Raw genomic sequence first — 72,089 nt, forward strand, 5'->3', positions numbered from 1 at the left:
GTGAAGCAGCTATGGAACAAATAGATACCGTTAGTGAAAGTGTTGTGGAACCATCATTCAGGCCAAGAGGCTACTTGAGAACAAGAGGAGGACATGAGGAGACAGCATCCACAGCTGTTCAGAGGTTGATACCAAGTAAAATTTTGAGACGAAATTTATTTTAAGGGGGGGAGAATTGTAACACCCCTATTTGCATGGCATGGTATATTTCACTATTCCGGTGACCGGTGTCGGTTCGGATAATTTAGGGAATTAGAACCACACTTAAGACAACTAGATAAGCCATAAACACAAATAATTAGTAATTGCCAATTAATTAACTATAAATAAGAAAAACAGAACATAAGAAGTTAAATGAGCCGAGAGTCACAGTGATGGGTGACCTTCTCGAGAAGGATTGCAAAGTCGATTTAAACTCAAATTTCGAACCGTAAAATGTGACACTGCGGTCCTTAGAACTATTGCGAACACAGTGGAAAAGAGAAAATCACGAAAAAGAATTGTTAAGCCAGTCAAATAATTAGGTCAGAGAGCCGGAAGAAATATTGAATTATTTGTAAACCGGGTTGAACCGGCGAGGGGCAATTTGGTCAATTGACCCTGAGAGCTGACTCCTGACCTAACTGTCAAATAAATCAGAGAAAATAAAATTTCGAAATCGAAAATTAAATTAAAGAACTAATGAAAAAATAAATATAAAAAAATAGAAAATGAAAAAGGTGAAAAGAGATGACATCATGCATGACATCATGCATGATGCCATAAATATTATAATTAAAAATTTATTTAATTTAATTTCTGATCTTCCTAATACACATAAAAGAAAAGAAAAAAAAAATAAAATTCATTTATCTTCATCTTGTTGCCGTCCCTGTCCCTTAGCTTTCTCTCTGTCATTTTTCTTTCTTGAAACCACCATGGGAGCTCACCTCAAGCTCTCACAAACCCTAAATTCAGCCACAAATTCCCTAATCCCCTTAAGCAAACCTTGCAAGTGGACCTTGATATGGAGCTTGGATGCCATTAAAACCAAGAAAGTGAGGAGAATTGAAGATTAAAATTCTGCACTAAAGTTAGTGATCCAACTTGAATTTTTTTTGTTTGATTCTAGAGTTTATGATTGAATGAACTTGAAAATAAACTTAAAATGAAATGAAAATAAGTGTTGGGGGACAAAGTTAAATTTTGGCAAGCTAGGGTTTGATAGGTGTATACATGTAACAACCCTATGTTCGACAGTGCGTTCTACTGTTCCGATGACCAGTGTCTGTCCGCACAGCTAGAATGCCTAGAACTATATTTAAGTGTTAGTGAGGAGACATAAAGTAATGAAATACAAGAAAGAAAAATACAAGAAAAACAAAGAAAAAATAATAGCAATGAAATGTAACCAAGTTAAACGAGCCGAAAACCATAGCGACGGGTGACCACACCGTGAAGTTGTGGCGTAGACCGTTAACTACCCTTGGACAGCGGGGAATCCTGGAAAATATTTTTAAGACTAAAATAGACATATATTGAAGTATAAATGTCATTAGAAATATCAAAGAAAAATTAAATAATTAGTACAAGAGAAATCGAGAAAACGACAAAACTCGGTATTACCGAAAAATCGGGAATGCAACCCGAATAGGGGCATTGTGGTCAATTGACATCCTGAGTTGACTTTTGACCTAAATGTCCATTAAAAATAAATGATATTACACTTGAAAAATATCATAAAAAATTAAAATGGTGGTATATAATATAAATAGCAAAAGATAGGAGGAAAATGTGGGAAATTGGAAACTCTGGAATAAACAAACCTTATAATTGATTTTAGTGTTCCACTAACATCTTCAAAGTGGACCTTTAATCAGCATATGGGCAGAAGATTCTATCATCTTCAACCTTGGGACATCCAGCCGAAACACCTTGGGAGAAAACTCCATGGACAATTGAGTGAGAGCTCCATGCAACCTTGGTTAAGTCACTTTTTCCATTAGGTCCCTTCATTAAACTTGACCACCATACCTTGGGCAGCATACTTGGAGCAAGAAAGTTAAGTTTTGGTGAGGTTTTGAAGAAGTTCAAAAGTGATAAGTGAGTATTTTCCATTCTTGTTTCCTTAAACTTTGAGTGGATGTTATAGGGAGTTGATTTATGAAAGAATTTTTGATATTTGATAGATTAATGGTGAAACACCATTTCGGCAACCATGGGAACTCAACATATTTAGTTTGTTTTTACTTTTTAATGGTAGTTTAAGATATTGGTATAAGTGTTTATGTATATAGAAATAATTTGGATAATGTATACTAAGTGTATGTGTGATAGTGCACTTGGTTTTGGAAGCCTGGAAGCTATTTGAAGGAGAGGTGCAAATCAGCAACTTTAAAGTGTATTTTAAAATGTGTTGTTTCATGGTTTGGTTTATTGAATTATGTTGTTATTGATGGCAGCATGTATATGTGTATAATGGTTTGGAATTGAGTATGTAAATGGGGTATGTTCATGTGATTAAATGGTGTAAATGGACTTTAGAAAATTCTATGTTATAGTGTGCATATTGAGAATGGTTACAAGCTGTCCAAAATGACCAAAATGTGTTGTTAAATGCGTTAATGGTAAGGTACAAACCAGAATTGGCATGAAGGAAGTAATTTGGTAAGTGTTGAATATGTAATTGGTAAGTGATGAGGAGTGTGCAATAGGGCAGTGTATGTTTTGGCTTAGAACCTTAAGTGTGTGACTCCAATTGGTATGAGACCAATTGCAGGTGAAACTAGGCACAAAATATGCCAACTTTCATGAAGGAAGCTTACTTAAATTCTGCCTAGAAGGTAACTTGAAAAATGACCAAATTCAAATTAGTGACTTGAAAGCCTGAAATTTGACCATTTGGGCAGTAGTTAGTGTTTTGATCATAACTTACTCAAAACAGGTCCAAATGACCTGAAATTTTTACCATGAATAGTTTAGACATAGATCTACAACTTTTATGAAAACACCAAAGCCCAAAAATGGCCAGAACCAAGCCAAATAGCTTTCACAAATTTAGGTCCAAAAACTGGCCGAACTAAAAGTGACCTAAAAATGACCTAAAGTTACTATTTTGGTGCATTATGTCCAGCATTGGTAAATTGACCATAACTTGGTCTACACAACTCAGAATGACCTAAAATTTTGCCCCGCATGCAATAAGACATAGACCTATAAGTTTGTAGTTTGGACTGGAACCTAAAAACCGAGAGAACTAGGTCATCCAGCTAGGTCAAATTAGTATACCGAAATCCGGCAAATTGCAATAAAATGCAATATACTTGAAAGTGAATTTGGTAACATATACCAACACTAAAATTCTATAAAATATGACATATTAGTAACATTAAACCTAATTCACCTAGAGTGCATCGAGGGTGAACATTTTAGATTGACTAAGGAAAATAATGGAATTCAATAAATTAATTATTAAGTCTTATTATTAGAGACAGTTTAAATGAGTACTGAAACACTTCAAATTATGTGTTTCAGTTAGCAAAGACTCAGGGAAGGGGAAAGAAACACTAAGTCAGGGCCAAGAGACATTTGTCAAAGGTTTGTGCATAACAGTTATTTCTTTTGACTTTTCAATTGAAATAAATTATGAGAATTTTGTATGTTATTGCTTTGAATTGTGAAAAATTGTTTGAATGGAAATTTGATGGATACTTATTGTTTGAAAATATTGCAATTGGTTTAAAACCGCAGCTATCATGTATGTTTGATTGAATTCCTCGCTAGCTTGTCTAGTGGGACGAATTGACTTTGAATTCCCTCTCTGGCTGAAGTGTTGAGGTGTGTGCCTGTTGAGGACGAATAGAATGAGTACTCATATTATTGCTAGCTAGCTATGTTATTCCTCACTAGCCATCGGCTTTTGGGACGAATTGAACTTTGGAACATGATTAAGCTGTTTGTGTGGTTTATTGATATTTATTGTGATATTGTGAAATGAAGTTTAAATTCTTTATGACTTCACTGTCTTTGAATTTAACTATGGTTTTAAGTATCCACTATTTATACGACTTATGATTTATGATTTAAAGTTGCATTTTGTTAATGTTATGCACCACTGAAACATTGGCTCAGCGATAGCTTTTCATTGCTGTCGCAGGTAGACAGACTAACAGGGTAGCAGACTAGGCTGCTAGTGCTACATTGAGAGTTCATCGAGTATATTGAGTATACCATACTTTGCATTTTGTATTGTAATATATGTTCACTGTATGCGTATATTATTCTTGGTTTTGAGCAGTTGTAAATTAAAATTATACATTGAAGTTGTAAACTAAATTTGTAAATTATTTTGGCTTATAAATATTGTAATATATTTCTTTTATCTCAGCTTTTGAAAACACTAGAAAAATTATTGTGGATTTGAGTTGACAAATGTTGAGAAACTTATTGTGTTGATTAGATATTGGAGTTTGGGGATTGAACAAAATATTGAAAGTGCTTTTTATAGGTTTTTGAAGAACTATTTTATTCAAAATACAGATGGCACTCTGCTAAAATTTTTACAAAAATTATTAATATTTTAAATGTGTTATCTGGTTTTACTTCAGTAAAAGAAAATTTTTAACATCTGTAAATAGTGCTCACCACTTCCAAAATATAAGAAAATGGTTTTAAAATCCCTTATAGTGTACTTAATGAATTATCGGTAGGTGAAGTTTGGTAGTTTATTAGGTATTCTACGGGATCATGTTATGCCTTACAGAGGGGTAAGGTGTGACATGGTTTAGTGGTATCAGAGCTAGTTTTTAAATTCTATTTTGACCTGTAATTTGAATATTCTTTCTTCATGGTAAAACTGCTCAATGTCATTGTTTGATACATACAGTACATTACATTATAAATATGCACTAACGGGAGGAAATCTCCTTGTGTTATTGTTTAGGAGATCTAAGATCCTCAAATCGACTATGGAAGAAGGGGATCATTCAGTCGATCAATCTATAGAGGCTGAGGTATAAGGGGATGCCCCAGCCCTACACAATGTTAGTGGATCAGCCGCACCAGCCCCCTCAGTACCACAGTTTCCTGCTGACTTCACTCAGCAGATGGCTGCAATGTTCCAACAAATGGCTGATAATATGCCTACTCAAGTCCCACTACAGACACTAGTGGCACAACCACAGTCTTTAGCTAGGCAATATGACAAGCTGATTAAATATGGGGCTACTGAGTTCAAGGGGACAGTAGATCCTCTAGAGGCAAACAGTAGTTAGAGAGAATGGATAGGGTGTTCAAGAAGCTACATTATACAGAGGAGCTCAGATTTGAATATTCAGTGTCTCTGGTACAGGGAGATGCATATGACTGGTGGAAAACCATTCCCCATAGTCTGGTAGAACCTTTAGTGCTAACATGGAATGATTTTTTATGGGAGTTCAGACAAAAATATGTCCCTAATGCTTATGTGGACTAGAAGCTACAAGAGTTCCTAAGTCTGAAATAGGGGAGTAGATCGGTGGCTGAATATGAAAGGGAATTTTCCTGCCTGAGCCACTATGCAGGGAGTCTCCTTGCTACCAGCAGGGAAAGGTGTGAAAGGTTTGAAACCGGCTTGAAGCCTAGTATCAGATTACAAGTGGTCGGATTCAAACATAACAACTTCTCTGAGCTTATTTCTCAAGCACTGGAATTAGAAAGAATTGAGTCAGAAGTGGCCCCAGAGAAAAAGAAATCAGAGAAGACAGAGAAAGAGAAAGAGGGGAAGTTAATAGATCAGAGTTTCAGTGGTCCTACTGGGAAGAGGAAGAACTTTGGGAGACACAACAAAGGTGGTAAAAAATCCGGTAGGGGAAGATATTCGAGACAGAAACCTCCTCCATCTGGTCAGCAAACTACCAGAAGTTCCTACCCTCCCTGCCAATGTGAAACTTGTGGTAGAAGCCATGGGGTATGCTACAAGGCCAGAAGAGCCTGTTATAACTATGGAGGCACATGACACTTTGCCAAGGACTGCACCAGTGCCCGTAGAGTTGGGCCACCTCCTACTACTACTGAAGGGTCAGTTCATAATCCTATCACCAGGGGTTCACAACCACCTAGCAGAGGTAGAGGCAGGGGTAAAGGTAGTCCAGCAGGCAGCCAAGGCACAGTGAATCAATCAGAGCAAGGCAGTGCTCTAGTCAGAGTCTACGCAATGAGACAGAAAGAAGAGGTTGAGACATCTGATGTTGTGGCTTATACCTTTTCAACTTTTAATCAAGATGTATTTGTGTTATTTGATCCGGGTTCTACCCATTCTTATGTGAGTGCTAGCATTATTGATTGCATTGCTGTTCCATGTACAAAAATGGACTTTGAGGTGCTAGTAACAAGTCTGCTAGGACAAGAGGTCAGGGTTAATAGAATGTATAGGGATTGTCCTTTGGTGATCCAAGGACATACTTTTCTGTCTGATTTCATTGAAATGCCCTTCAGAGATTATGATATCATCTTGGGCATGGATTGGTTAGCCAGGCATCACGCCATGATTGGATCAGAGATCAAGATCACTTTTGGTCTCCCTTAGTACAGTGAAGTGGTAATACATGGGGAGAGGCAGCTATTGCCATCAAACATCATTTCGGCTGCACTAGCCAGAAAAATGATCAGAAAGGGGTGTGAAGCATACTTAGCACATGTGGTAGACATCCAAGTGGGGAGCCCAACATTGAGGGACATCCCTACAGTATATGACTCTCCAGATATATTTCTTGATGAATTGCCAGGATTACCTCCAGAAAGAGAGGTGCAGTTTGAAATTAATGTTATGCCTGGTGTGGATCCAATCTCCATAACACCATACAGAATGGCACCAGCAGAGTTCAAGGAGTTGAAGGTACAGTTGCAAGAACTACTTGAAAAGGGTTTCATCTACCCTAGTGTGTCACCTTAGGAAGCGCCAGTATTGTTTGTTAAGAAGAAAGATGACACTCTCCACTTATGTATTGACTACTGACAATTGAATAAGGTGACAATAAAGAACAGATATCCATTGCCTCGCATTGATGATCTGTTTGATCAGTTGAAGGGTGCAGCTGTATTCTCCAAAATTGATTTGCGGTCTGGTTATTATCAGTTGAAAGTGCAAGCGCAGAGTATTCCAAAAACTGCTTTCAGAACTAGATATGGCCACTATGAGTTTCTAGTAATGCCATTCGGGTTAACTAATGCTCCAGCTGCTTTTATGGATCTGATGAACACTATCTTCATACCATATCTTGACCAATTTGTGGTGGTGTTTATTGATGATATTTTGATATATTCAAGGAATGCAGAGGAGTATGACAAACATCTGCGAATTGTACTGTAGACCTTAAGGGAGAAACAGCTATACACCAAATTGTCAAAATGTGAATTTTGGCTGAAAGAAATCTCTTTTTTGGGACATGTTGTGTCAGCTGAAGGGATCAAGGTAGATTCCAGCAAGGTAGAAGCTATCCTGATTGGAAGCCACCCAGGAATATCACAGAAATTCACAGTTTTCTGGGTTTAGCTGGATATTACCGCCAGTTTGTGAAAGGGTTTTCTATGTTAGCCTCTCCACTGATCAAGCTGCTTCGAAAAGATGTAAATGTCAGCAGAGTTTTGATGAGTTGAAGAGGTATTTAACTGAAGCTCCAGTCCTTACTTTACCTACCCCAGGTAAAGAATACACAGTTTATAGTGATGCTTCTCACAATGGGTTAGGCTATGTACTAATGCAAGATCGAAATGTCATTGCCTATGCATCACGCCAGCTGAAACCGCATGAGAGGAACTACCCAATACGTGATTTGGAGCTTGCAACTATTTTTTTTACTCTGAAGATTTGGAGACATTATTTGTATGGGGAGAAATGCTACATTTACACATATCACAAGAGCTTGAAGTACTTAGGCACCTAGAAGGAATTGAATTTGAGGCAGAGGAGATGGTTAGAACTGATTAGGGACTATGATTGCTTAATAGACTATCAGCCAGGGAAAGCAAATGTGGTGGCTAACGCCTTAAGTCACAAGACTATGGCAAGTCTCAGAGTTTCTCCTTTATCCATGGTACATGAATTGAAAGCACAGCATGCCAGTTTGGAGATTGATGATGAGGGACAGACAGTAGTTGTATGGCATGTACAGCCAGTGTTGATTGATCATATCAGAATGGCTGCTCAGAGCGATGAAAAATATCAGAAGCTACTGAAAGAAGTCCAGTAGGGTAAGAAACCTAAATTTTCTGTGAGAGATGATGGTTTATTGCTACATCAGGGCAGAATGTGCGTTCCTAATGATGTTGAATTGAGACAGATCATTATAAAGGAAGCACACTAGTCTCCTTTTACTATGCACGCTGGTGGAACTAAAATGTACAAAGGGCTGAAAGAGCATTACTGGTGGATGGGTATGAAAAGGGGTGTAGCTGATTTTGTTTCCAAATGCCTAACTTGTCAGCAAGTGAAGGCAGAACATCAAGTACCAGCAGGTTTGTTACATCCATTGCCAGTACCAGAGTGGAAATGGAAACGGATAACTATGGATTTTGTGATGGGACTTCTAAGGACACAGAATAGTCATGATGCAGTATGGGTTATAGTTGATAGACTAACCAAGTCCGCTCACTTTTTGCCAGTCCAGATAGACTATAGTTTGGAGAGACTGGCCAGATTGTACATAAATGAGATTGTAAAGCTGCATGGAGTGCCAGTATCAATTGTATCTGACAGAGATCCTAGGTTCACTTCTAGATTCTGGGGTAGTATTCAGAGAGCCCCAGGAACTATATTGAACTTCAGCACTGCATTCCACCCACAGATAGATGGCCAGTCTGAAAGGGTAATTCAGATATTGGAGGATATGCTAAGGGCTTGTGTGATTGAGTTTGAAAGTAGTTGGGATATATACTTGCCTTTGATTGAGTTTGCTTATAACAACAGCTACCAGTCAAGCATTGGGATGCCTCCATATGAGGCTTTATATGGCAAAAAGTGCAGAAATCCCCTATGTTGGGATGAAGTAGGTGAAAAGAAGATGATTGGGCCAGAAATTGTTCAGCAGACAGAGGAAAAGATCAGATTGATCAGAGATCGACTCAAGGCTGCATCAGACCGTCAGAAGCCCTATGTTGATCTGAAGAGAAGAGAAGAGATATTGAATATGTAGTGGGTGATAAGGTATTCCTCAAAGTTTCTCCTTGGAAGAGGATTATGAGATTTGGCAGAAAAGGGAAACTGAGTCCTCGTTTCATCAGACTATATGAGGTTCTAGAGAGAGTAGGTCCTTTGGCATATCGGTTAGCATTACCTCCAGAGCTAGAAAGGATACACAGTGTCTTCCATGTGTCCAAGTTAAGGAGGTACAGATCTGACCCATCTCATGTACTATCAATTGAAGAGATTGAAGCAAATCCAAACCTCTCATATGAGGAAGAACCCATAGAAATTCTGGCATATGAGATGAAGCAGCTAAGGAACAAACAGATACACCTGGTTAAAGTGTTGTGGAACCATCATTCAGGCCAGGAAGCTACTTGGGAACGTGAAGAGGACATGAGGAGACAGCATCCATAGCTGTTCAGAGACTGATGCCAGGTAAAATTTCAAGACAAAATTTATTTTAAGGAGGGGAGAATTGCAACACCCCTATGTTCGGTAGTGCATTCTACTGTTCCGATGACCAGTGTCTATCCGGACAGCTAGAATGCCTAGAACTACATTTAAATGTTAGTGAGGAGACATAAAATGATGAAATACAATAAAGGAAAATACAATAAAAATAAAGGAAAAATAATAGCAATGAAATGTAACCAAGTTAAACGAGCCGAAAACTATAGCGATGGGTGACCGCACCAGGAAGTTGTAGCGTGGACCATTAACTAGCTTTGGACCGCGGAGAACCCTAAAAAATATTTTTAAGACTTAAATAAACATTTATTGAAGTATAAATTTCATTAGAAATATCAAAGAAAAATTAATTAATTAGTACAAAGAAAAACAAGAAATCGAGAAAACGACAAAACTCGGTATTACCGAAAAATCAGGAATGCAATCCGAATAGGGGCATTGTGGTTAATTGACATCCTGAGTTGACTTTTGACCTAAATGTCCATTAAAAATAAATGATATTACACTTGGAAAATGTCAAGAAAAATTAAAATAGTGGTACATAATCTAAATAGCAAAAGATAGGAGGAAAATGTGGGAAATTGGAAACTTTAGAATAAACAAACCTTATAATTGATTTTAGTGCTCCACTAACATCTTCAAAGTGGACCTTTAATCAGCATATGGGCAGAAGATTCTATCATCTTCAACCTTGGGACATCCAGCCGAAACACCTTGGGAGAAAACTCCATGGCCGATTGAGTGAGAGCTCCATGCAACCTTGGTTAAGTCACTTTTTCCATTAGGTCCCTTCATTAAACTTGACCACCTTACCTTGGGCAGCATACTTGGAGCAAGAAAGTTAAGTTTTGGTAAGGTTTTGAAGAAGTTCAAAAGTTGTAAGTGAGTATTTTCCATTCTTGTTTCCTTAAACTTTGAGTGGATGTTGTAGGGAGTTGATTTATGGATGAATTTTTTATGTTTGATGGATTAATGGTGAAACACCATTTCGGTAGCCATGGGAACTCAACATATTTAGTTTTTTTTTTACTTGTTAATGGTAGTTTAAGATATTGGTATAAGTATTTATGTATATAAAAATAATTTGAATAATGTATACTAAGTGTATGTGTGATAGTGCACTTGGTTTTGGAAGCCTGGAAGCTATTTGAAGGAGAGGTGCAAATTGGCAACTTTGAAGTGTAGTTTAAAATGTGTTGTTTCATGGTTTGGTTTATTGAATTATGTTGTTATTGATGGCAGCATGTATATGTGTATAATGGTTTGGAATTGAGTATGTAAATGGAGTATGTTCATGTGATTAAATGGTGTAAATGGACTTTGAAAAATTCTGTGTTATAGTGTGCATATTGAGAATAGTTACAAGCTGTCCAAAATGATCATAATGTGTTGTTAAATGTGTTAATGGTAAGGTACAAACCAGAATTGGCATGAAGGAAGTAATTTGATAAGTGTTGAATATGTAATTGGTAAGTGATGAGGAGTGTGTAGTAGGGCAGTGTATGTTTTGGCTTGGAACCTTAAGTGTGTGACTCTAATTGGTATGAGACCAATTGCAGGTGAAACTAGGCACAAAATGTGCCAACTTTCATGAAGGAAGCTTACCTAAATTCTACCTAGAAGGTAACTTGACAAATGACCAAATCCGGATTAGTGACTTGAAAGCCTGAAAATTGACCATTTGGGCAGTAGTTAGTGTTTTGACCACAACTTACTCAAAACAGGTCCAAATGACCTGAAATTTTTACCATGAATAGTTTAGACATAGATCTACAATTCTTATGAGACCCCAAGGCCCAAAAATGGCCAGAACCAAGCCAAATAGCTTGCACAAATTCAGGTCCAAAAACTGGCCGAACTAAAAGTGATCTAAAAATGACCTAAAATTACCATTTTGGTGCATTCTGTCTAACATTGGTAAATTGACCATAACTTGGTCTACACAACTCAGAATGACCTGAAATTTTACCCCGCGTGCAATAAGACATAGACCTACAAGTTTGTAGTTTGGACCGAAACCCGAAAACCGAGGAAACTATGTCATCCGGCTAGGTCAAATTAGTATACCGAAATCCGGCAAATTGCTATAAAATGTAATATACTTGAAAGTGAATTTGGTAACATGTACCAATACTAAAATGCTATAAAATGTGACATATTGGTAACATTAAACCTAATTCACCTAGAGTGCATCTAGGGTCAATATTTTAGGTTGACTAAGGAAAATAATAGAATTCAATAAATTAATTATTAAGCTTTATTGTTAGAGACAGTTTAAATAAGTACTGAAACACTTCAAATTGTGTGTTTCAGTTAGCAAAGACTCAGGGAAGGGGAAGGAAATACTGAGTCAGGGCCAAGAGACATTTATCAGAGGTTTGTGCACAACAGTTATTTCTTTTGATTTTTCAATTGAAATAAATTATGAGAATTTTGTATGTTATTGCTTTGAATTGTGAAAAATTATTTGAATGGAAATTTGATGGATACTTATTGTTTGAAAATATTGCAATTGGTTTGAAACCACAGCTATCATGTATGTTTGATTGAATTCCTCGCTAGCTTGTCTAGTGGGACGAATTGACTTTGAATTCCCTCTCTAGCTGAAGTGTTGAGGTGTGTGCCTGTTGAGGACGAATAGAATGAGTACTCATATTATTGCTAGCTAGCTATGTTATTCCTCACTAGCCATCGACTTTTGGGGCGAATTGAACTTTGGAACATGATTAAGCTGTGTGTGTGATTTATTGATATTTATTGTGATATTGTGAAATGGAGTTTAAATTCTTTATGACATTCACTGTCTTTGAATTTAACTATGGTTTTAAGTATCCACTATTTGTACGACTTATGTTTTATGATTTAAAGTTGCCTTTTGTTAATGTTGTGCACCACTGAGACATTGGCTCAGCGATCACTTTTCATTGCTGTCGCAGGTAGACAGACTGATAGAGCAGCAGACTAGGCTACTAGTGCTACATTGAGAGTTCATCGGGTCTATTGAGTATACCATACTTTGCATTTTGTATTGTAATGTATGTTCACTATATGTATATATTGTTCTTGATTTTGAGCAGTTGTGAATTAAAATTATACATTGAAGTTGTAAACTAAATTTATAAATTATTTTGGCTCGTAAATATTGTGACATATTTTTTTTATCTCAGCTTTTGAAAACATTGAAAAAATTATTATGGATTTGAGTTGACAAATGTTGAGAAACTTATTGTGTTAATTGGATATTGGAGTTTGAGGATTGAACAAAATATTAGAAGTGCTTTTTATAGGTTTTTGAAGAACTGTTTTATTCAAAATACAAATGGCACTCTACCAAAATTTTTACAGAAATTATTAATACTTTAAATATGTTATCTGGTTTCACTTCAGTAAAAGAAAATTTTTAACACCTGTAAATAGTGCTCACCACTTCCAAAATGTAAGAAAATGGTTTTAAAATCCCTTGTAATATACTTAATGAATTATCGGTAGGTGAAGTTCGATAGTTCATTAGGTATTCTACGGGATCATGTTATGCCTTACAGAGGGGTAAGGTGTGACAATACATGTATTTTGATTGAATTAGTAGTGTAGGTAAGCTTGAATGAGTTAAGGAAGCATGTGTATAGGTGTTTAATTAGTTAAATGCAACAAATGGCATGAACTAGGGTTTTGGCATCTAGGGTTTTGGAGACAAAAATGTGAGAATGTATTAAATGGTGAGTTTGACTTGATTTGAGGTGAGAAATGGTCATTTGTGACCGATTGGAGTATGTTAGAAGTGTTGAAACCAAATGCAAATTCGGATTGCTTAGGGTCATGCTGCCAGGTCCCTTTCAAGGACCAAAACTGAAAATTTACAAGTCCAATTGGTCTGAGGCCAATTGGAAATGAAAATAGACACAAAATGGAACATTTTTCATTTAGGAATTATGCCCAAAAAGTGGCCAAAACCTAGTGAACAAATTGACCAAATCCGAAATTGGCAATCTGACCTGTACAAAAATAACCAAATAAACAGTGTTTGTTCATTTGGCCATAACTTGGGCTAGGCAGGTCTAAATGACCTGAAATTTTATCAGTGGAAAGCTGAGATATAAACCTAAAACTTTCATGAAGAACACAAACCCAAATTATGCCCTTAACCAAGTCATTTGGCCACCCAAAATTGGTGACCTAAAACTACCAGAACCAGTTTGGTGCCCAGAAATCTGGGTTAAGTCCAATCCGGCAGCCATGATTCAAATGGCTATAACTTAAGCTACAAAACTCCAATTGGAGTGATTCAAAAAGGAGAAAAAAGTTAAAACAATAAGGAACAATTTCTATGAAGAAAACTTAGCCCAATTCTAATAGCAAAATGGCCACTGGAACAGTGCAATCTAAGACACCAAAACTGAAAATTAGCAATTTTCCTTAAAAGACTTAAGTTTTGATAAAATAACCAAAACCAACAAAATTGGTGATCAAAATGTGGTATGTAAGTATAGTTGGAGTTATCATACATTTTAAGCATGAGAAAGTCAATATTTTGACTTGAATAGTACTATAAATAGTAACCTCAACATGAAAGTATTCAAGAATGAAGTTTAAGCATAATGAGATTAATTATTAGAATTAGTTATTGGAATTGTTATGAAGTAAAGATACTGAGACACTATAAATTTTGTGTGTAAGATGAAAAAGACTCGAAAAGTTTGAGAGACTGAGTCAAGGCCTAGAGGCGACTCACGTCAGGTTTGTGCGTAATAAACCCTATTTAAGCATTTTATCATTGAAAAATTGATTTAGTACGCATTATGAATTTAAGAACTTTTGTATTGCCACTTTGTGAATGAAAATGTAAGTTTGGAAATTGATTTGATTTTTGCATGCAATATTTGAATAAATTATTTTAAATTGATTTTGGATTCACACTTAGCATGACAGTGCCATATTATTCTCTCATTTATGGGGTTGAGATCGATTATTTTTCTCCCTCTTTGGTTTATCAGTTGAGGTTGTAGATCGGATGAGTACTCATTAGCTAGCTAGCCACCTCCCTCATTGATTTCAATTAGTGGGGTTGTAGATTGCTTTATCGTAGTGTACAATACGGCATTGATCGAAAATTTTGTGTCATGGCTTAAATTGTGTATGAATTGGCAACACTGTATTTATTAAATTATTTGACCAAATTGTGCTATTATGAGTTTTGATAATTTATGAAATATGATTGTGAAATATTTAATTTGTAATTTGTCAATGAATGTTTTATGTACTTCATTTTAAATTTTTATTGTGCACCACTGACTATTTTTATACTCAGCAATAGCTTATTTTGCTGTCTTAGATAAGGGCAAGGAGAAAACAGCAGAGTGAACTGCTACTAAGATAGTGGACTTCACTGATCTTTTTTGTACGGGTATTTATTAATACCCTTGTAATTATTTTATGTAAATATTGTAATGTTTTATGTATCAATGTAAAGTTGAGCAGTTGTATAATAAATTGTAATAATATTATTTTTGTATTTTATATCTGTAAATTAAACTTGTGAATGTAAATTAGATTTATTGAATGAAATGATAAAATATTTTGAGATGACAAACTTGGATTAAATTGTGAAATTATTTTGAAACGGTTTGATTTGAGAATTTTGAGTTGATTTGGGTTGAGAGATGTGGAAAAATTTATTGGAAGTGTTTTTCTCAGGTATTTAAAGAACTGTTTTCTCAAAATACAGACAGCACTCTTCTGAAATTTTTATAAAATTTGCGGAAAAATTAAAATGGCTTAAAGTTATAACTAGTTTTGAAATTTCAATTAAATGATTTTAATTCCTACCCAAATGCTCACCACTTTCAAAAAGTAAGAATGATTTTAAAATCCCTTGTAGAGTACTTAATGAATTATCGGTAGGTGAAGTTCGGTAGTTCATTTGGTATTCTACGGAATCATGTTATACCTTACAGAGGGGTAAGGTGTGATACTTCTTATATACACATGGCTCATTCACATTTTTTATAAAACCAAATGATTTGATCGATTCATCAAAACGGATGTTCCAATTCCTCGAAGCTTGTTTTAATCCATAAATTGATTGTTTTAGCTTGCAGACTTTGGAATGATCTTGGGATTCAAAACCCCTAGGTTGTTCCATGAAAATATTTTCTTTAATGTTTCCATTGAGAAAAGTTGTTTTGACATCCATCTACCAAATTTCATAATCATAGTATGCAGCTATTGCTAACAAAATCCTAATGGATTTAAGCATGGCTACAGACGAGAAAGTCTCCTCATAGTTGATTCCCTGCCTTTGGCGAAACCCTTTCACAACTAGCCTTGCTTTATAGGTCTCTACCTTTCCATCAGAAATAATTTTCTTCTTGAAAACCCATTTATTACCTATAGGTATAATATCTTCAGATGGATCAACAAGATCCCAAACTTGATTCTTATACATGGAATCCATTTCAGATTCCATAGCTTCAATCCATTTAGAAGAATTTATATCTGATATAACTTCTTCATAGGTTAAAGGATCATCTACATGATCTGTGTCTTCAAGAACAAACAACTCTTGTTCATCTTCATGAATAAAACCATATCTCTCAGGTGGATGAGATATTCTAGTTGATCTACGAGGAATTATTATAGATGTTTCATCAACAGGCATAGGTTGGCAAGATGGATCTATATCCATCTGATTTGTTAGTTGGTCAGAATTCTCTAATTCTAACTCTATTTGCCTTCCTTTGCCACCCTTTTGAATAAACTGTTGTTCAAGAAATATGACATCTCTGCTTATCACAACCTTTTGTGAAGACAAATAAAAATAATATCCAAAACTTTCTTTTGGATATCCAACAAATCAACCCTTTTCTGATTTGATTTCCAATTTGTCATTCTTCAGTCTTGCCTTTTTGTTTAGCTATTTTCTTGGAAGGTCCAGGAACTTCTTTTTCTTATTGCCCTTCTTCTTCTTGGACTTTCCTATAGGAGTGGAAGCATGGATTTAGGGCATTTAAAGCATTGAAATTTCAAAAACCGAGATTTTTGAAGAAGTTGCATGAGTCCTTGGGTACACAACTCCACTTCAGCACAGCTTTTCATCCTCAAACGGATGGGCAATCAGAAAGAGTAATCCAGGTAAACAATTGAAATCAATGGAATTGATACAAATATTGAATTAAAATGATAATAATAACATGAAATATATGCCAGGTCCTTGAAGATATGCTGAGGGGTTGTGTCATTGAGTTTGAGGGAAGTTGGGATAGATACCTCCCATCGCGTAATTTGCATACAACAATAGCTACCAAGCTAGTATCCAAATGGCCCCGTATGAAGCAATCGTATGGGAGAAAATGTAGAACTCCAGCAGTCTTTGGACTGAATTGGGCGAAGACAAGCGGTAGGGCTGCACTGGTGAAACAGATCGAGGAGAAAGTAAAACTAATCAAAGCCAATCAAGGTTGCCTCGCATGCATGTAAATCTTATGCCAACCTGAAGAGAAAAGAAATAGAATATGCGGTTGGCGATAAAGTGTTCCTCAAGTTGTCACCGTGGAAGAAGGTATTGAGGTTTGGAAGAAAATGTAAGTTAAGCCCTAGATTCATTGGCCCATATGAAGTCATTGAACGTGTGGGTCCAGTGGCCTATAGGCTAGCTTTACCACCAGAGCTGGACAAGATCCACAATGTGTTCCACGTGTCTATGCTAAGAAGATCCGCTCAGATCCTTCACATGTCATCTCCATGGAAGAAATTGAAGTACAACCGGATTTGACATATGAAGAAGAACCCATACGGATCCTGGTTCAGGAAGTGAAAGAGTTGAGGAATAAGCAGATTCCACTGGTGAAAGTGCTTTGGAGGCACCACAATACCGAAGAGGCAACTTAGGAAAGTGAAGAGACGATGAGGCAACAGTTCCCTCAACTGTTTACATCAAGTAAATTTCGAGGACGAAATTTAAGTTAGAGGGGAAGAGTTGTAACACCCTCCCTATAGCAACTCCGTACATTCTACTGTCCCCGTGACCAGTGTCGGTCCGGACAGCTAGAACGTCTGGAAAAATATTTAAACTAAAGTGAGGAACCATAATTAACTCAAATATTAATAAGAAAAATTTAGGAAAAATTTTAGAAATAAAATATAGCCAAGTTAAATGAGCCGGTGCCCTAGCGATGGGTAACCTAGTGAGAAGTTGCGGTTCTCGCAACTAGGAGCCCTAGACCCGGGGAAAAAATTCATAAAATAATTTTTGGGACTCCAGAGAAGGGTCATTGAGGTTCCTATGGCATTAGAATTCCAAGAAAATATTTAGAAAAATTTTTCAATCGGTACAGACAATTTTGACCTGTTAAGCCAAACGGAGGGCATTTTGGTCATTTCGCCTTTAGAGGCGATTTTTAGCCGACTTGTCCAGTTAAGTAAATAATTATTATAACATAAAATATGAATAAATATTGCTAAAAATTGAATTGAAAATGAGTAGAAAAGAAAAAGAAAAGAAAATGGAATAAATGAGAATTTTGACATCATTATGATGTCATTAAAACCCCAATGACCTATCATATTGTGAGATATGTCCTTAACCCATTTAAAATCAATAAAATGGGCAAAAAATGAAAGAAAAACCCAGCTTCTTCTTCTTCCCAATTTCCATACGTGAACCATTTTTCTCCTCCATTAAAATTCCTTTCATTTTCTCTCTTCCAAACCTTAAATTCTCACCACTAAACCTTAAGTCTCTTCATTAAAAATTATCCTTACCTCTTGGGAAGGTGTTTGGCTGCCAAGAAAGCCAAAGAAAGTGAAGGAAAAATCTAAGTTGGGTCAAGAAAAAATTCTGCTCCATTCAAGGTTAGTGCCCTAAACCTTAAATTTCACTTCAAATTCATGTTTAAGAACTATATAGGTGATTAAATGACAAAGAAATTTGATGAAAGACATTGGTATGCTAACCCTAAATTTTGGCAGCCATGGTTAAGGTAATATAGTGAAAATTTTTGGGAAGCTAATGTGCAAGTATGGCTGCCCTTAAAGTGTAACTTATGAGTGAATTGATAAATGCAATGATTATGCATGGTTTTGAATTGTTGAGTTAGGGTTTGGGTTGAAGAATGAGATTTGATCTTGTGATAATGGAAGTAGGTTTTAATGGTCAAATTAGGGACCATTTGGTTTGGTTTGAATCAAAAATGAAGTGAATTGGGTTGTGGGATTTGAGGTTGATGTGGTCGCTTGTGTGACTGCAGTGTGGTCGTGAGTCCAGCCTGTTTGGACAGCCATAACTTGAATTGTAGAGGTTCAATTGGTATTTGGCCAATTGGACATGAAACTAAACACATAATGGCATAATTTTGGTGAAGAAACCATGCCCATAAGACCAAACCAAGTAGAACAAAAACTTGCCCCAATCCGGGTGTCCTGCAACCAGTTTCTGCAGAATGATTGTTCATTTGGCCATAACTCAGTGTAGAATGGTCCAATTGACCTGAAATTTTACCAACAACAAGCTAAGATATAGACCAACAACTTTCATGAAGAAACCCACCCCAAATTATGACCAGAACCTATCCAACAAGGCAGTTGCAGTCATTGTTCACTGCACTGTAGATATGGTCAGTCCAGAAAAATTCCAATTCGGCCAGTTGTGGTTTTTGGACCATAACATGAGCTACAAAACTCCAAATGGAGTGATTCTAAAAAAAAAGAAATTAAACTAGACAAAATAAGGAACAACTTTCATGTTTATCATTTTCCCAAATTCCCACTGCAACAGCAACTAATAGAACAGTAAAGATTGGGTATGAAAACTGAAAATTCTGCTCCATTAATTTTAAGCTTAGAAATGGTATTGTTAACCAATACCAACAAATTTTGAATGCAAAATGTGGTATGTTGGGAGTGTTAAAACCAATGTACCTATTTTCTATGCAAAAGTTAACATTTTTGTTGACTAATGAAGGGAATAGTAACACCAAAACTTGAAATTCAAAAATTATAAAATTCAAAAGTATCAAATGCCCTAGTATACCTAACAAAATTGGTTTGGATAGTTTGGCATGCCAATAGGGTTCAGTTAGCAGTACTGCATATGGCATTATGCCATTCTGTGATTCCATGGCTTTTAGTCATTCTGACATTATGTTGATACTTGGCCTTGTGCCTAACGTTATTACAGCTTATTAGCTGTTCTGTTGCACACCGGGAGACATATATGTGACCGATGGTGTGACGGCCCGAGGTACTTGATACCCAAAGTGCGGTTACCGTTTATCCATCCATCGTCAAAGATAGGTTACTTGGGCAACCAAAAATGAAAGTGGATAAATGTAATGAAATAATGAATATAACCAGTATAAAATAAGTACGACTATAAATACTCAAAGAAAATTTATTTACAATGAGACATTAATACATTCACTACATATTTATTTTCTGTTATTTCTTTTTATTATATTATTGGCACCACTAAGCATTATTGCTTAGCGCGTTGCTTTTGCCACGCGTAGGTTGTGGAGATCCTGACCGAGAGCCCGGTAGACCACAGACTGGGTGAGACCTCCTGCAGCTCTGCATAGTGTCCGTGTCACCTCACCATCTTCAGTGCATTGGTGGGACACTAGGTTTTATTTTGGTATTTTGTAACTAACTTTTATTTTCTTTTGTGTAAATGAAACTTATGTAATGTATTTTGATGTTTATGTAAATAATGAAAATTGTGATTATGAATGGAAAATTTGAGTATTTACTTATTGCTTATATATGAGTACCATGAAAAATGAATGATTGAGAAATGGAGATGTTGTTAACAATAAAAATTATATTGAGATTTTGATATTGGAGTTTGAGAATGATTGAATATGATTATTGGAAGTGTTTTTCACAGGTTCCGATGAACTGTTTTCTCCATTTTTAGCCGGTACTCTGCCGGATTTTATATAAAATTTTCGGAACCTCAAATAAATTATAATTTCAATAAATGACTTAAATGAATTATATTTCACAAGTTATATTCAAAACTATCTTAAAAATTAATTAAGGAGGAATAAAAATAATTAAGATAAAATAGAGTGTTCCGGTACACCATGTGACATAGCTTACTCGGATATACTGTAGACGGGTAAGGGGTGTCACAAAACCATTCTAGGGTTTCATGCATCATACAAGTGTGTTATGGTCCTAATTAATTTTCAATACTCAATTGCATACTAAAACACATTTTGGCATGCTTTAAACTTTCATTTGCCATTTAAGATTGTGAATTAACATTTAATTCACATTAATCCCTAATTAAAAAGGAGATTTTGGGTACTAACCTCTTGATGCACAATTGATAGAATTCTCACTCTTTGGATGCTCTTAGGACCCCAAATGAAGTCCCTCTAGCTTTTCCACCACAAGCTCACCAATGGCAGCCCCTATTTGACTTCCCAAGCCTTTGCCAACCACTTGTAATTAGGGGTTTATGTTTTAGTGAGGTTTAATGGATGTATATAGCACTAGAAACCATTTCTAGCAATTTTGATTCAAAGAAAATCAAAGTTTTTCTTCTTGAATTAGATGAGAAAATGAAGAGAAGGGGAGGAGCTCTTGTTGCCATCCAAGATGGGAAAAATGAGAGAAAATGATTTCTCTTTCTTCATTTTCCTTTATATACACAAATCAAAGTTTACTAACTCCTTGTCACATGTCACTACAAGATCCTATCTTGTTCTTAGTTGACTTAATCCTATGGAGCCCTGTGTCAAGCTCCATTTAAATCTTAAAAAAGTGGTCTTCCATCATAGGAAGACAAGTGGCAAGCTTATGTGATGACATATGTCACCATCTCATTGTGCCACATGTCACCATATAATTTTCCCAAAAATTATAATTTATTCTCTTCAAATTAATTAATAACAATATTAATTAATTGATTAATTAATCTTCATTAATTAATCTCTCATATTTAAATTCATATTTAAATAATTTAAATATAAATTTAATCTATACTATACATTCAATAATCTAGATCTGGTTTCAAGTCATGCTAGGGACTTTGCAATCTTATTGCAAACCAAACATATTTAATTAATTAATTAAACTCTTTAATTAACCAATTAAATCACATTTTAATTGGTGATTAACTTGTGTAAATGTGTAACTTACTAGGCTCATTACTTATTGACAATGATAAATGACATTATCCCATAATATCATTAAAACTATTTCTTACCTTAAATGATTTCTCCAAAACATTTCAGGTACATCATAGACCATTGTTAACACCTAGTATAGCATGCCATGGCCACCCAATTAGTAATAAGGAATACCTTAAATGAATATTTAATCATATGTTACCATGCACTAGAATCTCTCCGTTACAAAATCCCAATTCCATCTGGAGTCATGGTTAATGCAAACTCCATTTGCTATGAACATTATATTCTCATTTAATTCCAATTTTTGATTAATTAGATTTTCTTATCAGAAACTTTCTTCTAACTAAATCTATCTATCCTGGCCAAAAACTTAAATCATCAAGAATAATTAAATAAACATGGGATCTCATCCCTATTTACTTAGGGTAACGAATTCCATCTTGATCAACACCTATCTACATATATAATTAGTAGGAGCCAACACATGCCCATATACTCATATACAGTATGAGTATGAAAGCAGTATCAAACTCAAACCACCTATATACAAGATAACTATGTTATCTCAGGTCTAAAGATTACATGCACTGATATGATATATGACAATGCATTGACAAGAGTAAACTCCATGTGCTTATCATAAGCGTCACTGATTCGGCCTACTTATCATGTATAAGTGCCTATCATATTTGTTATGTGGCATGAGACTCACCACTCCATCTTATTTATATCTCATATAAATACCTTGGGAACAAACATGATTACAATCTTTCTGGATAAGTCATGTCCTTTGTGAAGTATCCTCGATTGTGAACCAATTTATGATTTATGATACTTTGTTCTAGAAATACTGTCACTCATATTCTTAACAACTTAATAATAGAATTTCTAACAAAATATCAATGGACCTTTTCAATTACATATAAATAGATTATATAAATGGAAAAGTAAAATTGACTTTTATTAATAAAATATGCATAAGATACATACAAAATGATATGCTCTAGGACATACTACTAACATTTCCAACAGACTAAGAAGATGCAACCAAAGCTACCTCTTTTCCTTTACTGCCAGGCATATTCTTTTTGGGCAATAACCAGCATATTAAGCAAGCCAGCCAGAGTACATTCTTGCTTATTCATATGGAAATTTGTCACAAATTTCCCAAATGACTCTGGTAGGGACTGAAGGATCAAATATGTCTGCAGTTGAAAATCTATATGAAAATCAAGATGTTCTAGCTGCTCTATGAGCCGGATCATCTTGTGGACATGATCTCCTACATTTTGTCCCTCTGACATCCTCATTCGAAATAGCTGTCTAGATATTTCATACCTAGCATTCCTACTATGTTCACCATACAACTCTTGCAGATGAAAAAGGATCTCATTTGCACTTTGCATGTTTTCATGCTGCTTCTGTAACTCATTATTCATAAAAGCAAGCATATAACATCTTGCTCTCATATCATGCTCCTTCCACTTGTCTAAGATTTCTAATTCCTCTGGAGTGGCCCCTGGAGGTAAAGGGCCAGGAATTTTTGAATCTAGAACATATCCAATATGCTCTACGTTTAGGAAAAGTTTCAAATTTCTGAGCTAATCAGAAAGATTAGGTCCCATCAACCTATTATAGTCAAGTATGCCTGCAAGGATATTGGATGGTGGTGGTTGTTGTGTGCTCATTATTATCAGGATATCTACTGCAAAAAATAACAAAATCAATTAGCATATGTATCAAGTTATTAACCAAAATGATTATGGTCTTTTAATCAAATTGGTCCTCCCACTAACTTGGCGAATCCTACACTTCCATAATAGGAAACAGAAATCCTAATTGTATGGATTTCTAGTGGGTGATTGAATTCTTATAATCTTATTGATCATACTCAGGCACATCCATTATTGGAATCACAATAAACTATAAGTGAGCAACTCTTTGCTCATCACATCTCATGCGAGGCTCAATCATTTATTTGGCCCCTAATGCTCAAAACCTCAGGCACATCCATTATTGGTTTATCTTGCATTAGTTAAGTTGATCCCATTAAGCCAACAAGCATGCAAATTAACTCAACAACCTCAGGCACATCCATTATTGGCCATTAAGCATTCACATACTTACAACATCTCATGTTTAACAATTACTCTTAGAAAATCTCTTAAACAAATGCATAATTCCCATGTTTCCATAGCTTATAATGCAAGTGCTTAAAATTCCTTAAAGTAATTGCCTCAATGGAGAACCATGATATAATTATCATAATTATACTATTACCAACTTAATAATTTGTTTGGAAGATTTTTTTGTCGGCTTAATTACTGTTATAGTCTCACTTTGCACATTATCCAATTTGGCATGCATATATCACATATTTGCATACATTCATACACATCTCATGCATGCATGGATAATTAAACAATATGACATGATCATGGACTTTCTAAGAGATTCAATTCTGAGCCACCAAGAATTGAATTAGGGCATTCCTAAGAGTATTTCATCTATTTTATTACAAGATATGCTGAAAGAGTATATAACCAACATCTTGATCTTGATCTCCTCTCACTAGTCCCACCAATGCTCTTGACCTCCTTGTGCTTCTTGCAATCCATTTACATTGTAACTCTTGGCATATCAAGGTGAATTTATAAGAATTTGGACTTTAAAGTCCTTAAATAAATGAAAATATATCCTAAATTATCACAACATTTATGAAACATGCCACTAAAATAAAATTAATTATTTTACATCCCAAAGAAAAATAAAAGAAATAAATCCAATCACATTGGTCTTTTATTGCCCATGATCATTCATTATGCATATTAAAATTTAACAATTAAATAAATATACATGTTTAAAATTAAATTGAATATAACATACTCAATTAGCATTCAATTTGAATCTCATTTAAATCAATTTTAAATTTTAGGAACTTTTCCCAAATTTAATTTCATGAAAATAATTTTCAAAATTATTTGTGTGATTAGAAATCCTAATTAAACAATTTAATTAAGTATAGGCTTAATTTTTGGCCAAAATTTATACACTAATTGCATAAAAGAACCCAAAAATAGCCAAAACACGCCCTTGAAGCATAACACGGGCCGTGTAACCATTACACGGCCCGTGGCTCTTATTACACTACCCAGAGCGCGAAATAACACGGGCCATGTCGTGTGACTCTGTCGGGCAGATAGAAACACGGGTCGAGGCGCAAAAAAGCACAGCCTGTGTAACACTTACAAGCCCGCACCCCTACCAGCAAACCCAGAAACACGGCCTGTGGCTTGGGACACGCCCAAGCCATGTTTCTTGCGGCAATTAGGTTTTTCCAGGGCTCTTCATTCCAAACCTTATCCAATCACACAATTGTCTCAAAATCAATCCTAATGGCAAATATAGTGGCTCTGATACCAGTTGAAGGCTTGGGAAGTGTGGGTTTGGACCATTAGTAGGTTGAATTTTAAAATTTTATCTAGGATTACATGCTAGCATACCATAGTAGCTTATGAACCTAGCCAACCTCCTATGCCCATGGGCATGCCAAAACACCTTTAGCATACTTTATTAGTTCATTTGCCATTAAGGATTGATGTTTAGTATTTAATCACATTAAATGCTAATTAAAAAGGGATGAAGTTCAACTAGCCTTCAAGGCGCTAAATCAACCTTCTTAATTCCCTTTGGGAGTTTCCAAGAGCTCCAATTGTAGCTCCTCTAGCTTGTCCACCACAAGCTCACCAAGGATCACCAAATTGTAGCCCCAATCCTCTCACTAAAAACCTTAGGGTTTTGCTTTTGGTGAAGGTTTTATGGATGTAGATGCACTAGAAACTCTTTCTAGTATTTTGATTCAAGAGAAAACCAAGCTTTCACTCACTTATCTATGGAAGAAAGATGGAAGAGAGAGAGAGAAGGCAAGTGTGCCGGCCAACAAGAAGAGAAAGAAGAAGATTGTTTCTTCCTTTTGTCTTGCATTATATACAAGAGACAAAATCCAACTAATTGGTGCCACATGTCAATCCATGATTCAATCTTCCTTTTATTTGTGTCAATCTCATTAAGACAAGTGTCAAAACTTGATTAAATCATCATAAAGTTATCTTCCATCATAGGAAGACAAGTGACACAATCATGTGGGTGTCACGTGTCACCATGTAAAATTACCATTTTACCCTTGTATGTAATTTTGAGTTCTCAACTCAAAATTGTATTTTCTCTCTTAAATTAATTTATATCACATATAAATTAATTAATTAATTGATCTCCATTAATTAATTTTACCATTTAATTTATATTTAAACTCTTTAAAATATAAATCTAATTTATATTATACATCCCATAACCTACATTTGGTTTCAAGTCATGCTAGGGACTTTGAAATCTCATTGAAAACCAAACCTATTTAATTAATTAATTAAACTCTTTAATTAATCAATTAAATCATTATATATTTGGTGATTAACTTGTGTATATGTGTGACTTACTAGACTCATTACTAATTGGCAATGAGAAATAATATCAACTATTAATATCATTAGAACTCTTTTTTATCGTAAACGATTTCTCTAAATCATTTTAGGCATCTCATAGACCATGGTTAACACCTAGCATAGCATGCCATGGCCACCCAATCAGTAATAAAGAATACCTTAAATGAACCTTTAATCATATGTTACCATGCACTAAAATCTCTCCGTTACAAAATCCCAATTCTAGCTGGAGTCATGGTTAATGTCAAACTCCATTTGCTGTGAATCTTATGTTCTCTTTTAATTTCAGTTCTTGATTAATTAGACTTTCCTGTCAGAAACACCTTTTTGGCTAAGTCTATCTGTCCTAGCCAGAAACTTGAATCATCAAGAACAATTAAATGAACATAGGATTTTCTTCCTATTTACTTAGGGTAACATATCCCATCTTGATCAACACCTATCTCCATATATAACTAGTAGGAGCCAACACATGCTCATATACCCATACACAGTACGAATATGAAAGCAGTATCAAACTCAAACCACTTATATACAAGATAACTATGTTATCTCAGGTCTAAAGATTATATATACTGATATGATGTATGACAATGCATTGACAAGAGTAAACTCCATGTGCTTGTCATAAGCGTCACTGGTTCGGCCTACTTATCATCTATAAGTGCCTATCATGTTTGTTATGTAGCATGTGACTCACCACTCTAACTTATTAATATCTCACACTAATACTTTAGGAACAAATATGATTACAATCTCTCTGCATAAGTCATATCCTTTGTGAACCCATTTATGTACTTTGTGTTAAAAATACTGTCACTCATGTTCTTAACAACTTAAGAATAGAATTTCTAATAAAATATCAATGGACCTTTTCAATTACACATAAAGTAATTATGTAAACAGAAAAGTATAATTGCATTTTATTAATAAAATATGTACAAGATACATACAAAATGATATATTCTAGGACATACTACTAACAATAATTTGTCGCCAATAATGCATATTAAACACAATAACATTATTATAAATTTATCACTAATACTATTTAGCGATAAAAATATACGTTACTAATACTTTTAGTAATTAGTGCCTTTCAATCATTATATGATGCTAAATCTACCATATATTATATTATCACTAATAACTTTTAGCAACGAAATATTTATCACTAAATACCTAATAATGTTTTTAATATTACAATAATTAATATAAATTAAAATTTTAATATTATTTTAATAATAATTCTACTTAAACTAAAAAAATATATTATAATTTTTAATATCATAATTCTATAATTAAAATCCTATAAGTATTAATTTTTAATAAAATTAATAAATATATATAATTATTGTTAAAGAAATTAACTATTTACTTAACATAATTAAAAAGACATTATTAAAAAGTTAAATATTTAATTAAATAAAAAATTAACATTAACTACATATTAATATTAAGAATTTAAATTTTTAATCCAATTCAAAAAGAATCATATTATTGATCATAAATTTATAGCCTTTTTTCAAAATTATATATATTGATAAAATATTACTTTAATCAAACTTAAAATTTATTTTTATATATAAAAGAATTTTATTTATTTCAATTTTATTAAGGATAAAAATAAATAATTTTATATTCTCAAATTATTGTTCAATATAATAAATTAAAAAATAATTTTTATTGAAAAATTAAGTAAATAGAATAAAACTGACACTAATTTGATAATTTTAAGAAAATCAATTAAAATTTCAAATGAAATTTAAAAAATGCTTAAAATTTTTTTATTATTTAGTTCTATTTTTAAATTAATTTTATTCTTTACATCAATAAAATATTGCTATTCATAAAAATTTTTTAGACTTTACTTGGATAATTATTTGTTTAAAATAAAATAAACTTTAATTTTATATTAAAATATAATAAAAAAATATTAATACCAAATTTAAATATTTATTCATTTCAAATTATATATATATATATATATATATATATATATATATATATATATATTAATTTAATCTCAAATGTTTAACATTAGTTTCAATTTTTTTAAATTTTGAAAATGTAAAAATTATTGATTGCTTCGCCAAACTTAGAAACTATATATATATTCTATTACAAACCAAGTAAAGTGTCCCTCGTTACATTCTGATCTTGTATGACAAGTTGCATAATGAAAATGCATATCTTAATTTGGGCACAGAGGGAGAGAGAGAGAGAGAGAGAGAGAGAGAGAGAGTTATACAAGCACACCCAGAAATGCCTCTTACTTGGACCATTGTTTCCACGGTAGTCCAACCGAAATTTTGGTATCTATACTGAAATTTCTGCCCACACTCCTCATGAATATGAGTTTCTCCGCTTCTTCCAAAAGGGCGAGGAAGTCCTTTATTGTAGACGGGCGACGAAAATACCAATACCAAGCAGAAACACTTTGCATTTCATTTTCTCTTAAAGTAACTTTACAAAAGATGTCTACATGATCCTATGTACGCTAGTCATCACTCATTACATCATGCCTACAAAAATTCGAGCGCATAACTGAAATGCAATACCTGGAACTCCAGTGGCCTGAAAGAATAATAATGTCCGAACATTTCATTTTGTATTATAGCTATGGTTCATGCTCACTCACATGGTGATCTGATACCGTTCCCTCAGATGATATCGCCTCTACATCAGGCTCTTCAGTCTGAGAAGAATCCAACCGAGTCTTGCTAGAATCACCACTATCAGGTTGGCTTGGTTTGTTTTCTGCGAGCATGACCTTTGAATCAGGAGGCAAGCTCTGCATATCCTCCACAGCACCTTGTGAATCCAAAACTTCTACATGGTTGACAGATTTTGGCAAGAGGTGCTTGCTCTCATTAAAGCTAGTGCTTGTCAGGCCTGAACTAGATGACAAGTGGGGGCCTGGGGCCACACAGGAAGCTACCAGTTGAAGAACTTCAGGAGACGGGGACAAGCCCATGCTTGTTTTCTTTGGTAGATTTAAATAAGAAGATGATGTCAAACAGTGCAGCATGTTTATATTAGGGAAACGAGAATTTGGATCAGATTCATCCCATGCAAGTCCTGAAGTTCCAGGCGGTTGGAAAGTTTGGGCTGACTGAACAGAGGATGAAGCAACACTGCTGCCCTGAATGCTTCTTTTAAAATTCTGCATGCTTCCCGCAATGTCTTGAGGGAACTGCCTGAAAATATCTGATCTCCGCTTTTTTTTCTTCTTCAGAGTTCGTCTTGGATCCTTCGGTTGGGATGGAGGTGGACCCGGTATAACAAAAGGAGGAATTGTTGGCTTAGTTTCTCCATATAGTACACGAACTGATTGAGCTATAGCTGATACAGTGGGTGGCAGGTCTGGTTCTGACGGTTTAGCAGGAGCACTTACAGCTTCTCTAAGCCAATGGGGTAGCTTATTCTTTGAAGAACTGCTTCCAACTATTTCTTTCCCTTTCGAATGCAAAATATTTATCCCATTATCATGGTCTTGGAATAAAGCTGAACTACTGGATTCTCCATTTCCAACATTATTTTGGGAATCAGGCAATCTATTTAGTGACCTATCCAGAAGACTGGGCAACTTCCCATACTTCATGTTGCCATGTTCCTCCCGCTGTAAATCAAAGCTGCTAGAGCCATTCAAACCCTGAGAGCCTAAGTTGCTTGCTCCAAAAGAATTGAGCAGAAATGGCATTCCACTAGAAACACTCAAGGTAGAGGGTCCAGCAGAAGAATCTCCAGCAAAATTTGTGCGAAATTTGTCAGGATTCCAAGTTGGAATAGGCCCGAAATGCTCATTCAGCCTATGTTGATCTGACAGCTCGAAATGCGGCATACTCGAAGACAGGTCACCAAAGCCCAGTTTCATGTCTGTCAAATGGGAGTGAAATTTTGGTGGTGTAGCAAGTCTACTACCATGCAATGCCCGTGCCATCATTCCTTCCGGAATACTTGGGAACAAGGATGATCTGGAAGATTTTGTAGGTTTAATTGCCTTTGGCCCTGAAAAGGCTGGTGCATCCAAGATCTTCAGTTGCTCCTCTTCCCACCTAGCTGCCAAATCTTGTCTAGTTTTATACTTCGAAAATTTTAACCTGGGGTCTCTAAGCATCTCATCCCAATTACCCCTTCCATGTCTACGAACACCAATCCACAGGAAATCAAGTTCATCTTCAGACCAGCCATCTATTCTCGATTTCTTTCTATACAAGTTATTTGATCCAGACCCAGTCCTCATCATTATGTTTTCAAGTACCTTCCTATGGTTTTCAGGTAATGGTGGAAAGGTAGATGGTATCTGACCCAAACCCAGTGTGGGAGGCACTTCCTTGTCTAGCTGATTGTATATTGATGCATCCTGAGAGGGGAATTTCAAATTGGGCAACAAAGGCATTGCTGAAAGATCTCGTATAGAGTCATTTACAGCTTCAAGTCTGCCACCAAGTGATAAGCTAGGTAATAAGTCAGGGTGTGGAGTTGGCATGCTTTTAGAAGGTAGTGAGAATCTGGACAGCAACTTTTCATCAAAAGGTAAATTTGGGATTGACATTTTTTCCTGGAAATCAGCAAAACTAGAACTGGAACTCTCCAAACAATCAGAACTTCTCCCTTGTGGTACAGTTGGAGGACACTACAAAAAGATGAGATTAAAAAGGGCATCACGATCACATGCATAAGTGAGGACCAAGTACATAGAAGTTCACAAGACCTATGAACTTTGTACATGTGGTGTGTGCATGCAAGTGAGAGACAGAGAGAGAATACCGGACTAAATGGAAGCCAACCATCTGACAAACTACTTTTAAGGTGCTTTTGCAAGACTTCAGCTGATGCATTAATCTCCTTCCACTTTAAATCGGTCTCGATTGAAGTTCTAGAGGAATGTAGACTGAAAGGAAACTCTGGTCCAGTAGCTGGCTTGTTTTGTCTGCTACTGGATCTTGATGAATTTCGATGTGATGAATCTAACTGATTAGCGTTGGGAGCACACAGACCCAGAACTGGTAATAAGTTGTAGTTTGCATGGCCTGTGCCCTGATTTTGTTGACTTGCAAGGTTGATGTCAGGAGAAGGGTGACCATGAGAATTAACAGAATGGTCCAGATGACTGCTCATTTTATGCTTTGATATCCGACCCAGCCTTAACGTTGAGTCAGCCTTGCTCTTTGGTGTATCCAATGACTGGGGGAATTTATTATCCTCCAAGTCAAATACTGAAGACTTTTCTCCGACTTGTTGAACTAAATCCATTGCTCGATCCTTGTCTCTCTCATTGGTGGGAGGATGATGAGGCTTAGGCAGTGAGTCGGGTACAGAAAGACCCTCATTGAGGCAGTATTCTTCAATAGCATTCCGCTGAGCAAGCCGTTCTTTCTGTCTAGCGCGAAGCCTAGCACTGTCCAAAGAGATGTAAATTACATATCCACAATTTCATAGAATAAAATATTCCCCACCATATTGGCCTTCTGTGTGCATTACATCACTCATATATCATCATCTTCTACACATAAAGGCCTCATTTCCTATCAAGAAAGCATCCAGTCCCATCTTTCTTTCATTAGCTAACCCACCTTTTCCTAAAGGGATTCTAGCAATTCTGGTTTTATGCTTGGTATGGTTCTCTCATATTGAGAAAATTTTCCAATTAGTTTTGATTGCTGAGATCTTCAAACTAAAATCAGCATCTACCGCAAATGCTAAAGCCCATCGGCATATTTGAAATCAAAATCCTGACATTATTACCATATAATATATAGAAATATTTTCTCATTCAACCAAATTAGCCTTTCTTTCACTCATGCACAATACTTTTCTCGGTCATCAAGATCTCATGATTTTATGCTGAATAATATAAATTTTCCATAATCGAGTATTCTATCTGAATTATTGCTTGTAGTAAATACTCCAACAATTTCAAATATTAGCACTCAGTTGAGATATTAACTTAAAAGTGATCACAGTGAAATAACAGAAGAAATTTGACTTACTACTTCACTTTCAGTGCTCGTCCAGCTGGTGTATATTCCCGCTCTAGCTCTGGCTCTGGCTCTGGGACCCGTTCATCTTCACCACCACTCTGCTTTAACACATAAACAATTGAAACTGGCATTGATGCAAATAACAAAAACTTATGAATTTATATGGTCGTAGTTACAGTCTTGAAGATTACAACCGAGAGATTTGTGAAGTCATTTAAAATGTCATGCAGGAGTTTTAGTTTCTGCTCAAAGGGTCAGTGTTCTATGCTTAAGCAATACTTAAATTATGTAGCATATAAATAAGAGTTTTAATATCTGTTTCTGTTATGAGCACTTAATAATAGGACTTCATCAAGATGAAGGTACAAGAATGCAATGACTAGAAAAGGTAGGACAGAAGAAAGATGTATTTTACTCGATAAGCAATGACTAGAAAAGGCAGGACACAAGAAAGATGTATTTTTCGGGATAAGCATTATACGACCACATAAAGAAATACTATTCAATTTGAGGAAATTGACACAACAAACTTTGGAGGATTACTTCCAAATAAGTAAGAACCAGTGCACTATTACCAATTTTTTATATATTTTCCACATTTTTCCTTTCATGTTCAATATAGGATAAATGGAACAAAACCAAAGAGAGAGAGGGGAAGGGAGGTAAGCCACGGATTTGACAAACCAATTCTTTATTTGCATCCTAATTTAAAAAAAAAAAATGGCTCAACGACCAAAATATTCAAGCCTTAAATGCTTTTTTTTTTAATTTTAGCCAATCATTTTAATTTTGTGAATATTAGCCTAACGCATAAATCATGATATCGGTACGGGCTAACAACAAGAAAGCCAAACTTTTAGCAAATTTGCAACATAATCCAATGATTTCAATTTTGGTAGTTTGGGCCAATTTCAGCAATTAGTTGTAATTTTATTCAATTGACCAAAATTGAAATAAATACTATATAAAAAACAAAAATTGTATACAATGTAAACAACCAAAAAAATGAAATTGTTACTTCTTTATTTTCCAATTATTTTTCGCATTAATTTTTATTTCAATTTTTCACAATTTTGGTCAACTGAATAAAAATGCCAAAATTCAGTTAAATTAAATTTAAAATTCACGAAAAACTTTAAATTTCTTCTTTTGTCATTAGGCCTATCGTGAGCAATTTTGGCCAATAAAATGAGTGAGAATTGGAATGTACACGTGTAAAGATTATATAGTCATCTTAAGAGGCAGAAAAATATGGTTATTGGTTACTATACATTTCAAATGTTGACAATACAAAATATTTTTTTCCCTTTTTTCCTTTGTAAAATATTTTTATCTAATAATATTTTAAAAATATTATTAGAAATATTTTAAATGAAAAATAACAAAAACAATATTTTATATGTCAAAGCATTACATAGAATGAAAAAAAAAAAAATATATATATATATATATATATAGAGAGAGAGAGAGAGAGAGAGAGAGAGAGAGAGAGAGAGGCTTTACATATATTTCCTTTCTCCATCATTAAAATGGCCAAATTGTTACCAATGACATAAGGTTAGGCTAAATTTGAAAAAATTAAAAGGGTTGGCGATGCAATCAAGGAAAACTAGATTTACAGATCATTTTGATCAATGTTATTAAGGCGAAAGGCGACACTGAGGTGATAAGGTATCCCATGGCCTTAAGCAAGAGGCGAGGCGAAGGCCTTTTTGAGGCACTGTAACCTAAATTGCCATATATATATATATATATATATATATATATATATATATATATATATACTCTTCTAACATAAAAAATCATTCATTTAATTGGTTTAATAAGTAAAAAGGGACATTAAATTACCATTTGCAAATGCACAATACCTATTTATCCTAAACCAAGAGGAGCATATCAAACTTCCCATTAATGGGACCTAAACCATTTTGAAATCAAATTAACCATTCTAAATGAGATTTACAATATCCATTTAATAAAAATCATATAACAATTGACAATAACAAAATGCATATCACAGTGCCATATGATAAACAATATGAAACAACAAATTAACAAAAAAAAAGTGCTACTGCTTGATAGAAATGGCGTAATTGTTCGTAAGAGAAGAAAGCATAGACAAGATAAGATAAAAAAATAAAAAGGGAAAAAAAAAAGGAAAATAAGTAGGAGAGGAGAAAAAATGGCGTTCTCCAAGTCTGTTGGTGAGAGGAAAACGACAGATGAGAGAGGAGACGAATACAGAATAAGAATAGGGGGGAGAGAGAGAGAGAGGAAAGAAGGTGAAGAGGGCAGAGAGAGAGAGAGAGAGAGAGAGGAAAAATACCTGATCTAGTGCCGTTCTGCAAGTCTGTTGGTGGCATGGGTTTAGGGTTCCTTTTTTTTGTATTTTATGCTGTTTAAAAAAAATAGAAAAAGGGAAAATGGAATTTCTTCAATCAGGCGACGCCTTGGTTGCCCAGCGCCCCTCGCCTCAGCAATCTCAGGCGCCATGCCGAAAGCGACGCGCCATGCCGGCGCTCGAGTGTGGTGTTAAGTGAGCAAGGGTTCCCACATCATGGACGGGTGTGGATAAAGAAGTTAGTCCATAGAACAGATAGTAGAACAAATAGTGAAACATAACACAAGATAGGCATAGAAAATAACAGAAGATATCATAGAAGGAGACCAATTAGGAAGGAGCAGGATAGGAGGAGGATCAGGATTGGTACTTGGAATGTTGGATCACTTACAGGAAAATTAATGGAGCTTGTGAATACCTTGGAAAGGAGAAGGGTGAATATTACTTGCATTCAGGAGACTAAATGAGTAGGAGAGAAAAGTAAGGAAGTAGGTAATTCAGGGTACAAACTGTGGAATAGCGAAAAGAAGAGAAACAAGAACAGAGTGGGCATAATCATAGACAGGACATTGAAAGACGCAGTAATAGCTGTGAAAAGAGTAGGAGATAGAATTATACTAGTAAAGCTAGTACTAGAAGGAGAAACAATAAATATAGTTAGTGCTTATGCCCCACAAATAGGACTAGACAGTGAGAGTAAACAAAAGTTTTGGAAAGATATGGATGATTTAATGCAAAGCATACCGAATGAAGAGAATGTTTTTATTGGTGGAGATTTGAATGGACATGTAGGAAGTAATAAACAAGGTTATAAGAATGTTCATGGAGGTTTTGGTTTTGGCAGTCGAAATGAGGAAGGAAAAAACATCCTGGATTTTGCTATGGCATACGACCTAATACTAGCAAATACCTACTTTATAAAAAGAGTCACATTTAGTGACTTTCAAAAGTGGGCAACATAGAAGCCAAATCGACTTCCTCTTAACAAGAAAGACAAATAGAGCTCTATGCAAGGATTGCAAGGTCATTCCAGGAGAGGCTTTAACAAGTCAACATCGGTTGGTAGTCTTTGATGTCAAGTTTAAGAACAATTCAAGTAAGGTCAGAAAAAATAGTGTAGCTCGAACAAAGTGGTGGGAGTTCAAAGGAGTAAAGCAAGTGAAGTTCAAAAATGAGCGTCTCGAGTCCGAAGTATGGAAGTTGGGTATGGAGGCTAATGATATGTGGATACAGATGGCATCAAAGATTAGATAAGTAGCTAGAAAAGCACTTGGAGAGTCTAAAGGACATGAGCCACCCTCAAAAGAGAGATGGTAGTGGAATGAGAAAGTACAAAAGGCAGTGAAGAGAAAAAGGGAATGGTATAAGAAATTACCTAACTGTGATAATAATGAGGTATATGAACAGTACAAGATAGCAAAGAAAAAAACAAAAAAGGCAGTTAGTCAAGCAAGAGCTCAGGCTTTTGAAAAGTTATATGAAAAACTTGGAACTAAAGAAGGGGAGAAAGATATTTATAGATTAGCAAGAAGGAGAGAAAGGAAATGTCAAGATCTTAATCAAGTTAGGTGCACTAAAGATAAAGAAGGAAAAGTGTTGGTGAAAGATGAGGACATCAAAGAAAGATGATGAAATTATTTTAATGATCTCTTTAATAATAGTCAAAATGATAATAGCGTGGATATAGACTATAGAACAATAGAAAAGAATTTGAATTATACTAGAAGGATTAGATCTTTAGAAATAAAAGAAGCACTTAAGAGAATAAAAGTGAGTAAAGCCTGTAGACCCGATGAAATACCAATTGAAGTGTGAAAGTGTTTGGGAGATATGGGAGTGGCATGGTTAACTAAATCATTTAATAAGATTCTAAACTCAAAGAAAATGTCTGATGAATGGAGGAGGAGTATTTTAGTACCTATTTTTAAAAATAAGGGAGACATACAAAGTTGCTCAAACTATAGGGGAATTAAACTCATGACTCATACTATAAAGTTGTAGGAGAGAGTTGTAGAGCATCGACTACGTCATGATACTTCTATCTCTCTCAATCAATTTGGTTTCATGCCCGGTCGTTCAACTATGGAAGCGATCTTTCTCATTAGAAGCTTGATGGAGAAATATAGAGATGTGAAGAAAGATCTACACATGGTTTTTATTGATTTGGAGAAGGCTTATAATAGTGTTCCAAGAGATGTTTTATGGAATGTGTTAGAACAAAAGAGGGTATCTATTAGGTACATACAAGTGTTGAAAGATATGTATGAAGGAGCAACTACTATTGTGCGTACAGTGGGAGAGGACACAAGAGATTTTCCGATCTCAATTGGATTACACCAAGGATCAGCCATAAGCCCTTACCTTTTTACATTAGTTTTAGATGAATTGACGAAACATATACAAGAGAGTATTCCTTGGTGCATGATTTTTGCGGATGATATTGTTCTAATAGATGAGACACGAGAAGGAGTCAATAGAAAGCTAAAGCTTTGGAGAAATACTCTAGAGTCAAAGGGTTTTAAGTTAAGTAGAACAAAGACAGAATGCATGCATTACAAGTTCAGTGAAGGCCAAACTGATGATAGGGAAGGAGTTAGTTTGAATGGAGTTGTACTGTCCCAAAGTAATCACTTTAAATATCTAGGCTCAGTCCTTCAAGTAGATGGGAGATGTGAGGAGGATGTTAGTCATAGGATTAAAGCCGGATGGTTGAAGTTGAGACGTGCCACGGGAGTTTTATGTGATCGTAAGATTCCTAATAAGTTGAAAGGAAAATTTTACCGTACAGCCATACGACCAGCTATGTTATATGGTAGTGAGCGTTGGGCACTGAAAGAGTCGTATGCGTCTAAGATAAGAGTTACAGATATGAGAATGTTAAGGTGGATGAGTGGCCATACTAGACTAGATAAAGTCCGTAATGAGAGTATTAGAGAAAAGGTAGGAGTGGTGCCGATTGAAGATAAGTTGAGAGAAGAAAGATAGAGAAGGAAGATTGAGGTGGTTTGGTCATGTGAAGCGTAAACATACGGAGGCTCCAGTTAGACAAGTAGAGCACATTTGGTTAGAGGATAGAAAGAAAAAAAGGGGCAGACCTAAATTGACTTGGAGGAGAGTAGTACAGTATGACCTAAAAGCATTAAATATTTCTGAGGATTTAACCCAAAATCGTTTAGAGTGGAGAAAGCGAATCCATATAGCTGACCCCAAATTTTTTGGATAAAGGCTTAGTTGAGTTTCTATGGGAGAGAATTAGAACAAGAAGATTTATAATAAAAATAGAAGATCTTACTAATAAGGAATCCTGCAGATAAAAGGAAACTATAGCTTAAAATGATATCAAAATACTCAAGGAAAAAATTGCCACATCACTACTAATCTCCACAAGCCACACGCCTCTTGTAATTTCGGCCCACAAATGCATCTATAACAGATTTTTTTTAATCATGAAAGATATAAATAATTATTTAATTTTTGAATTAGAAAATTGATTTCTATTATTGACAGGTGAACACGTTTTCTATATTTTTCTTGTTTTCTATATTTTTCTTAACTCCGCCTAAGTAGTTTGCGCTTAGCCGGTCCCAAGCCCGGATAAAGGAGGAGGGTTGCGGTAGGTGACAACCAGCGTAAAAATTTCGTCACACCCTATGATATGGATTCAAATGATATAAACGTTGGGGCGTCCTCTACTAACGACGCGCTACATCGGAGCCCGGGTGTAGTGATAAATATGCAAGGGTGTAGGGCGTTCACCGAAAGCGACGCGCTATGCCGGCGCCCGGGTGTGGTGTTAAGTGAGCAAGGGTTCCCACATCATGGACGGGTGTGGGTAAAGAAGTTAGTCCATAAGACAGATAATAGAACAAATAGTGGAATAGAACACAAGATAGACATAGAAAATAATAGAAGATATCATAGAAGGAGACCAATTAGGAAGGAGCAGGATAGGAGGAGGATCAGGGTTGGTACTTGGAATGTTGGATCACTTACAGGAAAATTAATGGAGCTTGTGGATACCTTGGAAAGGAGAAGGGTGAATATCGCTTGCATTCAGGAGACTAAATGGGTAGGAGAGAAAAATAAGGAAGTGGGTAATTCAGGGTACAAATTGTGGTTTACCGGAAAGGAGAGAAACAAGAACGGAGTGGGTATAATCATAGACAGGACATTGAAAGACGCAGTAGTAGCTGTGAAAAGAGTAGGAGATAGAATTATACTAGTAAAGCTAGTACTAGACGGAGAAACAATAAATATAGTTAGTACTTATGCCCCACAAATAGGACTAGACAGTGAGAGTAAACAAAGGTTTTGGGAAGATATGGATGATTTAATGCAAAGCATACCGAATGAAGAGAATGTTTTCATTGGTGGAGATTTGAATGGACATGTAGGAAGTGATAGGCAAGGTTATGAGAATGTTCATGGAGGTTTTGGTTTTGGCAGTCGAAATGAGGAGGAAAAAAGCATCATGGATTTTGCTATGGCATACGACCTAATACTAGCAAATACCTACTTTATAAAAAGAGAGTCACATTTAGTGACTTTCAAAAGTGGGCAACATAGAAGCCAAATCGACTTCCTCTTAACCAGGAAGACAAATAGAGCTCTATGCAAGGATTGCAAGGTCATTCCAGGAGAAGCTTTAACAAGTCAACATAGGTTGGTGGTCTTGGATGTCAAGTTTAGGAACAATTCAAGTAAGGTCAGAAGAAATAGTGTAGCTCGAACAAAGTGGTGGGAGTTCAAAGGAGTAAAGCAAGTGAAGTTCAAAAATGAGCTTCTTGAGTCCGAATATGGAAGCTAGATATGGAGGCCAATGATATGTGGATACAGATGGCATCAAAGATTAGAGAAGTAGCTAGAAAAGTACTTGGGGAGTCTAAAGGACATGGACCACCCTCAAAAGAGAGATGGTGGTGGAATGAGGAAGTACGAAAGGCGTGAAGAGAAAAAGGGAATGGTATAAGAAATTACCTAAATGTGATAATAATGAGGCATATGAACAAGACAAGAGAGCAAAGAAAGAGGCAAAAAAGGCAGTTAGCCGAGCAAGAGCACAGGCCTTTGAAAAGTTATATGAGAAACTTGGAACTAAAGAAGGGGAGAAAGATATTTATAGATTAGCAAGGAGTAGAGAAAGGAAATGTCAAGATCTCAATCAAGTTAGGTGCATTAAGGATAAAGAAGGAAAAGTGTTGGTGAAAGATGAGGACATTAAAGAAAGATGGAGAAATTATTTTAATGATCTCTTTAATAATAGTCAAAATGGAAATAGCGTGAATATAGATTATAGAACAATAGAAAAGAATGTAAATTATACTAGAAGGATTATATCTTTAGAAGTAAAGGAAGCACTTAAGAGAATGAAAGTAGGTAAAGCCTGTGGACCCGATGAAATACCAATTGAAGTGTGGAAGTATTTGGGAGATATGGGAGTGGCATGGTTAACTAAATTATTTAATAAGATTCTAAACTCAAAGAAAATGCCTGATGAATGGAGGAAGAGTATTTTAGTACCTATTTTTAAAAATAAGGGAGGCATACAGAGTTGCTCAAACTATAGGGGAATTAAACTCATGAGCCATACTATGAAGTTGTGGGAGAGAGTTGTGGAGCATCGACTACGTCATGATACTTCTATCTCTCTCAATCAATTTGGTTTCATGCCTGGTCGTTCAACTATGGAAGCGATCTTTCTCATTAGAAGCTTGATGGAGAAATATAGAGATGGGAAGAAAGATCTACACATGGTTTTTATTGATTTGGAGAAGGCTTATGATAGTGTTCCAAGAGAGGTCTTATGGAATGCGTTAGAACAAAAGAGGGTATCTATTAGGTATATACAAGTATTGAAAGATATGTATGAAGGAGCAACTACTATTGTGCGCACAGTGGGAGGGGACACAAGAGATTTTCCGATCTCAATTGGATTACACCAAGGATCAGCCATAAGCCCTTACCTTTTTACATTAGTTTTGGATGAACTGACGAAACATATACAAGAGAGTATTCCTTGGTGCATGATGTTTGCGGATGATATTGTTTTGATAGATGAGACACGAGAAGGAGTCAATAGGAAGCTAGAACTTTGGAGAAGTACTCTAGAGTCAAAGGGTTTTAAGTTAAGTAGAACGAAGACAGAATACATGCATTGCAAGTTCAGTGAAGGCCAAACTGGTGATAGGGAAGGAGTTAGTTTGAATGGAGTGGCACTGTCCCAAAGTAATCACTTTAAATATCTAGGCTCAGTCCTTCAAGTAGATGGGGGATGTGAGGAGGATGTTAGTCATAGGATTAAAGCCGGATGGTTGAAGTGGAGACGTGCCACGGGAGTTTTATGTGATCGTAAGATTCCCAATAAATTAAAAGGAAAATTTTACCGTACAGCCATACGACCGGCTATGCTATATGGTAGTGAGTGTTGGGCACTGAAAGAGTCCTACGCATCTAAGATAAGAGTTGCAGAGATGAGAATGTTAAGGTGGATGAGTGGCCATACTAGACTAGATAAAGTCCGTAATGAAAGTATTAGAGAAAAGGTAGGAGTGGTGCCAATTGAAGATAAGTTGAGAGAAGGGAGATTGAGGTGGTTTGGTCATGTGAAGCGTAGACATACGGAGGCTCTAGTTAGACAAGTAGAGCACATTAGGCTAGAGGATAGAAAGAAAAAAAGGGGTAGACCTAAATTGACTTGGAGGAGAGTAGTACAGCATGACTTAGAAGCATTACACATTTCTGAGGATTTAACCCAAAATCGTTCAGAGTGGAAAAAGCGAATCCATATAGCCGACCCCAAATTTTTGGGATAAAGGCTTAGTTGAGTTGAGTTGAGTCTATATTTTTCTTGTTTTCTACGGGAAATGAAAATTGAAGTTTTCTTGGAAATTGGAAAATAAAAAATAGAAAAGTAAACAAGCACTAAGTTTCTATTATTTAGGAATTTTATGGCCCGTACGAAATATTAAAAGGTTATGGTATTGGTTTAGAATTTTCCTACTTAGCATTCCTAATCCTAAGAGTATTAGTTTGGTTCAATTTGAAGATTACCAAATTGTCACAATATTTTGGTGCAGTTCACTTTAGGGATATGGGAATTTCAAGCCAAATGGCATCCAGTTGAAAGAAATAATTTTTTATTTAAGAAAAATATTAAGGCTTACTTATTCTCATAAACTTGTAAAATAAATGGTTAGATGGGAAAATTTATGAGTTTATGTATTTCAAAACAATATTTTTCTAGGAATTTCAAAATCATAACAAAAATAAAATAGGAAAAACATAAGTTTGAGTAAGCAATATCACATAATATTTTTTACTAATATATTTTATTATATTTACACCAAATAAATAAGGGATATGAATTTAGTAAATAGTGCATAAAGTTAGTATGTGATATTAAATTGTTAATGAAATGTGAATGTAATTAACTGAGCTAAAATTTAATGCAATTTTGTCAATAATTAAATATCAATACATTGTTTAATTTCAATATGGGCTATTCAATTATTTCATCATTTTATTATAATAATTCACATAGAATCATCCAATGATACTACAAATAAACTTTAAATTAAAAGTGGTTGTCAATATACCACTTATATCTTAGACACTTATATAACTTGATTATGATTTCAGTTTTATAGTAGCATATTTTTGACGTGATTTATTACTGAAAAAAAAAAATATTAGTATATATCAGGAATTAGAAGTAAAACTAAAAAAATTATTTACCAGATAATATAGTATCGAATGGAAATATAAAGTTTTTACCAACAACAACTAAGCAAACCAAAAGACAATATTGATTTAAAATGTCAAGAAGCTAATTCAAAAAGTTATCACAATATAAAATGCATAAAATATCATTAAAAAACATATATAAAATCAATTCTAGTTTTGGTTGTTTAATTCAATAAGGTTCAGTGTCCGAATATTGACAAAGATCCAAAATCATACCATAACAGTAAATTAAGTTCGATTCAGTTCCTATAATGTCAGGAATTTTTCAGTTCTGAAACTTTGTTTGCTTCGTTTTTGGATTCAATTCAGGAATCCTGAGAACCATGCAACCCTAAATAGTAGGATTTGTTATTAGTCTATAAATACCTATGTAACTTCTGTATTTTCTGGTTAGATTGGTTATTAGAGAATTAAATAAATTGAGAGCCTTTGAGTGTGTTCTATTGATTCTACATCAATTGACTAAATGGGAATCATTTCAGCTTGTTTGAATAAGATGCCAAATTTTGAAGGGATTATAAAACAGACATGAATACTCACAAAAAGAGGAATTAAGATAAATTTGACAGTGCAGTTGACATCATCAAAGATACCCATTCTAGCCTGGTCTTCATTAGCAATCAATATAAGATATTTATTAGCCTCAAGAAAGTGGTTTATGCGGAGGAAGCAAATAAGGTGTACCTCACTCAATGTTTCACTTGGATGTGGAGCATATGCTTCCCTGTAAGAAACAGCCTTCCTCTGGCGCTTTCCTCGACCAAGTGCTGCTTCCTCCTCATTTTGATATTTCATCCATCTAAAAAAAAAATTAAGAGTAAATATTCTATAAATTCTGACTAGAAACAGAAAGATTGTGTAATTAGAGCATGTTTGGTGGATGTGATAAAGAATAATGGAATGTCTTAGGATGAAAATGTTATGGAGTAACAAACAAAAATTTTATTGCATCAAGGTGACTAAGGAATTGATAGACTTTCAGTAATTAAACAAGTCATATAATCTATAACAAGAGTAGCCTTAAATGAGCTGGATGAGCTCCAAATGCTTTGAGAGTTTCACCTGAACTGGACATTTAAGCTTTAGGATTACTATATTTGGTATGGAAACTTAAGTTTGAGAATTCTAAGTGTGGTAATTATGGGATTTTCTTGCAAAGAAAGAGGGAAAATGAATAGAGACAGATACAGAAAGAAGAATAAGATACAGAAAAAGAAAAATCCTCAGAATCATATCCACAACAAAATTTCAAACTGCAAATTCTCAGTCTTATCATTCCTTACAAGGAAAGTACTAGAGAATATAATTGTAACCATATAAACCAGTATCTGATTCCCAGAAAAAGTAACACAGAACTCCTAATTCAACTTTGACTGAACAAAGCCAAAATGATAAAATAGCCAAAACTTATAAGCTCCAACAGTAACAGAACCAGAGCCAAAATACCAGCACTTCAAACAATGCCCACCACAATAACTTCATTCTTTTGCTTTTATAATAAAACCAAGGACCATAAAAACTAGACTAATATACACAAATACCTAATTAAAACCTTGATAAATTTTTATTTCTTAAAAAAATAACTTGGTTTTTTTTATCAAGTGTCCTTAATTTCCAAATCCCCATATCTTCAACTTTGTACTTCTACAGTAGCATGTGCTGAAAAAAGGTCAAACACGGTTGATTCCGGTCACCGCGGGAAAATTATAACAAGTTCGATTCTTAACAAAAAAGAAACTGATTTATGCACTGCAAAATCCACAAAATAAACAATTTAAGTCTTCTGGAAATTCTTGATCTAAGCCAATGCATATTAACAAAACCATTATTGTTGACTTGTAGAAAAGCCTTGATTCATCAGAAGTTGCTTAATTAATCAACAATTGTTAATGTATTTCATGCATTAAATGGAAAGCAATTATTTCGGTTAATGGGATCTGCAAGGAAATTCTAATATACATAGCCATTCAGCCAAAATTTAATGCTCTTAATTTCAATTTTTCATGAATTCCATTTTAGTTCTGGAAATTATTGTACTTGGACTTTTTTTCTCTCTTCTTAAGGTCTTCTTTGTGCATACCTCCCTTTATCAACAGGGAGTCTCACCTAGACTTACCACATTACAAGCTTTTGGAAGTTGATTAACTTTATGCAGCCTGCCTTCCTTTCATTTAAAGGAGGTTGTTCCCATGGGTTGATTTGGTCAGAACAGTGAACTCAGATCAAAGTGTAGTAACGTTAATATTATACCACAGCTCATCCTGGCACACATCCCATATTTTCCTAATTTGAGAAAACGACTGCATGAAAGTCTATTTTGAGAAACAAAATTTACATGAAAGACATTGATATTCTGTATTTTTTTTTCCTCTTTCAAAAGACATCTGCTTGCCATGGTTTAATACATAGCATTTTAAAGCTTAGTGGCATACAACTTCACATTAGCATGCTTCTCCAAACTTTGACGCACAGTAAGGCAATTGAGTCTATTAATAAACATGCCTCAACCAGTCCAGTAATAAAACATCAATTTAATGGTTATTATTAACTGCATGAGCCACATAATTTAAAGAGATAAATGCACCATCTATTAGGATAGAGATTTAATATTTTCAAATATTTTACATTTTACCTCACTCCCTGCATTTGTTCTTACATTTAGAGTTATTGCAACTAATCTCTATCAGCCACTTATTGGGGATAGTCAAGATTTAGTGAATCCCAATTACCTCATCTCAGCTCATTATATCAAATTTTCATTTTCAGGACTATTCTAATGGAGATGCATCACCTCTTCCATTTCTCGATGCATTTAGTTTGAGATAGATTTATATCAGCTCTCTCATGGAAAGAATTTAGACAATATTGCACTATCAACAGTGAAAAAGAACCTTCAGTGGACAGATATTTGAGGCCATACAAGCTGCCTTAAGCTTCTTTGAATTTTGTCTCATAAATGATTTTCCCTCTTGCATATAGGTTGGTGCAGAATGAATTAAAATTCTCTTACTTGCATGGTAAAATAACATTCAAAATTTAATTTTTTACAAAATATCACACAAGGAAATAAATACAGAAAACTTTGTAAAAGAGTAACCACAGGTAACAGCTCCTCACCTTGAGCGCAGAAGCCTGTCCCATTCATTTTCTTCAGTACTAGTGACCACATTATCCTCCTTGTTGTCAGGATTTTGTCCACAAATATCATCAGCCACAACAGGAGGTGATTCAGCCCCAACTTGCTCTTCTGCTGTTTCATCATTCCATTCCACAGACTGCTTAAGAGAAAAAGGGGTCATATTTTAATCAAGCCAACATAAAATACCTCATTTCTCAGTAGTCCATGTCAGATGATTCAATAGGAATATAACATCCTCAAAAATAAATAAAATACCAAAGCAAATCCATATGCAACCAAAAAGTAATGCGCTATGTACAATTGTAAATTAAGGACCATGAGAAGCATTTATAGAGCAAAAGTTAAAAAGCTACTTTTTGGCAAGAAAGAAATGAAAATTTCTAAGTAAAACCATGCAAGCCAAAGATGAGTTATCCATTTTTATCAGGAGTCAAGATGCAACAAAAACTTGCCACTGGAACAAGTACAAAAAACAACATTACTGGCTCCTATAATGATAGCCCTTACTATTATACATGTGCTTAATAAGAAAGCTAGCCAAAAAATGTAATGCTGTAAAATTGATGCATAAATTAATAGTCCAACCACAAAAATTGGCAAGACAATACACATTGACCTGTAAAAAATTATTATTCAGTTTTAACAAATAATTTGTTAGGAGACAACATGATATACAGGCAAAAGCAGCACATTAACGTTTATAAACTAAAAACCATGGCAACCATTCAAACATCTCAGTATTGAGACTAAATTATCTTCTTAAATGAATTCAGTTTCAAACAAGCTGGAGCACTTTATAGTCAAGTATGATCATTCCACCAAACATTCTGAAGAAACAAAAATAACAATTCCATTAGAAATGCAACTGTGCAACTAATAAGGCCTATATAGCTCAAGAAATAGTGATCTTAAGGCTTACAAGATTTACAATTATAAACTTCAATTAATCAAAGAGATCTTAGGAATAACAAAAATGCCAACCGCAGTATTTAAACAGGATGTGCAAAATGAAACAGTGCATCAAAGATCATATGCGACTGGTAAAATCCCATCTAATTTCAGGGGGAAGTTTTGCAAGACAACAATTCAATCGATAATAAAGTGTTGTACTGTGTTTTGGGTGATGAAGAAATATGTCATCAAAATTAGCATGGTAGATATGAAGATATTGAGACGGATGTGATGTTTTAACTTGTACATTTATATAAGCTTTCCTCGTGACTTGCCTCAGTCTCATATTCCAATTGTGAGAAAATATCCTTCAATTCTACCATAAGTTATACTTCTTTCACCTTGGATGTGATGTCTTAAATATCCAAGGTTTTAAAGTTAGCATCCTGTTGTTTCAATTTAAAAAATAGATTTTTATGTAATTCAGATTTAAAATTTCTTTCCATCAAACCCTAGAAGCCTTCCATTAAAACCTAACCGCTTTCCCATCAACTTACCCCAAATAGTACTAAATTTCGCTCAAATTACTGTTCACAGTGTGAAATTAGTATTCAAAACAGTTTAAAATCCTAGGCAACTTTTGTTCTGGTCCCTAAACCCTAACCACAGTTGTTAAAGGCATGGCTAAGGCGCACTGGCCCAATACCAAAACTCTACTAGACTGAGGCAACACAGCATCAGAAAGGCACATGCTTTGTCTGCCACCTGCTGCATGCTGCATGTTGCAAGGTGCAAGGCACAAGAAATATGCGCCTGCCAAGCCTCCATCACCATCCAACTCGCTCAGCAATAAAGGCCACCTCCACCAGACTCAACTCTGCTGGATCTTCCAAAATCCAGTGATATAAGCAGAATTACTGATTCAGAGTTGGTGGGCTATTATCCAAAACCACAAAGGGTCTACTACAGGAAGAATTTCAGAAAGAAGGGTGATTCTAGAAGGGGACAGCTGGAGGGGAATCATTTGAAGTTATGCTGTTAGAGGGAAATGCAGGTGGCACTCCACATGGACCTTGAGCCATCACTAAAACATTATGCCAGCTATAAATAAGAGACTCTTCAGCTGATATGATTATTCTGGATGTATTATTGAATTTCGGCATTAGCTGGGCTAGCTTGAGCTACTCTGAGATTCTCATTTCTTTATTTTCTCTTTATGTTCTGTCTTGAGAGGAAGGAATTTGCTATTGTATTGCTGAGAGTATGCATTGTAATTCAGATCTTATTTTGCAGTGAAATCTACACTCTCTTTCTCTCTTATTGAACCTATTCTTTTCCTTTGTGTTCCCAACTCTATCATCCAGTATTGACACACCAGGAAGGCCAAAACATCAGTGGAGGCCTACCTAACCAACTGCCTACCTCTGATACTCCTGTTTCCAACATTTATGCACCTCAAATCTCTCTCCTCACGACTTATTCCAGGCCCTCCATCCCCTCTTTCACTGTCTCCTCAGTATTTTTTTTTCCCCTTATCATGCACGAGTACTGAAATATGCATTAAACTACCCCAGCATGGGTTTCAAAGTATAGATTAGATTCTCCTAAACAATAAGAAAGATATAAGTTGCCCACATGTCCAGTAAATAAAATTCCAGCAAGAACATTCATTCATTTTGTTTTTCGTCTCAGTGAAGTGACTTTTTTGGAAAAAAAAAAAAAAAAAAAAAAAAAAGGAACTAGCAAAGTGAAATGTTTTAGAAATTCGTTCTTGGATGTTAAAATTTCGTAACTTTTTATGAATATTTTGCGTTCTTTTATTTCCATTATACTTGGATATTAGATATTAGTTATTGTCTACCTAATATTTTTAATTATGATGAATATCTAGTCTTACTTTCAAATTTGGATATTAGATATTAGTTATTGTCTAGCTAATATTTTTAATTATGATGAATATCTAGTCTTACTTTCAAATTTTTTTCTGGTGAAACTAATTTCTTATGTGCCCAATCTCTCTTAGTACTTGCCCCATGTGCCTTTAATAGACATGCCCTAATCATATATCCTTCAAAACCCTCATTTTCCAAATAACTCCTCTTATCTTTCTAGCATTCAAACCAACATAAAGCCTTAACTCTGATTTGCAAGCTGTCCCACATTGACTTGCAGGCTTTACTTTGGTTTTGTGTTCTACATAACAGCAATATAATTAGTTTCCTATGTTGCAACCCATGAACAGATTATAACATGAAATCTCATCATATTTATTTAATGAGTATAAAAATCACCTTTACCGATCCAAGCATGTCATTCTCAAAGTCCATTTCAGCAACATCAGCTATCCCAGACTGAAGGTTTGAACGGTCAAGCAATTTCACAATTGCATTTTCATCCCAGACAATCTTGTTGCTGCCATCTGTACATTTATCCTTGTACACATCCCCAAGACCACCACCCCTTTTCCTCTGCTTTTGCTCTATATCTATTACTGCCTCATCTCTGTTGCTATTACTTTCACCAGTATCTTTCACATTAATGCTAGAAGAATCACTAAAAAGTTCCTCCGTTCCCCATCGTAGAATATCTTCCACTTCCTTCTGAGATCCAGACTTATTCACAAAAAGCTGGTCAAGCATCAGTTTCTTTTTGGCAAGCTGCAAGATGCGCTCTTCAACACTGGCACGAACAACAAGTCGATACACCAGAAGTCTATTTGATTGTCCAATTCGATGCGCCCTGTTCATTGCTTGGATGTCAGCATGTGGGTTGAAATCAGAATCATAAATAATGACAGTATCAGCTGTTGCCAAATTGATTCCAAGGCCACACGAGCGTGTTGATAACAAGAACACAAATCGGCTTTTATCTTGGTTGAAACGTGCAATTGCTGCCTGACGATCACTGACGGATACAGATCCGTCCACTCTGTCGTATGTTTTAGGCCCAAACTCTATAGTTAAATAATCTTCAAGGATATCCAGAAGTTTGGTCATCTGCGAGAAAATAAGAACCCTATGACCTTCCTTATATAATGCTTTTAGCATGGAATGTAGCAGAGTCAGTTTCGCTGAAGCTTTTATTCGCATTTCATGAAGGAATTCTACTGACCCAGAATCAGGCTCAGTACCCGGTATGAGGTATGGATGATTGCAAATCTTTCTCAACTGCATTACAATGTTCAGCATTGATTGCTGAGCAACGCCTTTTCCAATATTCCGCAATACCTGATAGTTCTTTGTTAGCATTGCACGATAGTATTCAGCTTGGATAGAAGTCAACTCAACAGGAACCATTCGTTCTGTCTTGGGAGGGATATTTTGCATGGCATCCTTTTTAAGCCGTCGAAGCATATGTGGAGCAACAAGTTTTTTCAATTCGTCCACTTTTTCAGCAGTTGTAAGATCATTAAATTTCTCCTCAAATGAAGATAGAGAAGGGAACGAAGCTGGCTGTAAGAAATTAAGTAAATTGTACATCTCACCAATGTTATTTTGAAGAGGGGTACCAGTCAAGAGAACACGATGTTGAAAAGAAAATGCATTGAGCAAGCTGAACAGCTTACTTCCTGAATTCTTTAGACGGTGACCCTCATCAACCACAAGCACTTCCCATGGAACTCCACGCAAATAGGAGGAGTCGGCAAGAACCATTTCATAAGTAGTTAAAAGAACATTAAATTTGTAAGAAGCAGTTTTCTTATTCATCTCATTTGGATCACTAGCATGCCATTCATATTGGCGAATTATAGCCCTTGCTTTTGCACACCCATGATATTCTACAACATTTAAGTTAGGAGCCCATAACGCAAACTCAGCAAGCCAGTTTGGCATAGTGGAAAGTGGAACTAAGACCAAACAAGGCAAAGAAGCTTTAAACTCAAAATACAGTGATGAAATAAAGGCACAAGCCGATACTGTTTTCCCAAGCCCCATCTCATCAGCAAGGATCACATTTTTGAATTTGTTCCAGCATTTACGCAACCAATTCAACGCTTCAAGCTGATGAGGAAACAAGGTGCCTCCTTTTAGCTCCTTAGGTTGTTCCGTGAGAGTAACTATCTCATTTTGATGACCATCACCCCTCCACTTATTCAGATCATTTGACGTTGCATCTTTTTCCAGTGTTTTCTGCTCTAACTGATTAAACACATCAATCATATGTGGAGATTTTGACAGAACAGGTTCATCCAATCTTTCCCAAGTGCATTCATCATAAGGAAGACCAGTCCATTTCACAAAAGCTTCCTTTGTACCATCTCTGGAAGCACGGAGAGCAATTATACGCTGAGGCTGCTTCCACTTTTCCTCACATATATTTATTACAGCTGTTCCATACTTTGCCTTGTAATTTTCTAGTTTTCTTTTTGCAAGAACTTTCAGTCGAGATTCAGAAATCCAACTATTGTGTATATGAGACTTACCCACCCATTTAACTAAGAATTCATATGATGTTGTCTCCCCATTAGCGCATGCTGGTTCCATCTTGGCAGGCTCCTGAACTTTATTTTCATCAACACCACTCATTTTCATTTCCATATCTGCTTCTTCTCTAACTTTGGTTTCAGGAGATAAATGTGGTCCACAATCTTTGGAAACTTCACTTGTATCTTGACTTTTCAAAGAAACATCAATGTTTTCTGTCAGCACCTTTTCATGTTGTTTTACAAAATCTTCTACACTTTCTGCAGACTCATCTTGATCTTTATCATTTAGGCCTTTAGAACCTGAATACTTGTCATCTTTCCCAGCTAAATCCTTAACATTTCCTCCTTTACAATCTTTACCAGCAGATCTTTTATATACATTTATTTTGTCCACTCTAATGTCATTCTTCATGCTTTCTCCCCTGTCACAACTTTGGTTGAAGCCTGGAGAGCCCCCTGCAAGATTTTCAGCAACTAATACATCTGAATCAATATCACAAATAGAGTTTTCCTCTCTATTTTGTGTTTCTGGAATAAGCAATTCCTCAGAGGGTAGGTCATCTGTAGCAATCAAAGAGGCATTGCGTGAAGAACTAGAATTATCACCTTGAATTCGACATCCCAAAACCCGATCAACCTGTGATGAAAAGTTATATGGCACAAAATAATTGTAAAATTATCGCAAATACTCGAAAGATAAGCATTTTTCTATTCCTAAGAGACTGATAGAAAAAATTCCATGAATTTTCTTAATATGAATTGACTCACCTGTTGAAGTTCAAGGATAGTATCTTCACATATTCGTGTTTCATCCACACCACCCCCAGCTTTACCTGCCTCATCTGATGGGTGCACAAGTTCCTCAGGAAGCTTCTGACAAAAATAAATAAATATAAATGCAATAAACAAAAGCTTAACAGCAAAGGTTTTCAACAACAACTAAAGCCATAGAAATGACAAGAATAGTGATATATGAAAAGAGGAAAAATACTAGCCTGAAGTAGATGATAATGATAATGAAGTATGAAATTCAGTCACATGTGAAAAAATAGTTTACCCACAGTAAAAGCCAACAGGAATACCAACAACAACTATAGAACCAACTTATGCATGGCACATGCTCAGATTAAGAGTGGAACTTAGAGAGATTCCATGAAGTTATAAGGGATTAAAGGTGATACCTAATGAAGAATAAAATATTGAAGGCAACCACTGAAGAGTAAATGAATGGAACAACAACAAAGAAAGTGCCCAAAATGCTGAGGCGTTAAAGCATAGTATGATTTACCAACCAGTATTTTTCCAACTACAAAGGTGTTTTATGCTTTTAGAAGAAATTTCAACGGAACCATCTGGAAGTTGGAGGGCAAAATGACCAAAGTTCTGATGAAAATAATAAATAATCCAGTGAAAGAAAGATACCTCATTCTTTCCCTGGGCATCTAAGCTCTTGGGTCCAACATCATTCTCTGATAAAGATGCAGAAACCCCATAAGTACCAGTTTTCCTTTTCTGGTGCAATTTACTACTTCCAGAGGATGTATTATTGGCTTTTGATCCCCATTTCTTAGAAGTACGTTGTCCCTTGTCAATCCTATGCTTCTTTATGCTGTTGCCATTGCCTTCATGTTTTCTTTTTCTATCTTTCTCAGTGGCAGCACAAATTGCAAGTACAATTTTGTTTCTTGGAGACCCATTATTACAAGACAAGTCACGCTTTCTATCAGATGCTTCATCATTTGGCCCAGACTTTTTAAGTTTAGAATGAGACAATGTTTCCTCAGCAATAGAAATTGAATTCTTGTCTGCAGGTGACGCAGGTGGCGACACATCAGGTTTCTTTGCATCATCAGCATTCACACATGATGAGGTACCATCTATAGAAACACCAAGGGATGGATCACTAGGCTTGGTGCTACTAGATTCGTCCAAGGAAGAATCTGGTTCCTTTTCACAGGATTTAACTCCAAAAGTTAACACAGATTTTCCTTTGCTGGAGGACCTTCGTTTGGAGAGAATCGAGCTTCCAAAAATCCGGGACACTTTGTCAGTGTCAGATGGCCTACCTCCAGTCTTAGAATTTGTTGTAACAATTTTTGTTCTTGCCCGCTTTGAAATGGAATCCAGTTGGGTAATGGACTTGAGCGGATCATTCTTTTGACAGCACTGTGGGCATTGCCACTTCCCCATTGGAATGCGCTTCAAGTAATGAATAAGAAGATCAAAATTAAGACCAGATGAAAGCAGGCATGAAATATTAATAATCATGCAGTACTTTTGAGAACTCGTCAAATGCAATAGAATAAATTAAGAAAACATACCTTAAGAGGTGGATCAAGGCACTGAAGATGGTAGACACTAGGACAGCTATCACAACACAACAAGTTGCCACCAAGATCACAGATCACACATTCATAGTAATACTGGAAAAAGAGTAGATTTAAAGTCAAGATTTCAGCGGACATACAAAATAGATTTAACAAGGAAGAAAAAATTAATACATTAGATAACTCCAACACTCAACTAGAATCATAATGATGATCAGTAACTTGTCAAACTAACAAGGATTAGCCGCTGCAGTAAGGTATAAACATTAACAACAACAGAGGAAATGGAACCCAAAGTATCACTTTAGCATTCATAACTTACATAACAAAGAGAACAAAAAGGGAAAAAGAAAAAACAAAGAAGAAGAAGAAAGCAACACTATGAACGAGATACCACATATCCGGCAGAAGGAAGATGTACTGAATGGGAAACATACATGAAGCTAAATGTCTCCACCATGGAAACAAATCAAGCAACTCCATACGTGTTGTCCTTGTGCCCTTACCTATATTCTCGGGTAATCATCACACGTGGTCACTCATAAAACATAAAACTCACTGAACTTCAATTTAGTTTCATAAAAATCACTATAATCGGAAATTAAAGGTTTTCAATTTAACCTGCTGACCTGCCAACTATTTTACAAGTAAAATTACTTAATTAGTAGTTGCAGCTGGAGAAGAAATAAGAAAAAAAGAGGAGTTTGATAGCAAAAGTGGTAGTTGAATGCGTTTTATGCATCGTATTTTCTTTTTGCTTTTTAAGAAACTAATAAAATAAGATAATTTTATTTGTAAAATGGTTGACAAGTCAACAAGTTAACCTAGAAACCTTTAATTTCCGATCGCAATTACTTTTATAAAATCAAATTGAAATTCAACGAGTTTTATGAAAGAAATTAAAATTCATTGACTTTTATGAAATACTCGGAAAGTTGAGTGATCGCGTGTAATATTTACCCCTATATTCTATATATACTTAACCTTGGATCAAGAAGAGTTAGGAACACCCCAAATTGATCATATCAGATTGATTCGAGGAAAATGTTGTTTTCAACTAAAAAGAAGATTCTGTGATCAGAAATTGAGTAATAAATATTAATTTGTAATCAGATATATGCATTAGCAAAAGCTGAGATCAGGATTTTTAACCTTATTGTTTGCCAGTTAAAACTCAAATTTGTAGAAATTTTGTTGTAGTGTGCGCATATAATTTTGTTCTTCACCTTAAGGAGGTGATCCCAACATGGTATAATAGAACCATCCCATGGAATATCCACTTTTTATGGCATGAACTTTTAATAGTTAATCAACAGGGCTTATGAAGACAGAAGCATCTCCAAGGAATCACTACTTTTTATGGCACAAACTTTAATAGTCATCAACAGGGATTTCTTGACAATTTCACAGATTATACAAGTCTTTACTTAAAATATAGACCCATAAAGAACCAAATATTTGCAACTACTCACTTCTCATCAAAGAGTTTTAAGATATGATTGGAGAAGTTGCCTAGCAGAGCGTTAAAGAGAACATATGATAACTCACCCCATCATTTCCTTTCTTCTTGAATGAAGATAAATCTGAACTTAGTTCACTCTTTGGCCTGCGTTTAGCAGCTGCAGTACTCCTGGGAGATTCCAGGGCTGCTAACTTCTCTTCTTTACCATTGGTAACGACTCGTCCATACAAAAGCTTTTTTCGCTTGCGCTTCAAGACCCAGTTTCTGTTTATCATTTTATTAGTAGTTGAACCACTATCCTTCATCTCTCAATCCTCCGCATTACATTCGGAACTAAAATTGACATAAGCATGCCATGCATTAGTGAAGATCCAAGAAGGCTTTACAAGAAAAATCCAAGCAAATAAAAAGTTCTATGTGCTGTACAACACTTTAATGCAGTTATAATAAGCAAAAAGCAGAATCAATAACAAAAAAATGGAATGGCTGCCTCTGATACCACCTATAGGCTATCGCAACGCTGATAGAGGAACTAAATTATGCACATTCATTTGGTAAAAAATTATCAATTCAATTTCTATATTCCGGTGTTTCATGCTTGTGTTATTAAAGTTATTAAGAAAATTAATGAAACATTGCCAGGTAACTGATACTCAAAAAGTTTAAAAACAGCTAACCAGACCAACTGTAAGTCCACCTAAAGATAATACCAAGGATCCTTGTAGCAAGCACAATCAGGCCACAAAATTGAAAGCCACACTGGTATTTCAAAGTAAAGCTTAAGCCTGTACTTTACTTTGGTCAAAGTGCCTGACTAAAAATGACCCTATGGCAAGTAAAGATCAGCAAAGAAGCAGAAACAAAGCAACTCAGTTTCATGACTACGTACTGGCAACCAACCAAACCAATGGACTTCAACTTGTCACTTGCTAACTTCGAATTGACTTGATGACAAAAGATTAGCAGTCATTAGGATGTTTCAGGAAACCCAAATGGAATCAGCTCAATAAACAAATACAAATCATAGTGGAGCCAACGAAAAAAAAAAAGGCTACCTACACTTGAACACACTACTAAATCAAGCAACCAGAGGCTCTTCAATGTAATCAATTGAACCGTCTAAATTAATAAACTAAAATAATCAAATGTCAAGCACACACATTTACTCGGTACAAAAGGCGTGCCAAAATTGAACATTCAAACAAGAAGAACTTAACCAAGCACGCACATTTACCCACACAATGCCCAAAACCCCCCATTCTTCAACCATCCAATGACCCCCATACTTCTAAAACCCAATTATCAAATCAATGCAAACTACCAAATTATTCAGCATCCATCAATAAAATAATCACAATATCTTCCAAATCAAGCAATATCATCACAACATAAACATCATAGCACATGAGAAATTAGCTCAAAGTTCACAAAATGGAAAACCCACAAAAAGCTTAACCAATAACCAAGTATAAACAGAGAAATAAACAGTACAAGCTCACCAATCTTTTGTTCAGAACCAAAAATCAATACAAAGGGTGGTGTATTACCAGATTTTAAGAGACTGAAAGAAAAAAACAGTGGGTAGAGATATACAGAGAAATTAGGGCATAGAAGCAGAAGAACAATATGAGAGATACGAGGAAGAGAGAGAAAAGAGGGAAACACGAACACACGCCAACAAATGAAAATAAATAGAAAGAGAGAGACAGAGAATTGAGGCTACACAAGAGAGAGACAATCAATACTTTTAGAGGGAGGAAGAGAGCTTTTTTTAGAGAGAGAAGCATACGATACGGATTCGCCGGGGCAAAGGACGGGGTTTACACTTCTGACATGGCAGCGCATGAGAGAGAGAGACAGAGAGGGAAAGCAGCCCCCTCAAAAGCACCTAACCACTGATATGGCGCCACGTGGATAAACCAGAGCTCATGTTTGCCGAATTCTCCTTTGAGCTTTTTTTTTTTTTTTTCTTTTCCCTCTCATTTCCCCTCTTCCCAAACTTGGGAAATCTCTCCATAAACAGAGAGAAAGAAGAGATAAAGCAATGGCTGACTTGGGTTTTTTATGGTTACCATTTTGGTGTGATTTCTGCTTTCCTATGGCTCTGTGTTTTGGTTGATCGAAGAACTATGGAAGGCTTCTCCTTATGGCGGCTTCTTTGATTAATAATTAATTTTTAATAATTATAATATTTAATTACACATTTTTTAATAATTTAATAAATTAAATTATTTTTAAACTTTTTTAAGCAAAATACTTAAATTGTTTAAAAATTATTTGTAAATAATTTTATTAAATAATTAATTATTTATTTTAATTTAACTCATAAATTAGTAAATATATTTTAAGTTAAAAATTAAAATTGAGTAGTTAAACTAAATATCTTTCATCTATTTACTAATTATAATTTTATTGTTTTAATAGAACTAAACTAAGGGTGTAAACGAAACCAAATAGCTCGTGAGCTATTCGAGGTTTAATTTGATAAAAATTCGACTTGCTTCGGCTTGTTTTGAGCTCAAATTTTTAATTTTATTTAATAAACGAGTCAAACTTAAAGTTAATAATATTTAGCTCACTTTCGACTTTAAACTCGACTCATTTACAAGCTTATAAGTTAACTTATTGAACAGTCTCACGATATGGTTCATTAATCAGACTCATAAACTAACTCATAAATAAACTTATTTATAAACTTGTGAATAGACCCATTTATAAACCAGTGAACTGACTCATTTACAAAAACATTTATATTAGTAGTAGTAATTAATAATGTTCTAAATTTATTTATTTTATTTATAATTGTTCTATGAATAATATATTACAATATAATTAATATAAAATATGATTATTTATAATTTATTTTTTTTAGAAAAATAAAGTTAATTTGCATATTTAAAATGAAATTAGAATATTAAATATATGTTCAATATAATAAAATAATATATTATTAAATATTATATTATTATATAAAATTATGATTTAATCAAAATAAAAGATGCATTTATAAAATATAAATATTTGTAAATTAAATATAACTTTTATGGAAAAAAATTAATTTTTGTATAAGAAATAAATTATAAGAAATAAATTTAGAATATTATACAATAAATGCATAAAATTATTTTTAACTATTTTATCCATATTAAAATGTTAAATAAATCAAAACTTAACTGCATAATTTTGATGGTAATTACATGTCTTAAAATATGAACTCATGAACTCATCTCTCTCCCCTTATCTTCCTCTTTCTCTATATATTTTGAACTTCTTAAAAGATTAAACTTTAAATTTAAAACTAATCTATATAATCGTTATTATTACTTTCTCTCTTTTTGCCGTCTCCCCATATGTTTTGCTATTAACACTAACTAATCTAGCTATATATTATTATTTTTCTCTTTCTTTGCAGTCTTGTAACAACTCGACTAGGGGCCATTACCAGCACTAGAGAATGGATCGGCTTAAGGCTATCGAAACCTATAGTAAGCCTAAACCTATGAAACATAACTCATTCTACATGAACCAAAACCTAAGCAACTCATAAATAATCATACTTTAGCATTTACATTGGAGCATATATCATTTTTTTTCTTTTAAAATGGTTTAGAATTTAAATCATTTCATTGCATTCAGAAAATGCTACAGTGTAATTCTCTCATACATTCATAACTATCCAATGAGAATGTTTTAAAGGTTAAGATAAACATACAAACATATCTTAAACTTTAAGAATACATAATACATTTATTTGCAACCAAACACTATATTTAACCATTATAGTTTTCATGTCCATTCTATAAACTCATCATATATAAAACTTGCTAAAACTTCTCCTGTTACTAGCTCTCCTAGAAAAAACCTCTATCCTTGCAACTCTGCATCTAAGGTAAGAGAATAGGATACACTTCAAAGAGCTCAGTGAGTAACTAATCCAAATATAAATTATTTATTTCATACATATGCAGTGCATCAAATACAAATTTTTCACATTACAAACATTTTACATAATATGAACTTGTACCAGTGATTTTCCATATCCAATATGTCTGGCTCACACAAAGGCTCCTCAAGACTTCTACTTAAAAACATAGTGAGCTAGAGGCTTAATAGCCTCAACTAATCTTACCACATCATATCATAGCATATCATACATGATCATAAATATATAACATAATTGTTCGTGGGGAAAACTAGTGGGCCATCTAACATTTATTGACATCAATAGCAATTATGCACAAACGCAATATTTTCATGTTCTAAATACATAAATCCTACTAAATAATGAAATAATGCATGTGGATGGTTATGATTTCAAATAAATAAGTTTCATTCATTAGGGTTAGTATTACTCACATCTTATAGCTTATCAACCACCTGAGACAAATAGTAGCTATCCTTTGATCCTTAGCTCTTCGAATCTCTTAAGTTCGATCCTATAAACATCGGACCTTAAAGAGTTATTCGGAGCTCAAAAACTCTATACACTTGCTAAACATCTTATTCTAGGTCCTTTTGAATTATAAAAATAAGTTTTGAAGCCTTAGAACAAAAAAAGAAGTAAGGCTAACATAACCAACTTCGGCTGTCTAAGTCCTGAACCTGAATGCCCTGTTTGGGCAGTAGCGACTGTAGCTGCCAAAGTCCTAGATTTTGGCAATTGAACCTAGAAATCTCCAGAGAAATGTAGCAACTCTAGTTACTGAAGTAATGGTTTTCAACAACTAAACCTCAAAATTTTCAGAATTTCCAAGTTTGAATTCTGCAGAAAACTCTTTCCCCAAAACCACAAAACTTGTCTCAAGGCTCCCAAACATGATCCAATGATAAAAACACATATATAGGACTATCAACTTAAAAACTTCAAAAAATCACACATGCATCCAACAAAGCATGAAAACTTAAGGTTTCTCTTAACTTCACTCAAAGCATCAAAGTTACAGAATATCAATTGAATTCAATAAACATAACCTTCTTCAAAATCTAACCAAAACATCTATAACACAAATCAAAATCAACATTTCATCAAATATATACATCCTAAACTCACATGCTTGCAAAGATTTCGTCAAACACTAACATGCAACATCCTTAAACAAGACTCAAAAAGCCAAAATAAACCTTTCTTATTTACTATTACCACAATAAAATCTATCCCATAAAAACTTACTTGAGACCCTTCTAGAACATCAAAAGGAAAGGAGAATTTTCTCTTGTCCCTTGAACACAAGATTGAGTGAGAGAGTAAAAACTTTAAAAACTCCTGAATTCTTGAGCTTTCCAACAAAAATCCAAGCCTTCATGCTTTTAAAACCTCTAATCAAAGAACTTCTAACCGAAAAATCCTTTGCATGCAACAGAAATAAAGAGAGAGAGAGAGAGAGAGAGAGAGAGAGAGAGGGAGAGGGAGGGAGAGAGAGGACAAGCTAATTTTTCTTTGAAATTCAAACTAAAATGGGCTATTTATACCCCTACTGTCGAGGGGACTTTCACCTACCAAAAGCTCAGCTTTCGGCTACCGGAGTCTATTTTGTTTAAAAGGATATTTGAATAGTAAAAGGTGGACTTCGAATACCGAAAATCCATCTTTTAGCTACCGAAGTTACCTTTAACCAAAATACTATTAAAACTCTTAACTTGGCCAATATAAACGAATCATATATATATTCTTAAGCACATCTTTAACACATCATAGCACATATATAGAACTTATTACTATTTTCTTTATCTGTGAAACTCTAAGTTTCACAAGGATTTTCCATTCACAATAGGAATTTCAACGTTGAAAAGTAGTAGTGTTACATTCTCCCCCCATTAGGAACATTCATCCCAGAATGTTAACGCAAACATAAACAATCATAACAAACATAGCATGACATATCTAAAACAGGTGAAGATATTACTGTAACATGGAATAATGAGTCTCCCATGTGCATTCTTGTAACACCCTAGGCAAATCCCACATCAGCAAAACACGGGAGAGATGTTGGGTTTATAAGTTGGTGGTTCATAACCCCTAGTGACACGTTTTAAAACCATGAGGACTTCGGCCCAAAGCGGACAATATCACTAGTGGGCCGTTATTACATTTGTGGTATCAAAGCCGCTCCGCGTGCAACCTTGAGCGATGGTGGGGCAAACCTCAGCGAGGACGCTAAGTCCCATAAGGGGGGTGGATTGTAACACCCTAGGCAAATCCCACATCGGCAAAACACGGGAGAGATGCTGGGTTTATAAGTTGGTGGTTCATAACCCCTAGTGACGCGTTTTAAAACCGTGAGTGCTTCGGCCCAGAGCGGACAATATCACTAATGGGTCAGGCCATTACATTTGGCTCTGATACCACAAATGTAATAGCCCGACCCACTAGTGATATTGTCCGCTCTGGGCCGAAGCCCTCACGGTTTTAAAACGCGTCACTAGGGGTTATGAATCACCAACTTATAAACCCAGCATCTCTCCCGTGTTTTGCCGATGTGGGATTTGCCTAGGGTGTTATAATTCTTTTATGTTATGGTGATTCCATAGAACTTTAACAATAGGTATCCCCTCATTTCTCAACCTCCTAATCTATGTGTCCATGATCCTAATAAGTTGTTTAACATAAGAAAGATCCTCTGAAATTTTCATGTCAGTTTCACTGATTACATTGTTTGGATCTGATACAAACTTTCTTAGCATAGAGGCATGAACAATTGGATGGATTCTTTCCATTTCTAGAGGCAATACTAGCTTGTAAGATACATTCTTGATTTTCCGTAACACCTTATAGGGTCTAATATACCTTAAGCTAGTTTACCCTTCTTTCCAATCCAGATAGCACCCTTCATTGGAGATATCTTGAGAAGCACATGTCCCCCACCTGAAAAACCACTTCCTTTTTATGGAGATCTGCATAACTCGTCTACCTATTGGCTGCTGTCTTTAACCTTGCCTTAATTAAAGGCATCGTCTGATTAGTGATTTCAATCAACTTAGTACCTGCCAAAGCTCTCTCACTAACTTTTTTCAGCACACTAAAGACCTGCATTTCCTCCCATACAAAGCTTGATAGGGTGCCATTTCAATGCTAAAGTGATCGCTGTTATTTTATGCGAACTCAACTAGTGGAAGGTACTTTTTTCATGATCTTTCAAAGTCAAGTACACACATTCTCAGTATATCATCCAAAGTCTATATGGTTCTTTTGATTGCCCATGGGTCTAAGGATAGAAAGCTGTGCTGAAATCTAGTCTAGGGCCTATCTCATTCCAAATATAATGCCAAAATCTAGAGGTGAACTGTGGTCTCCTGTCAGAAACTATTGTCACTGGAGCTCCACACAACCTTATTATCTTTACCACATACACCTAAGCTAACTTATTTATAGAATAATTAGCTCTCATAGGAATAAAGTAAGCAGTCTTGGTCAATCTATCCACCATTACCCATATAGAGTTATATTTATTGGAGGTTATAAGTAACCTTATAACAAAGTCCATGGCCACATTTCCCATTTTTATTATGGAATGGGCAGTGGATTAAGCATTTCTGTTAGCCTGATGCTCCGACTTCACTCTTTAACACACCTCATAAGCAAATACAAATTGTGCAATCTCGTTCTTCATATTAGCCAACCAACACACCTTCTTTAAATCTTGATATATTTTGTTGGCTCTAAGATGTATACTGTACATTGCATCATGAGCTTCTCTCATAATGTCTCCCTTAAGTCTGATATCATCTGGTACACATAATCTATTGCCATATCTTAAAATTCCTTTCCTATCAAATAGAAACTCATGATTTATACCCTTCTGCACTGCTTCAGCTATCTTTACTAATTCTAGATCTTTGTACTATTTCTCTGCCACCAATCTCAAGTACATTGGTGCCACTTTCATCTGTGCTATCCAAGTGCCTTTTGCTGACAACTCCAATCGTAACCCCTCTATTATCAATTGATGTAACTCCTTCAAGATGGTCACCTTACACCAATATGTAAACCAAACGACCAAATGATTTCCTACTAAGGGCATCTACAATAACATTCACCTTACCCCGATGGTACTGGATAGTACAATCATAATCACTTAGTAGTTTCACCCATTTTCTTTGCCTATGATTTAACTCCTTCTGGTTGAAGATGTACTGAATCTCTTATGGTCCATAAGATTTCACACCGTCACCATTTCTAGGTCATGGGTGGGATTAGCTTTATGCTTCTTTAACTACCTTGAAGCATAAGCCATTATCTTGCTATTTTGCATAAGAACACACCCCCAAACCCATTCTAGAAGGATCACAATATACTATGAAATCTTCATTGCCTGAAGGTAAAGCCCAAACTGGTGCTGTCACCAAACATACCTTGAGCTTTTAAGAACTCTCTTTACACTGGTCTGTCCACTCAAATTTCTTATTTTTTGAGTCAACCTAGTCATAGGAGCAGTTATCTTAAAGAAATCAGGTATAGATCTCTTGTAATAGTTGTCTAATCCTAGAAAACTCTTAATCTCAGTCATTGTAGTTGGCCTTGGCCAGTCAACCACTGCTTCAATTTTCTTGGAGTCCACTTTAATACCATTCTTTGACACATGTCCTAAAAAAGATATACTCTTTAGCTAGAACTCACACTTAGAGAACTTGGCATACAATTGATGCTCCCTTAAACTTTAGAGAACCATTCTTAGATGTTGTGCACGTTCTTCGGGACTTTTGGAATACACTAAGATGTCATCAATGAAGACAATCACAAAGTGATCTAGATAAGGTCTGAATATCCTATTCATGAGATCTATAAATGCAACTGGGGTATTGGTTATCCCAAACGGCCTAACAAGAAACTTATAATGCCTGTATTTAATCCGAAAAGGCGGTCTTCAAAATGTCTGTCTCCTTAATCCTTAACTGATGATATTCAGACCTTAAGTCTATCTTAGAGAAACAATTAGCTTTGCTAGTTGATTGAACAAATCATTAATATGGGGTAAAGGGTATTTATTCTTTGTGGTTACTTTGTTTAACTACCTGAAGTCTATACACAGCCTCAGAAAACCATCATTTTTCTTTACAAATAACACCGGAGCACCCCAAGGAGAAGTGCTCGATCTAATAAATCTCTTATCCACCAAATCCTGCAATTGCTCCTTTAACTTATTCAGCTTTGCAGGACCTATCTTATAAGGAGGAATAAATATAGGTTTAGAACTAAGTACTAGATCGATCTCAAAATCTATCTCCCTTTTAGGGGGTAATTCAGATAGTTCCTATAGAAAAAACATCTAGAAACTCTCTCACTATTGGAACTAACCATAGTCCACTTTGGTTCCCCACAACCTCCTTGACATGAGTTGTAACACCCCTATTTGCATAGCCTAGTATATTTCACTGTTCCGGTGATTGGTGTCGGTTCGGACAATTAAGAGAAGTAGAACCACGTCTAAGACACTTAGATAAGCCCTGAACACAAACAATTAGTAATTGCCAAATATTTAAGTACAAAGAAGAAAAACAGAACACAAGAAGTTAAATGAGCTAGGAGTTACAGCGATGGGTGAACTTCTCGGAAAGGACTGTGAGGTCAATCTAAACTCAAATTTCGAACCATAAAATGTGACGCTGCGGTCCCTAGGAATATTGTGAACACAGTGAAAAAGCGAAAATCACGAAAAAGATTTGTTAAACAGATCAAATAATCAGGTCTGGGATCCGAAAGAAATATCGAATAACTTGCAAACTGGATCAAACCGGCGAGGGGCGATTTGGTCAATTCACTCCTAAAGCTAACTCTTGACCTAACTGTCCAATAAAATTAAAGAAAAGAAAATTTTGGGATCAAAAATTAAATTAAAAAACTAATAGAATAATAAAAGAAAAAGAAAAAAAAAGAAAATTTGAATAATGACATCACCAATGACATAAGATATGACATCAAAATTAATTTTAATTTAATTAACCAATTTGACTAAGTCAAATTTTGCATAAATACACATAAAATGAAAAAAATAAAATAAAATAAAAGGACCCATCTTCTTCCATTTCTGTAGCTCTCTCTCTCTCTCTCTCTTAATTCTCTCTCAAATTTCCACCATGAAAGCTTAATGTCAAGCTTTCTAAACCCTAAATTCAACCCTAAATCCCTTACTTCTCTCAAAAGAAAAGTTGTTTTGAACCTTGAGAAGAAGCTTGAGCAAGAAAGAAAGAAGGAAAAAGAGAAGAAATTGGTTGAATGAAGTTCAAGTGGAGGTAAGCAATTTACTTTAAACTTTTTGTTTCTTATTTGCGTGTTTAGCTCAAGTAATTTAGAGTTTAACTTAAAATAAAAAAAAAATTTATTGGAGGACCAAATGTGAAATTCGTCCAGCTAGGGTTAGGATTTGTTATGAATGAGTTTCATGGTTTTGAATGGGTATTTGAGGTAAATTAGGTGTGTAGAATATGAATATATACTTTAAATTGCATTAGATTAAGCTTTGTGTATAGCTAGGGTTTTGAGCATTTAAAAAATTAAAGAAAAATTTGAGAATTGGCCAAATAATCGTATTGACCTTATTTGAGATGAGAAATGGTCAATTGTGATCATTTGTGGTGTGTATGAATTATTGGAAACAAGTTTAAATTTGGATTAGAGAGGGTTAATCTCCAGGCAGCATGACCTAGGTCGCTTTCAGGGACCAAAATTGAAAATTTACCAACCCAATTGGTATGAGGCCAATTGGGAATGAAACTAGACACAAAATGGTACATTTTTCATTGGGGAATCATGCCCAGAAAGTGACCATAACTTAGTGAACAATTAGGCTAAATCCAGAATTGGCAAACTGACCTATACAAAAATGACTAAATGAACAGTAGTTACGTAAATGACCATAACTTGGTCTAGGAAGGTCCAAATGATATGAAATTTTACTGGTAGAAAGCTGAGACATAGCCCTACAACTTTCATGGGGAAAATAAACTCAAAATTTGACCATAAACTGTCCAAAAACTCACCTACAGTCAACCCACAAAAATTGCCATTATCCAGAATTTGCCTAGAATTCTGGGTAAAACCAAATCCAGCCAGTCATGTTCAAATGGCTATAACTTAAGCTACAAAACTCCAAATGGAGTGATTCAAATAGGAAATAAAGTTAAGACAATAAGGAACAACTTCTATGGAGAAAACTTAGCCAAATTTTCATAGCAACATGACTAATGGAACAGTACAAAACAGGACATCAAATTTGGAAAATTGAAATTTATACTTAGGAGACCTCAAATTTGAAGGAACAACTAAAACCAATAAAATTAGTAATCAAAATGTGGTATGTGGGTATAATTGGATTTCCCATACCTATTAAGCATTAGAAAGTCAATAAATTGACTTGAATAGTGCCATGAATAGTAACCCCGACGTGAAAATTTCTAAGAACGTAAGTTTAAACATATTGGGGCGATAATTAAGCATATATGAATTTAATTATTAGATTATTGTGAGACAAGATACTGAAACACTGTCAATTATGTGTTTCAGCTGAAAAAGACCTAGAAAATCTAAGGGACTGAGTCAAGACTTAGAGGTGACTCGCGCCAGGTTTGTGCACAATAAATTATGTAATTATTTTCTAAGTGAAAATTTGACTTGTTATGCTTTTATGGAAATGCTGTATTATTTATAAATTGTGTTGCTATTTTGTGACTGCAAAAATGACTTTAGAAATTGTTTGGGATCTTTCCTAAATTATTTGAGTACTTTGTTTTGAATTGATTTTATGTTCACACTTAGCATGACAGTATCACATTATTCCTCCTCCATTTATGGGGTTGAGATCGTTTATTTTCCTCCCTCTCTGGCTTACCAGCTGAGGTTGTAGATCAGATGAGTACTCATTAGCTAGCTAGCCACCACTCTCATTGATTTCGATTAGTAGGATTGTAGATTGCTTTGTCGTGGTGTACAATGCGGCATTGATCAAAAATTTTGTGTCATGGCTTAAGTTGTGTATGAATTGGCAATACTGTGTTTATTAAATTATTTGACCAAAATTGTGCTATAATGAGTTTTGATAATTTGTGAAATATTTAAATTGTGATTTATCAATGAATGTTTTATGTATTGTATTTCGAATTTTTTATTGTGCACCACTGAGTATTTTTATACTCAGCGATAGCTTATTTTGCTGTCACAAATAAGGGTAAGGAAAAAGCAGCAGAGTGAGCTGCTACTGAGATAGAGGACTACATTGACCTTTTTGGTACGAGTATTTATTTATACCCTTATAGTTATTTTGATAAAAATATTGTAATGTCATATGTATTAATGTAAAGTTGAGTAGTTGTACAGTAAATTGTAAAAATATTATTTTGGATTTTTTTTTGTAAATTAAGACCTGTATATGTAAATTAAATTTTAAATGCAATGTGAATGAAATTATGAAATATTATGAGATGACAAACTTTGATTGAATTGTGGAATTGATTTAAATTATGTTGAACTGAGTCATTTTGATGGTTGGGAGCTGTGGAAACAATTATTATAAGTGTTTTTACGGGTTTTTGAAGAAATATTTTCTCAAAATACAGACGGTACTCTGCCGAAATTTTTTCAAAAATTACAGACAAATAAAAATAGATAAAAAATTTTATTAGTTTTGAAACTTCAATTAAATGTTTGTAATTCCTACTAAAATGCTCACCACTTCCAAAATGTAAGAAAATGGTTTTAAAATCCCTTGTATCGTACTTAATGAGTTATCGATAGGTGAAGTTTGGTAGTTCATTAGGTATTCTACGGGATCATTTTATGGCTTACAGAGGGATAAGGTGTGACATGAGCTATAAACCCTCTACATCCTTTTCTGAGCATCTTCTTAGCCTGCATGGCTGAGATCATTCCTTTCACAGGCAATACCTAGTCTCACTGAAACACCATTTTTTACCCATCCTATCCCACAAACTTCACTATTTTTTTCCTGTAGTCTAAGGTAGTAAAATTGGCTAAAAGTCAATCCATCCCTAGAATGATATCAAAATCAGTCAATTCTAGGATTATCAGGTTGGCTAAAAAGCATATGTCCTTAACCATTACTGGATAAGAGTAACAGATCATCTCTGTTACTAAAAGGTCACACTTGGGTCCACTAACAAGCAAAGAACAATCTAAACTAGACATCATCAATCCGAACCTTAAGATTGTATCAGGGGTAACAAAAGAGTGAGAAGCACTCGGATCAATTAAAGTATGCATATTGAAGCTTTCGATGTGAAGTGTACCTGACATCACTGTGTTGGAAGCATTTACTTCCTACTGTGCCATGGTGAAGATTCGAGTTGGTGCTGTAAAACCCCTCCCTTGTGAACCTGTTGTGGAGGAAAAATCTCGTTTTCCTCTCCCTTGTCCTCTTCCTTAAGAAGGAACTGTAGGAGCTGTCTTATTGTTGGTTAAGTTACACTACCTAACCCTGCTTGCTACTGTAAAGCCACCTTTTCCATGTTGAGACACTCCCTTACCATATGCCCCTGTTTGTCACATCCTACTTCTCGTAAGATGCAATATAATCCCATAGTACACCTAATGAATTACCATTCTTTACCTACCGATAATCCATTAAATATACTATAAAGAATTTTAAAACAATTTCCGATCATTTTTATAGTGGCGGGAACGTTGAATATTTATTAAAAAGCCTTTAATCGAAATTTTGGTCATTGATCAAATCCTCGATTAAAATCTGGTATTATGAAAATTTTTCAAAATTTTGATAGAGTGCCGGCTGTATTTTGACAAAATAGTTCTTCAAACCTGAAAAGAAAACATTCTCAATATAGTTTCTCAACCACAACTCCAATAAAATCAATTTAATCTTCAAATTCAATTTCAGCAATTAATAAATCATTCCCAGCAGTCAACTCAATTCATTTTCAAGCCAAACTCATCATGAAGGAAACGTTTCATTAATTACAGAACTAAGGAAGAAACTTGAACATTACATTCATTAGGGTAATAAAATTAATATTACAAAACTATACAGGTAAATAAAATCCCAAATTCACATTACAATAATTTGTATTTAATTACATACCAAAATAATATTACAAGAGTTTTTGTACAACTGCTCAAATAAAATTTCATACATATAATTACATGAGTGCATCAAAATTTAATATACAAGGATATATCTATGATATACCCGGAGAAAATCCCACTATGTCTACAAGGCGCAGCTTCAAGTGATCTCACTTAGTTGCTCTATCCTTACTTTCACCTGCGATAGCATACAAAGTAATTGCTGAGTGGTGATGTCACATCTTACCCCTCCGTAAGGCGTAACATGATCCCATATAATACCTAATGAACTACTGAACTTCATCTACCGATAACTCATTAAGTACCCTACAAGGGATTTTAAAACCATTTTCTTACTTCTTGGAAGTGGTGAGCATTTTAGTAGGAATTAAAATCATTTAATTGAAATTTCAAATCTAGTAAAAATTTTTGTTCATTTTTATTTGTCCATAAATTTTAGAAAAATTTCGGTAGAGTACCGTCTGTATTTTGAGAAAACAGTTCTTCAAAAACCTGAAAAAAACACTTTCAATAAATATTTCCACAACTCCCAACCTCTAAATAATCTCAATTCAACTCAAAATTTTTAGATCAAACCATTTCAAAATAATTCCATGAACATTATATTCAGTAAAACTAATTTATATTCACAAGTTTAATTTACAGATATAAAATCCAAAAATAATATTATTATAATTTATTATACAACTGCTCAACTTTATATTGATACATAAGACATTACAATATTTACATCAAATAACTACACCCGTACAAGAAGATTGGTGAAGTCCCAACAATCAGTAGCTCACTCTACTGCTTTTTCCTTTTCTCTATCTGCGACAGTAAAGAAAGTTATCGCTGAGTGTAAAAATACTCAGTGGTGCACAATAAAATACAAAATGCATAATATAAAACATTTATGAACAATTCATAATTCAAAAATCTCACAATCACATTTCACAATTTTTCAAATCACATTTATAGCAAATCATAATTTTCAAAGCTTAATATAACACAAATTTGATTAAACAATTTAATAATCATAGTGTTGCCAATCAATAACACAATTTAAGCCATGACACAAAATTTTCGAACATGCCGTGTTGTACACCACGACAAGGCAAACTCACCCCACTAATCGAAATCAATGAGGGAGGTGGCTAGCTAGCTAATGAGTACTCATCCAAACTCACCTTTTGACTGGAAAGTCAAAGAGGGAGAAATATAATCAAACTCACCCCATAATGGAGGAGAAACATAGTGATATTGCCATGCCAAGTGTGAATAAGAAAAACAATTTAAATCAAGTTATTCAAACATTTCATACAATTCACAAATCATATTTCATTCCAAACTTTTCATTTACAAAGTAGGCAACATATTATTTTTCAAATAATATTTTCAAAGCCATAATAATCAAAATTATTCACAACATTTATTTCAAAAATTGTCAAGTAGAAATAAAGAATTTGAAGTTTGTTGTGCACAAACCTGATGTTAGTCGCCTCTAGGCCTTGACACAGTTTACCTTATCCTTTTCAAGGTTTTTTTCAGTTGAAACACTTTCAGTATTTTATCTCATAATAATTTCAATAATTAATTTATATATGTTCAATTCTAACTCCAATATGCTTAAACTTACATTCTTGAAAATTTTCATGTTGAGGTTACTATTTATGATACTATTCAAGTCAAAATATTGACTTTCTTATACTTAATAGGTATGGGAAATCCAATTATACCCACATACCACATTTTGGTTACCTAACTTGTTGGTTTTGGTCATTTTCTCAAAACTTAAGTGTTTTAGGCAAAATTTCAGTTTTGGTGTCTTATGTTGCACTGTTCCATTGGTCATGTTGCTGTTAGAATTTGGCTAAGTTTTCTTCATAGAAATTGTTCCTTATTGTCTTAACTTTATTCTTCTTTTTGAATCACTCCAATTGGAGTTTTGTAGCTCAAGTTATAGCTATTTGAATATGGCTGGCTGGATTTAGTTTTACCCAAAATTCTGGGCAATTTCTGGGTTCTGGCAGTTTTAGGTCTCCAATTTTGGGTGGCTAAATGACTTGGTTAAGGGCATAATTTGGATTTGTGTTCTTCATGAAAGTTGTAGGTCTATATCTCAGCTTTCTACTGGTAAAATTTCAGGTCATTTGGACCTGCCTAGCCCAAGTTATGGCCAAATGAACAAACACTGTTCATTTGGTCATTTTTGTATAGGTCAGAACACTTATTTTTGGATTTGGTCAATTTGTTCACTATGCTATGGTCACTTTTTGAGCATGATTCCTAAATGAAAAATGTGTCATTTTGTGTCTAATTTCATTCCCAATTAGCTTCACACCAATTGGATTTGTAAATTTTTAGTTTTGATCTCTGAAAAGGACCTTGGTCCTGCTACCTGCAGAATGGCTATATCTAATCCTAATTTAAACCTAATTCTAACACTTTCAACATACCTCAATTGGTTATAAATGACTATTTTTTAGCTCAAACAAGGTCAAACATACCATTTGACCACTTCTCCAATTTTTTATAAGCTCCAAACCCTAATTCATCCATCTTACAATTTTTTATGCACTCAATGTCATTCTAACATACAAGCAACACACTCTTCATCATCCAAGTTCAATTACATAGTTAATTCCATTCAAAACTATCAAACCCTAAACGTTCTCATGCTGGCTGAATTTTATAGGGTTCTACATAGGCATGATTTTTCATGTTTTCATGTAATTCTAACTACTTTAGTCTTAATTCTATACTTATAATTCAATTAAAGTTAAGAAAGAGAGCTTACCTCAAATGGAGCTTTCTAACTTCTTGATTCTTCAAGTTTTCTTCAAATTTTCTCTTTTCAATCTTCTTAACAAGACTTAATTACAAGTTTTAGCTAAGAAATCTATAAATTTTATGGCTAAATTTTGGGGTTTAGGAAGCTTTTAAATGAGCTTCAATGGAGGAAGATGAAAGAAATGAGAGAGATGAGAGAAAGAAAGGCCCACGGCAAGAAGAAGAAAGAAATGAAAAAAAATGGCTTTTTGATTTATTTTATTGTCTCTTTAAATGATTATCCTCAAATTTTCAAATTATAAAATTATTAGATTTACTGCATCATGCATGATGTCATGCATGATGTAATAAACTTTTTCAACTTTTTCTTTTCCTTTTTTTTTTCATTTATTTTTTTCTTCTAATTGTTTTTATACAAATTTTGACTTAGTCAATTTAGTTAATTAAATTAAAATTAATTTTGATATCATGCATGATGTCACTTGTATGATGTCATTATTCCTATTTTCTTTTCTTTTCTTTTTTTTTTCCTTTCTTTTCCCATTGTTCTTTAATTTAATTCTCGATTCCAAAATTTTCTTTTCTCTGATTTTATTGGACAGTGAGGTCAGGATTCAGCTCTAGGGGTAAATTGACCAAACTGATCCTCGCTGGTTCGATCCGGTTTGCAAATAATTCAATATTTCTTCCGAATTCCTAACCTAA

At 34.7% G+C, this 72,089-nt stretch overlaps 1 protein-coding gene across 6 annotated transcripts; it reads right to left on the reverse strand.

Moving 5' to 3' along the window:
• Positions 1–28,660: 28,660 nt before the first annotated feature.
• On the reverse strand, positions 28,661–56,719 carry LOC110655495 (protein CHROMATIN REMODELING 4). 6 transcript variants are annotated; one of them, XM_058130034.1, is made up of 12 exons: positions 56,059–56,719; positions 54,646–54,892; positions 53,092–53,193; positions 52,193–52,969; positions 51,539–51,640; positions 51,377–51,407; positions 48,636–51,226; positions 45,432–45,589; positions 42,999–43,113; positions 32,240–32,328; positions 31,017–31,647; positions 28,661–30,882 (listed from the first exon to the last, which is right to left on the reverse strand). In XM_058130034.1, the coding sequence occupies exons 2-12, from the start codon at positions 54,862–54,864 to the stop codon at positions 28,864–28,866; spliced, it is 6,834 nt and encodes a 2,277-aa protein (XP_057986017.1). In that variant the 5' UTR covers positions 54,865–54,892; positions 56,059–56,719; the 3' UTR covers positions 28,661–28,863. The 6 variants fall into 6 exon arrangements, with proteins under 6 accessions (XP_057986017.1, XP_057986016.1, XP_057986013.1 ...); XM_058130033.1 differs by having other exon boundaries at positions 51,539–51,643; XM_058130030.1 differs by having other exon boundaries at positions 48,636–51,407; positions 51,539–51,643; positions 56,349–56,719.
• Between the last annotated feature and the right edge of the window lie 15,370 nt (positions 56,720–72,089).

This window comes from Hevea brasiliensis, chromosome 11 (assembly GCF_030052815.1).
Source record: "Hevea brasiliensis isolate MT/VB/25A 57/8 chromosome 11, ASM3005281v1, whole genome shotgun sequence".
In the NCBI taxonomy this organism is placed as follows: domain Eukaryota; kingdom Viridiplantae; phylum Streptophyta; class Magnoliopsida; order Malpighiales; family Euphorbiaceae; genus Hevea; species Hevea brasiliensis.

What these genes read in the sequence shown, in the direction of transcription:
- LOC110655495 (XM_058130030.1), bottom strand. Translation starts at nt 54,864, where the DNA reads ATGAAGGATAGTGGTTCAACTACTAATAAAATGATAAACAGAAACTGG. An exon ending in CTATCCTTGAACTTCAACAG is followed by an intron (nt 51,408 to 51,538) that starts GTGAGTCAATTC and finishes TTTTCATCACAG; the next exon opens with GTTGATCGGGTTTTGGGATG. An exon ending in GACAGGCTTCTGCGCTCAAG is followed by an intron (nt 43,114 to 45,431) that starts GTGAGGAGCTGT and finishes TTTTTTTTTTAG; the next exon opens with ATGGATGAAATATCAAAATG.